The sequence below is a fragment of the Marmota flaviventris genome, chromosome 6, assembly GCF_047511675.1.
Source record: "Marmota flaviventris isolate mMarFla1 chromosome 6, mMarFla1.hap1, whole genome shotgun sequence".
Lineage (NCBI taxonomy): Eukaryota > Metazoa > Chordata > Mammalia > Rodentia > Sciuridae > Marmota > Marmota flaviventris.
In genome coordinates, this window is record NC_092503.1 from 87,221,004 (window position 1) to 87,293,092 (window position 72,089).

A 72,089-nucleotide genomic window follows, 5' to 3' on the forward strand; every position below is an offset into this window, starting at 1 on the left:
AGGAGCAAGTGTAGAGATAGCACAAGGGACATGGCTGGGGGTAAGGGAACCATTCTGTATCCTGATTATGATGGTGGTTATGTGAACCTGTATATGTGTTAATATTCATAGAACTTTACACTCCAAAACATTATTACCACCACATACTAAAAAATTAAATTCAAAATTCTTATCCTCAAAGCGTATGACTCAGTAGGCCCAAGGTGAGGTCAAGGAATCTGAATTTTCATGCATATACACATGGTCAAGCAATTCTGATATTGTGATCCATGCTAGAAGAAACATCACTTTAGAAGAAAATGCACTGGACTTAAATTTAAAGGATTGGAGTAAAGAATCTGCAAACTAATAGTGGTGTGACTCTGGGTATTGTTCTGGTTTGAAATGGAGTCTTAGCCCCTAGTAACAGAATGAGATTTTATTTGGAAATTCAATCTTTACAGAGGTATTCAAATTAAAATGAGATCATTGGGTTGGATCTTAATCCAATATGATGAGTTTTCTTTTCAAAGGGGGAAATTTGGACCTGACTCATTGGAACACACCTATAATCCCAGCTACTCTAGAGACTGACCTGTCAGGAGCTGCCATATAGGAGCTGAGCGCCCCCTAGTTTTGAACGATGGTAATTTGGAGACTGGCTTCCCTGGTGGGGGAAGCAGGTGGATCCCTATCTCCCCTCAAGCAGAGAAGCAAAGCTTCAGGAGTGGGCTGCCCCTTGTAACATTACCCCTTTGCCTTATATGGATTGAATGTTCTTTCCAACAGCCTTCCCCAATAAAACCAGGGTTCAAGGAGTGCTCTTTCTCTTTCCAAAGGACCCCTTAGGTTGCAAAGCCGTCCCAGATTTTGAAAAGGTACTTCTGCGTGCTAACGTGCTTTCTACACTGTTTTCATAAGTTATTGAAGCAGTCAGATTTTGTGAACCCAGCATAGATCGTCAGCTCGGATAGTTGGTGATACTGATCACAAGTTCAAGGCTGCCTGTGGCAGTTAATGAGACCCTGTCTCAAAATAAAATATAAAAAGGGGTTGGGGATCTAGCTCAGAGGTGCAGCACTCCTGGGTTCAATTCCCAGAACCACAGTAAAAGTGGTGGGAGGCGGGGAGAGCAGGAACACAGGCACACAGAAAGAACTCAGGTGAATATAACGACGGAGATTTGGTTGAAGTATCTACAAGTGAAGAATTGCCAAAGCTTGCCAACAGATTGTCAGAAACCAGGTGAGAAGTATGCAGAAGGCTCTGCCTCACAGCCTATGGGAAGGACCAAGACTGTGCACACCTTGATTTAGACTGCCCTCCTCTTGAAAAGTCAGACAATAAATGTCTATTCTTTAAATCACCCAGTTTGTAGACCTTTATGTAGTAGCCCTGGGACACAACTAGAGGTGCTTCATTAAACTTTCTGATCTTAAATCTCATTTTTAAAATGAAAATAATAATGACTTTCTTATCCATACTCCTAGGAATTGTTTAAATTAAAAGATCTACTACCTGTGAGTTATGAAACAAACTAAGAAATCACAAATACCAATGACTTAAGCAATATAAAAATTTCTCTCTCACAACAAAAATATGTTGAGTAAGCAGGCCCAGATCAGTGTGGTCATTTTTCAGAATCAACAGTTCTTCTAGAGTTTTGCCTGGTCTTGTTTTGTTTCCTCATTATAGAGCATGGGTCTTGTCCTCACGCCTGCAGTTGCACGTTGCTGAGTTCCCTGTTGTTGCTGCTGAGTGCAGGATGCTGAGTTCTATCATAGTCCCATGTAGAAGGAGAGAGACAAATGGCAAAAGGAACATAATGAATGAGACTATAAGTGAAATCTGTTTCCTTCACAAAAACCTTCCCAATGTCCTATCCAGTGATTTCCAATTACATTCTGTTTTATCAGCTGGAACTGACTTATCAGCAAGGGAGTCTTTGTTAACTGATGAGACTGAACCCCACAAAAATGGTAGTTGTCTTAGTAAAGAAGGAAAGAATTCATATTGGAAAGGAAATTAAAAGTCTCTGTCACATATGTAAAGGCATTTTATAAATTGAAATTATTCAATATATAACTGGAATACAGTATTATTAAGTTATTCCCTTACATGTATTTATTTAAAAACATAACCCTAACTATAAAAGAAAGGTATTTACATTTACGAACACATCATATTCAATATCAAATTCTTACTGTAAATCAATCGTTCCCTTCCCCACCCCACACAGAGTTGTTTTCTTTGGTCTCAGAACACCTTTACTCTATTGAACATCATTAGAACAAAACAAAACAAAATCAAAGATCTTTTGTTTATATATATCTATTGATGTATGTGCCATATTATAGATTAAACTCTAATATGCACCATTTAAAAAAAAATTAGTTATAGTTGGGTACAATACCTTTATTTTATTTGTTTATTTTTATGTGGTGCTGAGGATCAAACCCAGTACCTCACACGTGCTAGGCAAGTGCTCTACCACTGAGCTATAACCCCAGCTCCAACACCATTTTTGATTAAAGATTAAAAATGGAGTGATTCACATACATATATGTTAATTCACTTAAAAATAATAATAAATCACTACATGAGCATAAATAGCTTATTTTTATGAAAATAGCTATATTTTTTAAAAATGTAGTAAAAGGCCTCATTTTGCATTTTGTTTCATCTCCTTCATGTCTTGCTTAATAGAACACTAAAGTTTCATTCAATATGTTGTGATATGTTGTTTTGGTTAAAGTATATGAAGAAAAATCTGGCTTCCCACACATATGTAATTAGAAAAGGGAGGAGTCTTTCAAGTATTTTCAAATAATCATGAATATCTTTCATTGACACTACTCTAAAACTTAACACATAATTTTTATAGATTACTTGCAATGTGGAATCTATATAGCAGTCATCTTTCACACCATTACATGGAAACCAATCAGTCTACCTTTCCCTGTGTATGGATCTTTTACTCTGTATGACATGGACCTCACAGAACCCATGAAAGGGCCTCAGAGACTCCAAACTATCCCCAGACCACATTTTGAGAACAATTGCTTTAAATAAACCATTAGAATTTTTAAAATTGAAATTTGGGTTGCTCTAATTCTGTAATTAATAGAATTTTAGACATGGAAAAGTTTAAATCAGGTTTAAAGTAGGCCCCTCATTTTGCAGATGAGCATACTGGCATGCAGAAGTTTTATCAGGATCACGTTGCAGTTCATTCATTCATTGGTTCATTCAAGTATTTCCTGAGCACCAACATATGCAGAATAACGAACAGTATTCAGTTCCTCATTCCATGCTCTTTTCAGACACATGTGCTGAGTTTTCTACAAACTTGACCTTATATCTACATTTCACACTTGGTAGACATGTCTTACTTTCCTTCCTTTTATTTGAGATTCACTGTTAACCCAGACAAATTGGTGCCTTGTGAGAAAGTACCACTTAAAGCATTTGTTGTCCTTAAATTACTAGTAGAAAAGTTTACATGTCTCAGGAACTTGTTTCTGAAAGAAGTTATTCACAATATTGTTAACATTAAGACTTAGAAGAGTTTGTCAGAAATTTACTTCTTGTTGAATACCTATGTACTCCTCCTAATTTTCCAGCTATCATGAAACTAGGGGATGATGCACCAGATGCACCAGAATCATCCAGTTCTTTCTCTTGTCTTACCCAGGCACACATAGCAGCCCCAAAATGAAGTAAAAAGCCACTTACTAGAACAACTTTGGATTTTTGGCTGACCACATATGGAGATATGATTTAAGAAAGTTGCAGAAATAACTCCCATTGTGTTTAGCCACTGAGAATTTATTTATTACTACAGCATAGTCTAGCCTTTCCTGACTAATATAAGAGCAGAGCTAAGAAGATTAATTTAACATGATTAGAAGTAATCAAATGAATTGTTTAATTAAGTGTTTTGGGCCTGATAACAGTTCTAATTCCCAGTGTAGCTGTTTTCTGTTCTCTTCTAGGGGAGGGAGAGAAAGAAGATGAATCATAAGCCCAAAGATTGCAACTTCTGTAATAAATGAGGTGAAGAACAATAGCCCCTTTGTAGCCCTAAACATACATGAGAAAAAAAAAAGACTATAAGCAGGTCCATAAAAAACTATAAGCAGATCCATAAAAAGATCTAGATTTAGATGAACTTTGAACATTTGATTCACCTTTTATTATACAAGAATTCTAAATTTTCATTATGTTCCATATTTATTTAAGGATAAGGTATTTGCTAATTGCATCTCCAAAATCATATAAGGAGGAGAAATTAGTTAACAGTGTCAGGGACAAAATGAATAATAAATAAGTACTGCAGGCTAGTATCAGAACCGCAGCTTCCCTCATGAAATTTCGCCTATCATCTGATAAAGTGGGGGAAAAAAAACTTGTGTTCTTTTTATGAAAGAGGAGTTAGTATTCTTTGAGTTTTGAAACCTAGCCAAGCAAGTTCCTGAAACAGGCAGAGAGATGACGGGTTGTTCATTGAGTGGATATGTTTTTGCTCTTGATGGAGTCCTGAGGGAAGTGAAGTCATCCAAGTCTTTCAACCTGAGTTACTGAAATGTGCTCTTGAGTTCTTCTGTGTAAAAATCCACACAATAGTTTAAAATTCTACTTTTCTATATAGTAGTTTTTTTATTGCTACCATAAAAAAAAATTACCACTAACTTAGTAGCTTACAAACAATACAAATTTAATATCTTTTGTTTCTGTAGGTCAGAAGTCTGCCATAGGACTCACTGGGCTAATATCAAGGTATCTGGGGGCCCCACTCATGGTAGGAGGTTCTAGAAGAGAATAGATTCTTTGCCTTAGAAATTACCTATATCCCTTGGCCCATGATCCCCTCCCTCCATCTTCAAAGCCAGCAATATGGCATCTTTGACCCTTCTGCAGACATGGCTTCCTGACTGCAGCTGCTTCTAAGGATTTATGTGATTAGATGTGGCACCAGAATACTCAGCCCATTCCAAGATCTTTAATAACATCTGCAAAATTCCTTTTGTCATGTAAGGTAATATATAAATAGCCTCTAGGGATTGGTCATGGACATCTGGGGTGAGGGAGAGATCATTCCGGCTGCCACAGCTTATAAAAAAGCAGGACAAACTGGAAGAAGCACTTCACTAAATGCTCAGAGATTTTTCTGTCAACATACTCTTTGTTGCAAGTCAAATGTAGTAAAATATTAAACTTTTCCTTACCTGGCTCTGCCCTGATAAAATATAGGTAATACCCTCCCTGGATGAAGATTGAAAATTGAGTAGCACAATTGCATGTGTGTTCCTACTTACTACGAAACCTGCAGTGATATTTATATGGGTCTCAGATCTATATTGTGGAAAAATATCTGTACATAAAACATTTAACTATGTGTCTATTTCCATGTTGTTTCCCAATTCTTTCTTCTATGTAATTAAGCTTCTAATTCATCCCACACAGCAATTCCACTTGCCAAACTCAATTTCCCCATGTTTTTTTTCTTTCAGGGTACTATTCTGCATTGGAGGAAAGGGTCAGAGATAAATTAGATAAATAATATCTAATTTAGCTAATAGCTTAATAAGTATGTGTATTGTGCCTTAATTATACAAATAAAAGGCCTCAGAGAGTAACCTGTATGGTAGGAATTTCAACAGAATGGCTGCTGCATGGATTTGACATGTCACTGATGGATTCTCTATATGAAAGCTTGGCTATAGCACTGTTAGTAGTACAATGTTAAAGTTAGACCTAAATTTAAATCCATTCTCTTCCACTTATCAGTTTTATTTTGGACAAATTCCTTAACTTCTCTGAGTCTCCATTGCGTCATCTGTAATAATACCTAATTCACAGGGATGGTGAAAAGGTTAAGTGAGATAATGTATATAAAGTGGTTACAATCATACCTGGCATAAAAGTGCATTCAATAAATAATGACTATTGTGGATACTTTTTATTGCTCCTGCTTTATTATATCGACCAGATTCCCCAGTGGACTGATGCACTCAGGTCTCTCAATTCTTCTACATCCATTCACCAGAATCCATTGAAGATCTGTTTGTGCAAGGCACCATGGATATAGAAGGGAACAAAATAGACAAAGTACATTCCTTAGTGGGGCTTATCTTCCAGTAAGGGAAGATGGGCACAAACAAAAAAAACACCAACAGGTACACACAGATAATATCATTTCAATTTGTGGTAAGTGATATGGAGAAAATAAACAGAATAATATAACCTTGTTATGATTTAGATATGTGGTATCCCCCAAAAGCTCATATGTGAGACAAAGCAAGAGATTCAAAGGCATAACCTAATCAATGGCTTAATACACTGATGTGAATTAATTGGGTGGTAGCAATAGGCAGATTATGTGTGTCTACTACTGAGGAGGTAGGTCACTGTGGTATGCCTTTGGGGTTTACATTTTGAGCCTGGTGAGTGGAGCTCTCACTCTGCATCCTGATTGCCATGTCCTGAGCTGCTTTCCTCCTCCACATTCTTTCACTGTGATATTCTCTTCACCTTTGGCCCAGAGCCATGGAATGGGGTGAGTCCATGTACTGACACCTTTGAAACCATGAGTGCCAAATAAATTTTTCCTCCTCTAAAGTGTTCTTTTCAGGTTTTTTGGTCACAGATGTGAAAATGACTAGAACAATCCTGAAGGTACTCACAAACTAGTCAGGCCTAGGTAATCAATGCAATCATCCCAAGACTGGGTGATGCATATGAGATACAGATATGCTCAGGATGTTACTAATTCTTAGATGGGATGGAGAGGAGGTACAGGATGGTCAGGGAGTATCCAGCTGAGGTGAAATTTTAGATACCAAACCAAAATAGATAGATAGATAGATAGATAGATAGATAGATAGATGAGAGAGAGAAATCTGAACCAAGAAGAACAGCAAATGCAAAGAAACTAAGCCAGGACAAAGCATCGAGTGTTGAAGAAACAAGTCTTGTATGATTGATCCTGGTATGAAATGAAGAAAGTGGTATGAAATGTGCTGCAGGAAGAGGCAGGAGGCAGATAATTTAAGGTTTGGGGACATTGATTAAACACTGAAAATTATACTCTTAAAAAATTAGGGAACAGTAAATCATGCCATACAAGGAAAATATTTTTACAAGCATTTGTACAAAATAATAGTTGGAGAGGGAATAGATTAGGGTACAGAGGATAAAGAAAAGATGTATTTCCAAGACTGGAGTTGGAGAGACTAGGAAGTTATTTTGGCACTCCTGAGTCAAAATTGTGGAAGTTAACATAGGGCAAGAGAAGTGGCTGACAGGTTTTTAATCTGATACATATTTGTCATAGAATATGATTTGCTTTCATTCCATAAAGAAGGTAAGGTGAAATTTCTCTTCAAAAGAACTTTCAAGATTGTTCCCTAGGGCTAGGGATGTGGCTCAAGCGGTATCGTGCTCGCCTGGCATGCGTGGGGTGCTGGGTTCAATCCTCAGCACCACATAAAATAAAATAAAGATGTTGTGTCCACTGAAAACAGAAAAATAAATATTAAAATCCTCTCTCGTTCTCTCTCTCTCTCTCTCTCTCTCTCTCTCTCTCTCTTAAAAAAAAAGATTGTTCCTTATGGTTTTGGCTCAAGTTTATGTAGACGGTGATGTTATTCACTCCATTAGATACGAAATAACATGAGAGGAATTGGATTGGATGGTGGTTGGAAAATAGGAATGCAAAATTTTGTACATATTTTTGAGATTTTTATGACACTAGAAAACAATACAGTCTTGGGTCATAGAAGTTTTCTAAGAGGAAATGACAATCAACTTTCCCCAAGTTTATGTGCCTTCCTCTGTGCACTTGTTTTATCCCAGGTGTACCTCGGTCACATTTGCATCACCTTGTCCTGTGATAACCCAGGCCCCACAGGTCCTTGTGGGCATCTAGACATTGCTTAATGCCTCACCTAGAGTAGTAGCCAAAAATATGCTATTCAAACAAATGTACGTATTCATGCCTTGTACTCTAGTTTATCATTTCTATACCTGAGGATTCAATTTGCTATTAGAATAGTATCTTCTCTCAAGATAACTAGGGTCTTCATCAATGTCCCAAACATTATTGGTCATTTACTTCATTACTAATTAATGTTACTGGTAATTTTTAAAGAAATAAAAAAAATTCTAGTCTGATAATGGAAATAAAAACTATTTCCCTGTGCTCCAGGAAGGAGATGATTGGGTAGAGTGGAATGCAAGGAGGAAGTTTCTACTTGATTTATGCAACTGGACAAGATGCTGTGCTTTTCTAGCCTGGGAAATGTAGTCCTTATGGTGGAGAGGTAGTAATGACCTGTAAAGTGAGTAATCTTAGAATTTCTGTAACATTCCCCTGAATAATTATTAGAGAAGAGGTTACTCAAAATAAGGAATTCATGTCCCCCTGAATAATCATCAGAGAAGAAATGACTCAAAGTAAGGAATTCATGTTCAAATCGGGGTGGAAAACTCTGACTACCTGCATTGCAGTCCCTTTTATGGGGATTCACAACATCTATTAAAGACTCTGAAAGTCTCAAGGACTCCTGTTTAACTCTGATTGCTACAGAATTGACCAGATTTATTTCACCTCACAATAATTTTTATATTTAAAATGCCTTAGACCTAGTGTTTTGGGAACATGCATAGCTGTCACAATAGTGTCAGTGATTGATGAAAAGGCAGTCACAGAACAGGAATACATACACTCTTGTAAATAAAGGATATAATAGATAATTTCATAGAACACAGATGCAGCAATGCTACCTTCACTGTCATACAAAAAAGCCAGGCAGCAATAATTCTGCATGATTGGAATGAGTGTTCCATTAAGCTCCTGACAGCTCCTCAACATATCTGCACACTGTCTCCACACCTGCTTACCAGGTGAAGTACACTGCAGATTAATCCTGAAGGTTCAGGACCCAGGGTACATCTCTTCCACCATGCCTGAGGCCTGTTCTTGCAACCCAGCCACTGTCCTTGGATCTATATCTCACAGTATTAATTCAGGAGCTTCATCTTTCTTTGTCACTGTAAGACATTTCTTACTCAGCCAGAGTAGAATAAATGTCCCTCACTACCACTTCAATTAAACTTGACTCAATGAGAAGACAGTGTTTTTCTAATCAAACAAACAAACAAAAAAAGAAAATCAAACCAGTTCACTTTTCTTTAAATCAAATGACTTAACTACTCCTTTCATCTATGAGAAACTGGACTCACATTAAACTGATTTCTATTGATGTATATATAAGAACTTCTGTAGCAGTTTCTATAATTTCACTCTTCTTGAGCATTGCACTGGACTTATGACCAAACTTGATTGCCTGAAATCAACTCTACCATTGTTTTTCTTAGTTTCTGGTGTTAGGAAACCAGCAGCAGCCACTTTTCATTTTATCATTTGTAACACTGCCACACAGCTCTTCCCCTGTCCCTCAAAATATGCTTGCTTCCTGCTAATAAGTGATCACAGATGATCTAGGCCTTTCTGCGTTTTAAGACAGATTGAGATTCTTCCTCTCTTTCTGGTTTTTTTGTTGAGTGGAGAATGATATTCTAGATCAAAATATTCAGCTAGGCATGAACAAATATATATGAAAAGGACAAGTGGGGCAGGGCCAGAAGGGCTATCAGCACATTCATAACAAAGTGCATAAGTAACCATATTCCCCAAATGGCCTGTGTCATGATGCTCTTGATTAATATTATCTGTGGTTTTTTCCAGTTTTTAGATATACAGATAGAAACAAAGTGTATATGGCATACATGTAAGGCAAGGCATGGGATATAATTCCTTTTTTAAAAAAAAATTCAGTACAGGACATTGAACATGTGCAAGCACTCTACTCCTAAGCTATTAACCCCTTTAAATTTTTATTTTGAGACAAGGTCTTGCTAGGTTTCCAAAACTGGCCTTCACTTTGTGTTTCTCCTACCTCAGACTTCTGAGTCAATGAAATTACAGGCATGTGACATCTTGCCTGGCGAGGACATGTTCATTTTAAACAATAGAGTCTTCTTATACATTCTGATCTTCTCATATGCCCTTCCCTAATTTCAGCAAACCTCTCTCCTGGATCTGAAGTAGTCAGTATCATGAAGTTTATCATACCTTATTTTTAAAAAATATTTATTTTTAGTTATAGGTGGACACAATATCTTTATTTTATTTTTATGTGGTGCTGAGGATCGAACCCAGTGCCTCATACATGGTAGGTGAGCGTTCTACCTCTGAGCACAACCCCAGCCGAATCATCCTTATTTAAAAAAACAAAACAAAAAAAAAAAAAAAAAAAAAAAAAAAACCAGTTTTACTACATATCTTTAGCAATATATCCTAAATAATACATTGTTTAGCTTTATCTGTTTATAAACTTTATAGAATATATATGTAATATATTTTTCTGCTGCCTGATATTTGCTCAGTATTCTTAAGATTTATTCACATCATCACATACAGCTCAATGTCATTTATTTTAACTGAAATATAGATTTGCTATTGTCTGATGGATAGAAATTTGAGTACTTAACCAATGTTTTACTATTACAAATGTTGCTGTTGGGAGCACTGTTGTACTTATCTCTGTGGGTATGTATCAAATAGTTCCTTTGGGGTATATATCTTAAAATGGAATCTCTTCAATGAAAATAAATACCCATTTTTAACTTTTTTGGGGGGATATAATCAAATGCTTTAGAGTATATTTTTATATTTTACATTCACTAGAAAGTATAAAGTATCTGATGGCTTCCTATGTATTGCAATGCTTGTCCTTCATTACCATTTTTACCAACTTAGATAAATGTGAAATGGTACCTTTCCTGAAAAATATACATCTGTATGTATTTTCCTGAAAAATGTTAAGCATTTTTTAATGCTTATTAACCACACAGATTTCCCCTTTTAAAAAGTCTTGGTATCTCACAAGCCAAGTGTTCCAGTCTTGTTTTTAATTCTTCAGGAATGACGTTGCTCTTCTATGTAACATTTTAGACTCAGCAAGTCAATTTATACTGCAATAACTTGTTGGGATTTTCAATGGAATTATACTGGATCAATAGTTCAACTTGAGAAAATCAGGAACATTTCATAATATTATGTCTTTTATACATAAACACATATTTGTATTTCTCAGATCTTCTTTAATAACTTTCAATAAAATAAAAAATTTTAAATTTTCTTCATAAGTGCCTTGAATGCTTTTACTGGATTATTTCTAAGTGCTTAACATGTTACTCTGTTATTTATTCTGTTTAATTAAAAATGATACTGTTCTACTCTACTGGACTTCCTTCTATTTATTTTTGTTTGTTTTTTAATTGATATTTTATAGATAGACAGATGTAGAATTTAAAACTCCACAACATGTACAACTGCAAGAATGGGATCCTAATTACTGCATGTATGTAAAATGTGTCAAAATACATTCTACTATCATATATGTCTAAAAGGATCAGATAAAATTATTAAACAATGTAGAATTCACTGTGGCAAAATCACACATGTACATAGGGAAAGAAGACGTATTGGGGACTGAAATGGAGCAAATTTTATTCTATGAATGTATTATTACATCAAAATGAATTCCACTATCATATGTAATTATATTGCACTAATGAAAATATTTTAAAAATATATTGGTTTTTGAAATTCATATATGAATTGGTCTTTGAATTTTTAGCCAGAAACATTGTTAAATCACCTCAATAGTTCTAATTTGTTAACTACACATTAGACTGTTTTATATGACAATAGTGTTGGCTAGGAAAAATTACAGTTTTATTTCTTACCTCCTAATGCTTTTTCTTCATTTCTTTTCATGCCTTACTTTATTAACCAAGACAATCAATTCAATGTTGAATGAAAAGAATTATAGAATTCTTTATTGTTTTAAATATAAAATGAAATACTTTAAACAAGTCTTTATTAATTTCATGTCTTTAGATTTATTTATGAGGCATAATTTATGTGGTCACAGAAATTCCTTTATTCATGAAAAGAAAATTAAAAGAAAAAATATGTTAAAATGGCCCTTAAACATATAAAAAGATGTTCAATTTCAGTCATTATTATATAAATGAAAATTAAAGCATATCTTATCTAATGTAATTTTGGAATATTAAAACATGACAACATAATCAGAGGAGAGACTACTAGGAAGTAAGAATTGCATATGTTGTTGGTTAGAATACAAATTCATACAGTCCATTTTGGGGATAATTTTGAAATACTAAAAATTCTATCTTTCTATCCACACTTATATTTTGATCCTATTATTCTACTTCTTGGAATTAACTCTTAAGGATACACCCCCAACAACACAAAAATATATACATAATAGTGTTTGAAGTTGCAAATTAATAACAAATTAAATACCATACATATGAGAATGGGTAACTAAATTATTGTATAGCCACAGAGTAGAATTCTGTAATTTATACAAATAGAAATGATTTCTATAAATGAATGTGGAATTGTTTTGTGGAAATATTATTAAATAAAAAAGTAAAGTAGAAAAGACTAGGTCTTGTATGCTACTTTTTATATTAAAAACAAAGGGAAATAAGAAATTTTAATATATCTGCTCATTCATGAAAAAAAAAATCACAGCAAAAATAAACAAGAAATTAGTGAAATCAGTTACTGTGCAAGGTGGGTAATGGCTCCCCAAGTGTGTTCACACCCTAAATCCCCAGAACTTATGAATGTTACCTATTTGGAAAAAGGGCTTTTGCATATGTAATTAAGAATCTTGAGGTGGAAAGAGGATCCTGAATTATCTGGGTGGGCCCTGAATTCAATCACAAAATTTCCTATAAAAAAGAAGTAGAGGGACATTTCACATAGACACAGAGGATAGGTGGTGTGAAAACAAGCCTGATTCTAGGGCTGGATACTGAATACGTGATTATCTTTGAATATCTTTTCATTCCAGAGAACAAGAAAATGGGACATTAAAAAAGAAAACAAAAACATAGGAGCCAATTGGAAGTGGATCATAATGACCAAAGCTTGGACAATTTGAGCAATTAAAAAAAGAAAAAAAAAAAGAGTGGATTATAACTCATAGAGTAAAATAAATACTCACAAGTCCATACTGATATAAATATCAGTTTGGAGCAATGTGGTTACAAGTCAAAGAAATCCAGGAGTGCAAGGAGCTGTCAGCAGCTGAAGGAAGCAAGGAATTGGTTCCCATACAGGGGCCCTGGAGGAGACAGACCTGCTGACACCTTGACTTCAGACCTCTGCCCTCCAGAGCTGTGAGAGAATAAGTTCCTGTTGTTTTAAGTCATGAAGGTTATAGTAATTTCTTATGGCACTCCCAGGAAACTAATAACAGTTACCTTGAGGAGTGGGTTGGAATGGGATGGAAAGGATGGGAGGACAGAAACAGAGTAGAAGGGATGAGGAGAAGTGGCATTTCTGTGAGCATATCTTTTTCTATACCTCTGACTTTCTGAAACATGTTCTGTTTCACAGGCTCAAATATATATAAAATCAAACAGGATGCAGGAGGAAGACTAAATGGAACATGCACCGTTAAAAATGAACTTAACCGCATTTCAAATGAATAGCATAGTCACTCTGAAGGGATGGGAGGAGAAGAGCTAAACTAAATCACTTTGGAAAGGAGTGCTTAACAACATATTGAAGACTGAAGACAGAAATAACTATACATGACTATTGTGCTCTACTTAATAAGTTTGTTTTCACAAGGATGTGATTTGGCAACTCTGACACTGATTATGGGTATAGGAGGATTGGGTAATAAGTGAATACATGTGAACAAAGATATTTCTCATTGTCAGAGAAAATAATTTACAAAAAATAAGGAAAGATGAGGTGGGATTGGAACCAATGGTGTCAGTAAAATCTCAAGCTATTTAATATACATTTAAATACACATTTATAAATTGATATGTACATGTCCATTAATACATGGCTGTTACTATTAATATGTTAGTTTTATATTTTTAGCTCAGTTTGATGATGGAGGCCTAAAAGCCATAATAACACTCCTGTGGCTGTGTGTGCATCTAGTACCCAGATATTCATTTTTAAGTATCATTATCCTATAAAAAGTAATAGAGTTATTTGGAGAAATGACTGATTCCAGGGCTGGATACTGAAAGTACATGATTATCTTTGAATATCTTTTCAGTCCAGAGAACAAGAAAATGGAACATTTTAAAAAAATAGGAGCTAATTGGAAGTGGATCCCAATGACCAAAGCTTGGACAATTTGAGCAATTAAAAAAAGAAAAATACCCAAGTGGATTACAACTCATAGAGTAAAATAAATACAAGTCCATACTGATATAAATAAGTTGATGAGAAAAGGAAGCTCTTCCTCACAGAAGAATTTTTTTTTCTTTTTTTTAATTGGTTGTTCAAAACATTACAAAGCTCATGACATATCATCTTTCATACATTTGATTCAAGTGGGTTATGAACTCCCATTTTTACCCCAAATACAAAGTGCAAAATCACATCGGTTACACATCCACATTTTTACATAATGCCATATTAGTGACTGTTGTATCTCACAGAAGAATTTTAATGATCAAATGTGGGAAGAATCTTGGAAGTAGATCATCATTTTAGCAAATACAACAATAATAATTTTGGATATTTGGTATATGCAGAATCTCTAAGGTATCAAATATTAGTCAATTCTTGCTAGAGTATGCTGTGTAGAAGGAATCTTGAAGTTCTCATGTCTTATTTAGCACACATGTATTTCTAGCTGGGAATGTGGCACAGTGAAAGAGCATTTGACAAGCATATGGGAGACCCTTGAGGTCCTGGGTTCTATCACTGGCACCCCCACCCTACAAAAACATATATGCATTTCTTGTTCACATTGTTTTCCCTCATGCATGTAAATTTGTCACTTTCTAGCTGTATGTTGGGACTACAACTTCAACATGTGTCTTCTAATTTTGACACTTGGAAGTAGCTCTATCCTGATATGTCTTTCTCACCGTAGAGGACACAGGATCAAGAAAGACCCTACCTAACCATCTAATTGCATTGCAGCTTCTAATTGGGTGTGGCATATGTTACACACACATTCCATTAGGCAAGGAGTCACATGGCCAAGTCCAACATCAGTGGAGTCAGAAAACATACTGCTTGCCAGGCATGGTGGCTTACATCTGGGAGGCTGAGGCAGAAGGACTGCAAGTTAGAGAGACCCTAAGCAACTTAACAAAACATGTCCCAAAATGACAAATAATAAAAAGGGGGAGAGGAGCTGGGGATGTGCCTCAGTGGTTAAGCACCCCTGGGTTCAAACCCTGGTACCAACAAACACACACAAAAATTGAAATCATGCTGCTTCCATGAAGGATAAGGTTGAGAGGAGAGAGAGCTGTGAAACAAAACAATAAACAATCTATATTAAATCCTAATCTTTAGGCAAATTCAGAGCACACAAAACCAAAATTCCTCCAACTCATTTTATGAAGATATGACAAATTAGAACTGAAAAACAAGCAGGAATAGTAAAAGAAAGAAATATGACAGCCAAACTATAAATACAGACACAAAAATTCCAAAGAAGATATCACAACAGACCAATCCAGGAATACTTGAAAAGATAATATGTAATGACAAAGTTGTTTTATCCTGTGATACAAATTCTGATTAAGACTAGAAAGAGTGAATAAAGAAGTTTACAATATTAATTGATGAAAGATCTTATAGAACTTGCTGATAAAATGGTTCTGGTGATTGCTTTATAGGAAAGATTTTAAGTGTTAGGGTCTGTAAACAAGTCAAGATGGCGCCTGGCATTTTGCAAAGGGAAGTGGTTTGTGAAGTAACGCCAGTGAGCCATTAAGTGTGGAGATTCCTTATTGGTTGACTGCTGTATCTAGTTTATGTTAATTAAGATAAACTGTGTGTAATGTATATATACTCCTCCTGTCCTACAATAAACGGCTCCCACTCCTGCTGTATCAATCTACACAAGTTGCTCGTCACCCCCCAGTTATTTTGCTGCAGCCGGACTGCAGCATTTAAGTACTTAATAAATTTCCCTAATTGTTATAAATCATTCAAATTTTCTATATTTTCATAAGTCAAGTTGATAAATAACAGAATTCTTAGCATTTCATCTACATTTTAAACTTTATTTTATAAATTTTTCACACTGTCTTCTTTTTATATTTTTAATGCTAGCAGAACTTAAGCCTGATTTTTTATTCCTTCATATCATAGGTTTGAGCCTTCTATTTTTTAATCTTCATTTTACTTCCTTTTTGGGGCAGGATTGGAGGGCTAAGTCTACCTTGAGATTTGCAGATATTATTACTTTTTTGAAAAGTCATTCTTTGGCTTTTTTGATTTTATGAGGTAGGATTTGGATTTTATGACAGTAACAGGAAAAGTCCAAGTAACAGTGGCTTAATAAATGTAGAGTTTTCTCTCAATGTCACATAAAAGTTCAGAGAGGGATTCTTGGGTCAGCATGGTGGCTTTTTCATTAAGACCTTAAGGAATCAGACTCTTTCCAGTACATCATTTTATCTTTGTCCTCATAGTCCAAAAGAGAGGAAGAAGAAAGAAAAGGGCAGAGAGCATCCAGGAGCCCTGTTTTAAAAGAAAGATTCTCAAAAGCTGTTCACAGAAACACGTTCATGAAACATGCTCACTTGTTTGTCATTAGCCAGAAACTATTCCTGTAACTGCACATCAGCTGCCTTGCACTTATTATAGTGGGCCACCATATGCCCACCTAAATATCAGGTGTTCTATTAGTATAGACAAAAAAGAGAATAGATATCAGAAGACAACTAATATGCCTTGAAACATTAATATACCTTAATATAAATGAATTTCCAATTCCATTCTTATTTCTAATTCTGTTCTTATTTTCATTATCTTTCCTTCTACAAAAAAGCAATGCTATTCTTTTTCTCACTTGTTTAGTTGTAAAAGTACCTAATTAATATTCAGAATAGGGGGAGATGAGTACAAGATTCTATTTGTATCTTGTATTTAAAGAACATGTGACTTCCAATTTAAGTTCTCTCAATTAGATGTGAAAAAAAAAACAAACAAACAAATAAATGTTAGTTCTCCAACACCCAAATTCATCCTTTTCCCTTCTAGGTATTATAGTATGATAATGTCTTATATGCAGGAAAAAAGACTGGCCATCTTTTTAACTTCAAGAATTTTTATTTTCATCTTCTAAATTTTCTTCGATAAGAATTTGTTGCATTTTAATCAAGAAAAATATTTAACCAAAGACAATGAAAATCAGAGACAATGAAAATCTTCTATAAAATATTAATGATGAGGGGCTGGGGTTATGGCTCAGTGGTAGAGCATTTGCCTCACATGCATGAGGCACTGGGTTAGATCCTCAGCACCACATAAAAATGAATAAAATAAAGATATTGTGTCCACCTACAACTAAAAAGAAATCTTGAAAATATTAAAAATGACTAACTTCTATCCAATAACAAAAGAATAAAGAATAAGCTAGCCAACCAAATAAACTTGAGAACTGTGTAAGAAAAAAAAATTAATTAATCGATAAGTATTAGAAAATTGTCATGAAATAACATTTAAATAAAAATGTATTTAATTCAAAATTCAAAATGTCTTGATATATTAACTAGTAAATAAAATAAAAGCAATACTAGCACAGCTGATTATAAAAGACACCAAAATCATGAGGAATTGTGTAATGTGTCCTTGTTACTTCCTGATTACCTTGAATTATGCCCAATATATCCCGTGGCAAGAGACCAGCTGCAGGGTCATACTGCATTTATTGTTAAGTCCGCAGTCACAGCCAAATCAATATTTCTCAGTCATGTGGCTAACAGAAATGCTGATTAACAGCCAGCCACCTATGTGAATCTCCTTATTAGTGTATTTACTCAGACAGAAAATTAGCAAATCCCATTTACTTTAGTCATTACTCTACACTCATCCAGCACCTAATCAATGGCTATCTCCTTCTCTTCCTATACGAGGTAAAGCATCTCTTAAGTCAGAATTCCATTTCCTAAAGCACTCTGCCTCCTTTGTCATTATTGACCAATTTAAACACTTGGCATCATAATATGCAGAACACTCTGGGAACTGCACACAGAAAGTGCTGAGAATTTATGAACAGATGATGTGTTTTCTGGGGAATATAAATCAAACACCAAATAATTGTTGGAAGAATAAAGAAAGGCAAACCTGGAAATCATAAAATATTTTTATATCTTGGAAAAATTGGAAGAACATTATTAAAAGTAATTTGTGAAAGGAGATATTGTGAAGAAGATATCCTGATTTTATGTAAGACACAGCTTATTAAGAGAAAAACTTCTCAGGACCTTGGACTATGAGGCACTGGGTTTGATCCTCAGCTTTATGCTGCTTTATGCCTTGCCTTCTAAATTTTTATATAGACATACAAACTAGAAAAAAATTATTACCTTCTTGCCAAACTCTTTGCCTCATGACTTCTGCCTAGTGCTGTGCTCTCTCTGTTTTCGGCATCAGCTTCTGCTTCTAATTTCCTCAACTTTTCTCTGTATCTCTTGTTTAAACTTCCTGGGATAATGCAAGGTTCTCTGGGCCTCAGAGCTCCTTGTCCAACCTATTGCTGTACATTCTTTGCATCAGTTTCCACATCCAATTCCACCCTCTGTGGTAAAGGCTGTGGTCATGCAGTAGCAGTCAAGCAACTTATGGTTAAGGGACTCCTCAGGAATGCTTCCCTCATCAGGAAATGAGCATTTTTCCCTGGAAGGATATTATGTATGAACCTGGCAGCCATTTTGAGGTTGGTTTTGCCTACGATAAGTGTGTGACAAAAATAATTGAACAATATTCCATAAAGAACAAATCATTATGTGAGACAAGGTAAATTGAAATGTCACTATCCCTATAAATACATCTTTGTGGACAGACATAATTCATTTGAAATAAAGAGATACCTATTATTCTGGCTTATAGAACATGGGGCCTATGTGCTGAAAAGGGAGATTACTAGTAAATTTTGTTATAGGGTAATATGTGCTTTATTTCTCTCTCCCCACACAGATGATTGATAGATAGATAGATGGATGATAGATGGTAGATAGATTTTTGTTCACTCTCAGAATTTATTAGTAAGTTTGATGACATGAAATGGTTGTTCCTGATATTCATGTTGTTGTTGTTGTTTTTTTTTTTTTTTTTCCCTTCTGCCGTTTTGGATTAGTTTATAGAAGAGAGAGAGCTACTACAGGTTAAATAAGTCAAACTTTTCTTTCAATTGTCCTCTAGACCCAGAAATGGCAAATATATTTCACATGTTAGACAATAACTGATTAGTAATGATTGTCCAATGTTAGAGTCTGTAAACAAGCCAGGATGGCGCCTGGTATTTTGCCAGGGGGAGTGGTTTGTGAAGTAACACCAGCGAGCCATTGATTCCTTATTGGTTGACTGCTGTATCTATTTTATGTTAATTAAGATAAGCTGTGTGGAATGTATAAATACCTCTGTTGTCCTACAATAAACGGCTTCCACTCCTGCTGTATCAACGTACACAAGTTGTTTGTCACCCCCGGTTATTTTGCTGCAGCCGGACTGCGGCAGTCCAAAGTTCTGAATGAAGAATTCTGAGGCCTTATCCAGGCTTGGTAAAGGAAAGGACAATAACCATTCAGCACTCTGTGCTGCAGGAACAGGGCAGTGGCTGCATGTGTTTGACTCAACACCCCTGAGTTAGGTACTTTGGAAGGCAGAGCAGTAAACTAGTCAGAGAACATAAGATTTGGAGCCAGATTTTGTCTGAATCTTGGCTGTGTGACTTTTTAAAATTTATTACATTTAATATATATTTTCTTTATTTCTTTCCTCTGTTCTTCCCTCCTTCCCCCCCCCCCCCCCCCTTTCTCTCTCTCTCTCTTTTTTTCACAGTTCAGGGGCATCCTACCACTGAGCTACATCATTTAATACAGGGTCTTGCTAAATTTTTAGGGTGGGTCTTCAGCTTAGGATCCTCCCACAGCCTCTAGAGCAGCTGTGATTACAGGAGTGTGCCACCAAGGCCTACTGTAATATTTTAAATATAATTTTAAAACTTAATTATTTTTAATATCTAATGAATAGCAACCATGTATCAGTCAATATTTTAGACAATTGTGATAAAATTCTGAGTAAATACTAACATGAACCCTGCCTTATAGATGAGAAAAACATTAATCACTTTTCATAAGAATAAGTATACATTACAATTTTAGGATAACCATTAGGAAGGAGAGGCACCAGATGGCATGGGTTTATATTGACATGATATAGTTATAAACAATAAAACCTTGGGCAAGTTACCTAACTTCCCTGGCCCTCAGTAAAATGGGAGCTAATAATATGTCATAGGGATTGGTAAAACTCAACTGACAATATATACATGTATAATATGTAAAGACAGAAAAAATTATGTTATTATATCAACAAACATAATTTATAGAATGTACATAGTCCATTAAAATATCTTATTCAGCAATCACATATGAAGTGGTTCATTAGTTGCTATGGATATATGCAGACATTTAATTTTTTCTGTTGCCCATTTATATTCTCTTGTATTCCTCACAATCTATGTTAGCAGTGTTAAGTAGATAGAGTTGATATAGCTCAGAAGACACAACACATTCAACAAGGACAATTAGTTATTATCAGCACTAATAATCCCAAAGAATAACTGAGTAGAAAGAATTAGCAAGAAAGTGTTGCAATATTATGACCTAGTCAAAGGTATCAGGAAAGATGCTTGACACACTCAGTCCATTTCTCTTGGAAGATAAAGGCTTTGTTCAACCCTGTAATTATAATGGCATGATTGAACCATACCAGTAGGGAAAAGAGTGAATCAAGACAGGACATCTGATGATCAGAACTTGTCCATAGAGCACAATGGCAATTACTGCCAGAGAAGTTAAAGGCCAGGTAAGTGGAGGCTCCTCAAATCCCTGCAGAGCCTCAACATGTGAGCACAGACTTCAGAGACAGACCAGAGGTTCAGATCCCAACTTTGCTAGGTAGTTATGTAACCTAGGCATAGTTATTCATCTCTGCCTGTATCAGTTTTCTCTTATTAAATTGGGAAAGCTGGGAAACATAATAGTATTTGCCTTATAGAGTTAAATGAAATAATATAAGAACTTCCAAGAACAGTGCTTGGAACATAGAAAATGCTGTCAGTGCAAACATTAACTATTGTTATTAATGATATAATTATTATTATTAATAATAATACATAGCACTAACAGCATAGCATTATAGACTCTGTTGTGCCATAATGGGAATAAAGGGGTTTTTCAGTGAGAAATCTAATCTGATTCTACCTGTGAATTCTAGAAAGTTATTAAAATTAAAAAGTTTTCAGCCACAAGTAACAGCATAACTGAGTAATCATGGCTTGATGAAGGCAATTAACTATATATAAAATAAGATTACTAGCAAGAGGTGATAGACTTGGAGCTCAACAAAATATTAGACACCAGGCTCTTACTATGCTTGGTCCTCTACCATTCTTGGCTTATGGCCTTTTTTTTCATTATGATCACAATAACATAGCTATAGCCACAAGCATGATACCTGGCAAAGGACTGTGAGATTTTCTTTGCTGAGAGATAAGCAGTTTGCCATTCCATAAAATATTAGAATTCTGTTAAAAGGGTCGAAGGGGGTGTGGGTTATTGGCAGGTAGCTAACAATGTCTAAGAGAATCTTCATGATTTAAAAATGTTCTGAGTTGTATGTTTGAAGGCAAATGAAATAGTTACCTGTAGCAGGTTGAAAGTATATGTAATATTTAGATACAAAGATCATAAGGGATGTGGATGAAAAAAGAAGAGCTGTCAGTGCTTTGGGCAAGGTTTTCACAGTGAATTTTAAGTGTAATTGTGTGCATAAAACATAAATTTATTTTCAGAAATGCAAATGAAGCACCTGGGATAACTGAAAATAATATAACCGAGTTTCTTATATTATCACTCCCAGTCATATATATTATCTGAGTTATCAAAAATGTTTTGGAACTGATTTTTAAACTCAAATTTTCCCTAAATCCTCCTTTAAAAAACGGTTTGATTACCTCTTTTTACATCAAAACTCTGAAGAAGTTGACTCCACTCTGTCTCCACTGTAGCAATGTTGTCCCTGAACACTCTCCAGTTGGGCTCCATCACCATGGCTCTACCTAATTTCTTGTAAGAGATCATGTCACCTCTACACTGCCAAATGCAATAGTGACTGACACAAGTCATCCTGTTTGCCTTGAAACACTTCCTCACCTCCCTAACACTGGCTATTTCTGCTTGTCCTCCTTTACTGAATCCTCCTTAGTGTTACAACTTTGAATGTTGGAGAACCTTAGGATCCTGGAAGGTTCAGCCCTTTGGACATCTTCTATTCTTTAATACACATATCCTCTAGATGACAAATCCAGTCCTTTGCTTTAAATACCATCTTCATGCCAAACACTCCCCAGACTCAATCTGCACTTAAAATCTTTCACTAGAATCCTGTATGCCCAAAATGCATTTCAAATTCAGCATACCCCAAATTATATTCTGACCTCCATGTTAGGACTTAGATATGAGGTGACTCCCGAAAGCTCTTGTGTGAGATAATGTAAGAGGGTCCAGAGGTGAAATAATTAGATTTGATTATAAGAATTGTGACTGAGTCAATGGATTAATCCACTGATATGAATTAACAGAGTGGTAATTGTAAGCAGGTAGGATGTGGCTGGAGGAAGTAGGTCATTGAGGATATGTCTTTAGGGTTTATGTTTTGACCCTTATGAGTGGAGCTGTCTGCTTCCTGGCTGTTCTGTCCTGAGTTGCTTTCCTCCTTCATACCCTTCTCCCATGATATAGAACCGTGGACTCAGCCCTACCATGGATTGAGTCTCTAAAACCATAAGCCAAAATAAACTATTCCTTCTCTAAGTTGGTCTTGTCAGGCTTTTGTTTACAGCAACACTGAGCTGACTAAAATAATCCCCTTCACCACCACCACCCAAACTTCCTATTTACATGGGTACTGCCAAGTTCAGTATTTATTCACACAGTTGCTCAGGCCATGTTGAAATCATCCTTAATTCACTCCTCTCTATCCCACCACTGTGCTCCAAACCACCTCAATCTAGCACCTGTATTACTAGAACTATCTCCCTACTTCCACCTTTGCCCCTTACAGTCTGTTTTCCATATAAGAGGCCAAATAATCTTTCTAAGAGATGTCAGATCATATCACTTTCTGCTCTAAACATTCTGATAGTTTCTGATCTCCTTTCAGGTAACTCCTGGCCACTTCTTAGCCAGAGCCCTACTGGATGCAGCCCTCCAGGTATTCTCCCACCCCCTCGTCTCCTGCCTTGCCTACTGCATCCCAGTTACTCTAGTGCCTCGACTTTATGATTATTTCAAGCAGGTTCCTGTTACCTCTGGATGGAATGTTCTCCCAGATAACTATATAGCCATTTCTCTTTCATGCTTCTTTTCCAATACCTCCCATCAAAGAGGTCTTACTTAACTGCCTAAAATATTGTTTCTTGCCCTATTCCTTTCTATCCTGCTTAACTCTTCTCCATAGCCCTTAAAAATAAATTGATATGTGTATTTGATTATTGTCTGTGTCCTTCCAATGAAATGTTTGCAACAGAAGATAAGGGACATATGCCTGTATTGTTCGCTGCTGTCCCAAGACAAGGAACAGTGCCTGCCTATTAGTAAGTGTTTAGTTCATTCATTATGGACTGAAGGTCAGGGAATCATTGAATGGCTATTTGCTGAGCTGGCACTTTATTTTTTTCCCTAATTTAATATAAGCTTTATAATTTTTGAGATTATTTTCACTATTACTAAATTAATATTTTCAATAGATTCCTTTTTTCAATTAGGTTATGGGAGAAAAGATTTGTTTTATCATATATATATATATATATATATATATATATATATATAAAATGTTGTAAATTTTCTTACTCTTTTATATTGTATTTTTACCAATTTTATGTTTTATAAATTAATGTCTTTTATAAACTGAACTGTTGACATGCTTTATTTATGTAAAACAGCATATTGAATTCACAGTTATTTGACTTAGGTCATCTTTGCAATTTAGGGCCATTTTCCTGTAGCCCAGTAATTTCACAATCTAATTGAAAATATTTCAAGATCAAATACTGTATTTTTTTCTGAATATATATAATAACATCATGAAAACACAAGGTACTTCATATTTCTGTTAGGTTTGATACTATTGTATAATTTGCTCTATGTGAAATATTTTGATGAACTTGTTTTAGCACATTCTCCTTAAGATTGTGGCTCTTATACAAATATTAACAGTTTCAAAACATATATACAGGGATTGGGGATATAGCTAAATTGGTAAAGTGTTTGACTTGCAAGCATAAAACCCTGGGTTCTAATCCCCCAGCACCACCATTTAAAAAAAGTATATGAACATTTTTTAAAAATATTTATTTTTTTAGTTTTCGGCAACATCTTTATTTTATTTGTATGTGGTGCTGAGGATCGAATCCAGAGCCGCGCATGCCAGATGAGCAGGATACCACTTGAGCCACATCCCCAGCCCATGAACATTTTTTTAAACAGTAATGTCTAAATATATTCTTCATTAAGAGATCTCTTTAAAAAATAATGGAAAAATAATTGCAGACAAAGCTTTTGTTTTCTGGCTATTCATAGTTTCTCACACATACTAATAAAAGTCATCTAAATTAATCAAAGGAAGAACAATTTTAAAGTAGATGTTTTTTATATCCTCCCCACCCCTATCACCTCCCTTTGAACTCCTATTTCTGGCTTGAGCCTGCTTTCCAATCAGAACCTTCTCTTCAATCATAACTGGATGAATTTCGATAATTCAGCAAAAATGTCTGCATTTCCATTTATGGAGCATCTTCTTCATGTGCTGGGCACCTTTCTCTCATTTTCACTTAGTCCCATTCCTCTCCTGTTTCTCTTTTCATCCAGCGGCTTCCACATCCATGCCATTGCCCTGGACTTCCTGATCATATTTCATACTGTCTGTCTTCCTTCACCTCTCATTACTGCTTAGAAATAACATAATAATGATGTTTTCTTTTCTCAGACTCTGACCTTTGTTATTCTTTCCATTTTATTCTAAGGTGATTTCATCTAATCACACTTAAACTATCGTCTGCATAGTAAATGATCACAACAATTCAGATCCCGATAGCTGATTTCATCTCAGTGACTAATGAAATGACAAACGTGAATTCACATCACTGAAAAAAATTAAGGAAATCATTTGTCTTCTAAAATCTTCTCCACTTTCACTTTTCTGGTTTGCATTACCCATTACTTTCTTCTATACTTCTCTAACTTACAAGTCTGATATACTTTCCCTTTGTCTTCAAAATTATCAGCTTATAAGTAGGAATTATGAACAACTGTTTATAAATAACAGGTTTCTTTCAAATTGGTTAATTTTTAATTATAAATTATACTGTTGAGTTCAAATTAAAATATAAAATTATTTCAAACACCATAACTGTAAATTAAACAACAAAATACAGGAGGGAAATATCAGTCTTAAAGTACTACATGATCAAAGTAGATTAGATGAAATAAAAATTTTAAAATCTTATTGATTCTTTTTCCCCTTAGCTCTAAAATCTACACTTTCTTTTTATCTTGTTAACTGAAACATGTTTTCATACAAAATTTCATAATTACCTACTACCCACAGGGTTTAAAGCTTGCTCACTAATCCCTCTCTAAAGTATAGTGTTTAGAATTTGAAATCCATATTTACATCCTTAAAAATTTTGAACTTCATAATAGCACTGAGAGGTAAACATCATCATTCCTGATATGTAGATGCATACATGGATAGTCAGAAAGGTTTTTGTTTACAGTCAAGTGACTCAGAAGGGGCAGCAGAACTCGGACACAGGTGTTTCACCCCCTGGACAATTGCTACCTTTGATTAACCTCACAGATGTTTCTAGAGTAGAGCATTCATAAACATAAGGACAAAGACATTCTCTCAGTCATTCAAGGATTAAGTGTTCTAAAGTGACATTGGAAATAAACATGTGATGTATTTTGTTTCTTTCAATACGTGTGTGAATATATATTTGCTTTGTGGGAAGGGATTTAAATTGACCTATTCTTAGGCTTATCTTCACACTTTTGGAGACAAATGTTGGGGAAGATTTAGTTATCCCAATGTGTTTTGTTTGTTTGTTTTGTTTCTTTTTAAAAATTTGTTATTTTTAGATGTACATGACAGTAGAATGTATTTTTACATATTACACATACATGGAGTATAACTTATTCTAATTAGGATCCCATTCTTGTGTTTGTGTATGATGTGGAATTTCACTGCTCATGTATTCATATATGAACATATGAACATAGGATTCATTCTATTGTCTCTCCTATTCCCATCCCCTATCCCTTCCCTTCATTCCCCTTTGTCTAGTCCAATGAATTCTCTTCTTCCCTCCCAGTGTTTTGAGTATAATTCTTATTTCCCTTAGGTACCAGGTTAAACTGTATAAATCTAATATAGAATTGAAGCTGAAGTACCTTGGGTTTGTCATTTACCTTCCTGGAACCCAACTTACTCATCTCATAAAATGAGGAAGACAAACTTATTCATAATAATAATATAATGGTTATAAAAACTGTAATGAAAGAAGTACAAGCACAATGCTAAATTTTTATGTTAATTTTCACATTCAACATTCACAAAAACCCTTTGGAGAGGAGACTCTTAATACCTGTGTTTTAAACTAAGGAAACTGAACTTCTCAAGGTGACACAGCTGGTGAAGGACAAAGGGGGATTAAGGCCTTGGGTGATCTCTCCTATTACAAAGTCTGTAAGTGCCAGAAGGTGAGGTCCATAGCTGTTCCACCAGTTCCATGATATTTAATGTCCCTACAGCAAGCATGTTTCATTATTCGTTTCTATTAAACAGACATGAAAATATTTGCTGTTTTTTTCATTACTTATTGAAACATTCAGAACTTGTTTTCTTAATTATGAAATCAATATTTGTTGTTTAAGTTAAAGAACTAGGCAAGGGACCAATAAGTGGGAAGTCATTGGAAGTTCTTAAATTGATGTTGGATGTTGCTAAATTAAGAAATCTCATCATTCAAGAGACCTTTGTTAATAAAATTTCAATTAAAGCAAAATCATTAACTGCAACAAGAAAAAATATACTCCCAACAGCATTTTTCTCACAAGGAACATTTATATTTCAATAGCACTTCACTTATAGATGTTTATAATACATGCAATTGGAAGTTCCAGCTTTCTTTCAACACATATTGAAAAAAATATATTTATCATTATTTTAAATTAAAGAATATTAATATATTAACATTTTAATCATAAAGATATCACAAGTCAATAAACCATATAAAACATTTTCAATATGTCTTTTTAATTGAAAGAAAATTTTGTTTACTTAAATATTTGGGATTTTTTTTTTTCTTGCTGGTACTGACACAAGGATAGTAATAACTAAAGTTAATATCTCATTAGTTCTTTTTTTCCTAAAAAACTAAAAATGAGATTCAGATGGCCACTAATTCTAGCTTTAACTCCGATTTCAATTATTATTCTAAATGTTATCTTTATTTTCATACTCTGTGATTTACTGGCTATTAAAATTCTGCTATTAAATAGGATAGAAAAATACATTCAAGGAAATTATTCTATCTGGATAGACTATTTAATTTTTTGCTTTAAAATTTGACTGCGTTTGAGAGACAAGGGAGATAGTTAGAAAATAAAAAGAAATCTAAATTGATACAAATCAGAATTTGAGTTTAGGAGATTCTATTAGTATGTTACAGTATAAAAGAATCAGAAAATTCTAAGAGTTTCAGTTTATAATCAAGAAAATACAAAATAGTGAAAATATTGATCAAATCTACCAGTTAATAGAGTTTATATTTGTTTTTATACACAGCGATTTTTTAAGAACTTCTGTTATATAGATACTTAAGGATAATCTCCAATTATAAATAGAAAATAATGTATTTTACGAAATACGAATTGGTCTAAATATGTGTGTGTGTGTGTGTGTGTGTGTGTGTGTATATATATATATGTATATCTCCTCATCACACCCTACATCCTTCCAAAATGCTTCTAGTACCAGCAGGTAAAAAAAGTAACATAGGGTTGGGGTTGTGGCTCAGCAGTAGAGTACTTGCTTAGCACATGTGAGACCCTCAGTTAGATCCTCAGCACCACATAAAAATAACTAAACTAGAACTAAAAAATAAATATTTTTCTAAAAAAGAAAATAACATAGTTGCTTATAACCAATGTTTCTCTTATCTAAGAGATTCTTTCGTTTTTGTTGTTCATACAGAACAGTAGGGTATGTTTTGGCATATCTATACAAACATGGAGTACATCTTATTCTAATTAGGTCTCAGTCTTGTGGATGTACATGATGTGGAGATTCACTGTGGTGTATTCATATATGAACATAGGAAATTTATGTCAGAATCATTCCACTGTCTTTCCTATTCCTGTCCTCCTTTCCTTCTCGTCATTCCTTTTTGTCTAATCTACTGAACTTCTATTCCCCCACCCTTTGTTGTGTGTTAGCATCTGCATTGCGGAGATGTTAACCTTTAGTTTTTAGAGGGTTTGCATAAAGATTTTTGAAAGGTATCTTTCCAAGTGTCTGGATTTTCAACAGCTTCCTGTTACAGCTAACAGAACATTAGGTTCTCAAGTTGTTGTTGAACCACTAAGTCCTGACTCCGCATCTGCATCTGATTTTCATCCTTTTGAAAAAGTTTTAGCCCACATACAAGTTTCAGAGATCTCTGGCTCTTTTTATATAAGGCTCAAACTAGGTATGAATCTAAGAAAGGTCTTTACCTTTGCTCCTGAGGGCTTCTGTAATTACTTTTTCCTCCTTGTCTGGATCCCAAAGTCCTTCAAATCGGAGTCAGGTCTTCAGAGTTTCTCTGACACACCTCTGAGCCTTAGGAACTGAACTGAAAGGATAGTTCTTAGGAAAAGATCCATGTGAAAACAAAATACTGAAAGGAAATATGTGCTTCCTCTCTCAAAAGGAAAGATGCCCAAGAAATTCAGAGGCTTGGGGCAGTGGCATTTCTAAGCAGCAGCCTCTGGTAGAAGCAGTGTGTGTCATAGAGCTGGCTGGACACCACCCATGGCAGCTGCCCTAGTTGAGAAATCCACTATTGAGAATGAGAGGGGGCAGATAACTGTGTGAGACGAGGGGTATGTTAATATGCTCCACTGTAGTACCATTTTTAGTATTTATAACTATCTCAAAAGAGTGTGTTGTATGCCTTAAATATATACAATGAAATTTATTTTTTGAAAACAGGAAAAGTTTATAGTGGGAAACATGAAACTATGTGGATATGAACATGAAACTATGTGGATATATATACATATTTAGACCAATATTGATCTAAATATGTATATATATCCACATAGTCTGTCAGTCTATTACTCATGGGAAGCATGAATAACAGACTGACAGACTATCAAAGCCTGAGGTAGAAGAAGAGACAAAAGTCTCAGGGACAAGAACTCAGAACAGTTTATATATATATATATATATATATATATATATATATATATATATATATATATATAATATAGTATATATATTAGTTGTAACTTTATCTTATTTATTTATTTATTTATTTTTATGTGGTGCTAAGTAAATAACTTCCTTTTTCTTTCAGTCGTAGACAGACACAATGACTTTATTTTATTTACTTTTTGTGGTGCTGAGGATCAAACCCAGTGCCTCAGACATGCAAGGTAAATGCTCTACCAACTGAGCTACAGCCCCAGCCCCTTCCTTAAGTTTTGCTGAAGGACTTTCTTAGTCTTCTTTTTCAACTTTTTGATATAACCTCAATTCTACTTTCTACAAATTTAAGTTTTAATAGAAAGTAAGTGTGGATTCCAAATGAAAAGGTGTTTCTACATATGGGAAAAAAAAAGTGAATTTTGTCCTTGAAATATTACGTTCTGTTTAGTATAATCAAAAACTGAATAAAACCTTCTTTTGAAAGGAAACCACAGTAACCATCTTTTTTTTTTCCTTCACAAAAGGAATTTCAGTCCATCAGTCTTGATTCATTAAAACAGATTGAAAATGTATCTACTTTGTCTCCATTGACCTTCATCTTTAAATGAGACTTTGTAAGCTCTTAGACTAAATTTCCCCTGGGATTTTGGCGTCAGTTGTAATTTCTAGGAATTAATAAAAAGAAAAAAGACAAATACTTTGAAAGAATCAGAAACAGAAAACTGAGAAAGCACTAATTCCTCTTCTTTCAGTATGCTATTGTATAATCGAATGAGCACTAAATGAGAACCAGAATTTAGGTAAAAGTCCTAGGTCTGCAACTTTCCAGCTGTTTGACTCCAGGCAAGACACTTGAGTTCTCTGAACCTCAAGCTTCCTTATCTGGGGAAGGAAGATAATGATGCTTGCCAAATCAAAAAGTAAATAACACACAAGTGGTTGATAAACATATAAAATGTTCAACTTAACTAATTGTCTATTGAATTTGCAATGATCTCTCCAACTTCTTTGCGGAATGAGATGTCTGATCATTCACACTTTGTTGGAAGCAAAATATCCGTTTGTTCCAGAAACTGTGGAAATGCTCATGAAATTTGACTCTGCAAATCTTTTTCTAGAAATCTTATGGAAATCATTTGAGGATCAAAAATAGTTACATAAAATTATTTGTAACTAAAAAATTTTGAATCTTCCCAAATATTTGAGGAAAATAAAAAATAAAATAAAATCTACCATAAAGGACAAAGAATACAATTTACAGCAAGTATATTAATAAGTGCACCTGTGTGGCTTAGGAATTAGTTTTTACCCATCTCTTAGCCTCAACAGCTGCCAAATATGAAATGAGCTTACATTTCATTGTGAGCTCCAATTATCCAGTCCCCGCCATATATTGTCAAAAGCTCATTTCACTCAGAGCTGCTAACAGTCACTGTGTTCTTGGAGTTTCTGAGGTGACGAGCTCACCATGCTCCAGGTGTGGCCCTCAGCTTCTTTCACAGCTCTCTCCACAGGAATTCTGCTCCTTGGCTTCAGATGGCCCTCTACCCAAGCAACCTGCCTCCTTTCCACCCCCAGCTCAATGATAAAACCAGGGGCATTTCTTAAGGTTTCTGGGAGCCTGGTGACAAGGAAAGTACAGCACAGAAGGCAGTTCATTACTGCAGCTACAAGAGGTGGACTGCTGAGTGCCCCAGCCCAGCCTTAAAGACCCCAGGCCCCCAGAAGGCTCACACATGCTGGAAAACACTCAACAGTTGCCATCAGGGCTCTCCATGCCTCAGAAATAAGATGTGACCCAACCAACACCTGCATGCTCACATCCCACAAGACAAGACACTGTTCTTTATGCCCTAGGCTGACTGGGAGAAAACTCACTGCTGTTTTGAAAATCTTAGCCCCACAAATGAGGTCTTCCTGACTCCCAGCTAAGACAAGAGCTGGCAGCTCACTTCACAAAGCTTGGGTTAGTCAATCTTAACACCAAATAGCCAGTCTATGTGAAGCTGAGCAAGATCATTCCAGTATCTCACTTGGATTGGCAGAAGATTAGGTTAGACTTATCTCTCCTACCATAGTCTAAACCTTGATTTTTGATGAGAAGATTCTTAGACAAAGGACGAAAGGAGGAAAACCAGGCTAACTGGCTAGATCTGGCCTGCTGCCTTTTTATAAAATTTTATTGGGACATAACCATGCTCTACCTCATTTACATATTCTGTATGGCTGCTTTTGTGTAGCAATGTTAGTGCTGAATAGTTGCAGCAGAGACCACATGACTTAAAATTTTTACTATATAGTTCTTTGAAGAAAATGTTTGTCAACCCCTGACCCAAGGTGAGAAAATGTAGTTCAAGTTTAGGAGTTAGAAAGCTAGACCCCTGATGAATAAACCCAGGCAACTTAACTGAATTTGCACTGTAGAATCATAGAGCCAATTAAAGAGAATCAAGAAAGAGAGCCAGTTTAAAAAAAAAAAAAGATGAAGTAGGAGATTGAGCAGTTCTCGCAGTAAACATGGAACTGACTGCATGGGGTCAGATGTGGGGCTGACAGAGCAGACCAAGCTTCACTGTGAAAGGTGATGGCATCCTATTCTGCTACACAGGGTGAAAGTAGGACTGTTGTAGTGCAACTAAAACAAAGTTATTTGGAGGCTGGGGGCAATCTGGAGGGGGATCAAGTGTCCTAGATTCAGAATGTTTCTCTGACATGTGCATCTGGCTTCCACAATGGACCTAGTTCAGAGAAGCCAACAGAGGGGGTTTAATATTCCCCTGTCCATGAATTGGTATGGCCTCAGGGCAGAAGCTCCAAAGTCATATCTTACTAGGTGAACCACTAGACACAAACTGGGGGTGCACAAAGTATTCCTTTCTCTATTTTTCAGAAATGAATTTAATCTGTGCTTTGACACCTCCCTCTGCCTTCTTGATGATGTTGTCTCTGCATCCATTCAGAGAATCAAATTTGTGCATCAACGCAATATACTGTGAAGGGAATGCAAGGGGCCTGAACCTCCAACTGCTGTTTCACACAGTCACAGAGTCCTCTGTTACCTCTCTCTACAAGTTTCCTATCAAGAATAAAAGACTCATTCTGTTTCTCCACCACTTTGGAGAGCTAGCAACTTTATTCAGCTCTCTGGGGTCTTATATTCCTAGACACATCCTGGAAACTGTTTCTTGGAACTTGCCATCTTTCCCAGAATTACTAAGAAATTAACCAAGAAAAAGAGGCCACAAGTTTCTCTTCTTGCAGACCCCACCAACCTGTGAGGGATTCCATCCCTATACACACTCCTAAGAAGGAGGGAACAAGGCCCTCTGTTCTCAGGCAGCCTCCTGCCATCTCAGAACCCATAGTTTTCTACCCAAGTGATTCCTTATGTCAATCAAAGAAATATTGTTCTATTTTATTTTTCTAAAAATTAGGAGTAGAAAGATCAGGATCAGCTAGTGCTTTTCTCTGAAGTCTTTTGTTGGCTACCCTTACTATCTTCTATTATTTGCAAGGCCTGAGCTCTGGAAACTTAAAAGCCAGAAATAGCTCCTCCTCTGCTGTTCTTTTGCTAATACATCATTTCCCTAAAGCAAAGAGTCTAGAATAACCTCTAAATTTGAATTAGAGAGAGAGGAACAAAGGGGAACAGGAAATGCCAGGGGGAAATCTGTTAAAATTTGGTTAATATTTCAAAAACATAATCCCACTGAAACCAATTACTCTAGTTTTTGTTCTCTAAGCAACAGAATATGGCATAGATTGTGTCTTTTACTACTTGCTTATCACCCACATAAAACAACCTCTGCCCCACCTCCCCCCACAAATATGCATAGAGTTAGAATGCTAGTGGCTTGCAGGAAAATATTTGTAATACACATAAAAGATCAAAGTTAGTATCTATTTATCACTGAAATATATATATATATATATATATATATATATATATATATATATATATATATATATAACAGTCAATAAGGATAAAATCTTCTGAAGATATTAATAGGAACACAGCTCCTAAGGCCCCACCCTAGTATACTGACACAGAATTTCATAGGAGAAACTTGGAAATCTTTATTTTCAGTTAAGCACACTCAAGTGTTTCCAGAGCCTCCTACTAAAGTTTGGGTCTCATTGATATTATGGAATTTATACTTTCTCAGAGAGATTAGAGTCTGACTGAATCAGTATGATAAATGATCCTAGACAGGAAGCTAAACTTTACATTTTCTAAAGTAGGAATCAAAATACTGATAAAAAGCAAAAGTTTCCAGCACACAGACACAGTAATAAACTATATATCTGGAGATGGCATCCTACTGAGGAGGAGACAAATCCTTCTCGACATTATCCTGCACCATTTTTTCCAGTGTATGCCCTGGGCCAGGTGTCCTCTAACCTAGTTATATTACATTTCCTGAACCTTTTATAAATAAAAATTTTTACTGCTACTATTCAATTTCACATATTTACGTTTCCACACATTCTCTTTGTCTAAGATTTCTTCTGTCTCACCTTATGAAGGAGAGATAATTAGCACTGGTTTTCAGGTCTTTGGGATTGCATGCATTGCCTTGATTAATTTATAAAATTCAACCGATAGCACGGAAACTATCCTAGTTGTCTAAATAAGCATATGCTTCATATGTGACTTAAATATGTGCTCAGTAGTCCTGTTATTAGTTAATATTTAGGTGCATGAAAAGCAAGTGACATAATGATGATATTCCACAAATAAATGTGGTCAAACATAACCCAAATATGTGTTATATGTTAAAATACATTCTACTTCCCTATATAAAAATACGAACAAATAAAAAAAGAAACTTTATAAAAGCTTGCTCTGTATTGGCAATTGCATTTACATTTATTAACCAAACGTGAATAAGATACGCCATGAAGGAAAAGAAAATAAGAAACAGTTCTAGCATCACAAGAATATTCCATTTAGAATACTGCTGTCATCTCTTGGCAGAAATAGCCTGTTGGCTTCATTTTGAAGCAGATTGCTTTGATAGCCCCCCTATTTCAAAATTTGGGTGCCAAGCTCTGTAACTACTGTATTAATGCCAATATTTGTTAACTTACTAGAAAAAAAATCACATTCTAGCATACCATTTCTGTGTTTTTAGAAAAGCTCCTGTCCCTCAATCGTAATTGGAAAGCCTTTCTCAAACTTTGTAGGAAAGTTCTAGTTTGAAATATAATAGAGAAAGCACGTATACTATTTGATATCTTTCCTAACCGGCTGTGCATTCAAATAATATTCATACTTTGTAATATTTGAATAACACTTTAAAAGATTATGCTGCATCACAGTCATCAGTTTACTTGTCAATAAACTCCTCAATAGTGAGCTGCTTGTGGAAGCCATTTCTGGCACAATGGCACCTAGCACTGAGCATGTTTCATAAATGTTAGCTGAGTAAATCAGTAATTCCAAAACCATGGGATAGGAAAAAAAAAAAAAAAAACATGTTTGTATATTTATGTCTTGTCAGGCTGTGTAAAAGTGATAGAAAAAATGTTGTATTCAATGTGTAAATGGACAATGTCAATGCTGTATGTTAATTCTTTTCAGATCCAGAATTTAATCAACTTTTCAGGACAATATCCATAGCGTGGATAGTCACTAACATTACCAGTTGGTTTGCTTTTCCATTTTTACATAGTGAAGGTGTTCTTTGTAAAGTCTTTCAGATACATCCCTCATGTGGCTGGCTCAGGTGCTATCTCTATTGAAAACAACATTAGCCCCTTTTTATTTACCATAAAGAATCCTCTCTCATCAAAAGCAACAGCAAGAAATGCAAATACCTTCTGAATATTTTTTAAATATATTTTACTATTTCAAGGGAGAAGGGTTAGATGTACACCCCACAATAATCAGCTGGTTAGTATCACATTCCGTATCTCTTCTCCAAATCCCTCTCTGCCACAGGATTATACAGTGATAATTATATTATCACTTTGCTTAACCAGCTCCTTGGCTTTCCCTTCCATCAACTGGTATCTTCCTGAGGTTTTGTACAGAAATTTTCCCTGATACAAATACAGCCCTAGGTCCAGTCATCACTTGGCCAGCCTCTTTCAAACCAGACCCAGTGGACAGATCATCTTTTAAGTAATTAAAAATTCTGTCACATCATTATGTTTAAAATCTTTCATGAAGGAGCAATTAGTCCAAAGAAAGTTGGTGGTAAATAGAAAGTCTTTCATTCCATAAGTCTTCAAAAATTCTAAATATTAAAAAAGTGATTAACACCTGTTACTTAATTTTTTTTGTAATTCTGATACTCCTATTATCTCTTTCCCAAATTAATAGGACTCTTGAAGATCTCTTTTTTAAATAAATTATAGAACAGATAGTATCAAAAGAAGGTGTGAGATGTTTATCATTTAATTTATTCAATTCAAACGTGTTCTTGAATGCAGTATTTGGTGCAAATCAATGGGATCCAGTGCTCATAGACAGTCATATTGAGAATATGCATATATTATTATCCTTTGTGTTTTCTCTTTATTTAAAAATTTTCTTTTCAAAATTCCTTATCTTCTTGACCATTTGGGGGTCAATTGAAGATGCTCTCCAGACACCATTATTTTCTCTAATTCCATGCAGTAAAACTCTTGTCATCCTTCTACTCTTCTTTCCCTGACACTCCTTTGCAAATCCTCTCCTTTATCCTCCTGCCCCTCATCTGTGAGCAGCTCTCCAGCTCAGTCTTTAGACAATCTCCCTCATGGGAAATCCCAGCAAAAGAAGCTAGGTGTCCAGGAAAGTGAGCAGAGCTGAAATCCTGAGAGCAGCTTAGCCCTTTACCTATATCCAGATCTTTAACATATTTGTGTTCACCTAAAAAGATGCTCTTAACAAACTTGGAGAACATAACTGACACAAATGGAGATGTCTGTTACTGAGGATTATTAAAAAATAAAGCATTATAAATAGGAAAAATCAGAACTTGTATAAATGGTAAGTTTTAATAGGGATATCCTTGCTGATTACAGAAGTGACCTCTTTATATAGGCCCAAAGTCTTGGAATCAAATGACTCCAGAAACTCTAGATGTCCCAAAACCAAAAGGGAATTAGAGGCATCCCCCAACCTACTAGGCAGAAGTAATGTGGAAAGTAAGTGATGTAAAGCCTAGCAGAATATCTTGCAAATAAAATATGTAAAGCTGTTAAACAACTTAAATTTGAAGACATTTAATAATGATAGCTTTCCAATAGCATTTTATGAACACTGCTGAAGGAAATTACCTTTTACTTTTGTCAAAACTGTCAAAGCAAACATTTCACCAGACTAAGTACAGTAGGCAAGGAAGTTTTCATTTAGTACTATTGGAGAGATACTAGTCAATAGGAGAGAGAACAGCATGCACTCTGAACTCAAATCTGCTGGAAAAGTGGGGCTAGAGAGTTTTTAAGAGATGGGCAGGTGCTGGTTAGGGATTAGGGGATGGCCATTTTAAGTCATCTGTTTGTCAATTGGCCTTACAAAAAGTAAAGTAAACTTTGTCCCATCTTCCATGACCAAAGATACCATTATCCTTGGTACAAAGTGTCCAAGGAAGTCAGGCTCACATCAACACTGAGAGGTGTATGGGGTCTGAGAGCTATTGGCTCGGGCTGTCTTCCTTGATCACATTCCAAAAGACACTCCTGGGTTGTAACACCGACAAGATTTATAGACACTTCAAAGATTTATAGACACTTCAAAGGCGCAACGAAAGCATTGTGATTACAAGTTTCCTGCACTAAATGCTCCAAAATAAGAAAGATCAAGGCCTATTGAGAAGAAGATAGTCTAAAGTTTAGTAAAGCTGAGGGGAATATTATGTCATCAAATATTAGTCACATTATTTACAGGATTTCTTTGATGCACACTATTCAGAGGGTAATTCGTGCACCATTTAAAAAAAGAATAGTGAGAGTAATGCCACCTGTACATCGATGCCTCCTCTCAATAAATCTCTAAGATCTCATTAAATGCCATTTGAAATTTATTGTCTTCAATTTAATTAAAAGAGAACATGCTAGTTTTTGCTGTTGTTGTTTTAATACTGTGGATTGAATCCAGGGGTGTTTACCAGTGAATTACATCCCAATCCTTTTTATTTTATATTTTGAGACAGGGTTTTGTCGAATTATTAAGGCCTCACTAAATTGCTGAGTCTGGCCTCAAACTTGCAATCTTCATGCCTCAGCCTCCTGAGTGGCTGGGATTATAAGCATGTTCTATCACACCCAGATGAACGTGTTAGTTTTTAAAAGAATTACATAATCTCCAACAATATGCAGAAACTTTACAATGGAATATTATGATTTTGATTCCTTGGGTAAGTGTTGATTACTGCTGAAAAAACTATTTAATTGAATTAAATAACTATATAACCAAATTGATTTTTATTTGGATAGGTCTTTATTCAATGGTTCCAAGTATTCCTAAAATACTTGTAATAACTTTCAATTTGGAGGGGGTAAAAATCCCATTTCCTTCTTCAGACTACTGTTAGATTTTGAAAAATATTTTAAATTTCTACTATAAGCAAAGGATAATACTTAGTGATTTAGTAGATTAAAAATGAATAAGGCAAATCTTTGCTATTAAAATCACACACTAACAAAATAAGTTACACAAGTCACCAGGTAGCTCTAATACAAGGCAAATTGAAATCAGTGCCATAAAAGAATTTTAATTGCTTTGGAGAGAGAGAGAGAGAGAGAGAGAGAGAGAGAGAGAGAGAGAGAGAGAGGGAGAGAAATCAATCCTACTAAGTCTTTTTTCAGTTCATAATTATCTTCGTGAAGTATTAAAAGGTTGCAAGTAACAAGAAACCTCAATTTCTTTCAATAAAAATGGTGAAATAGCAAACATAAATTTACTTCATGGAACTAAAGGCCAGATTATGAAAGAAAATGGATTCAAAAAGTAGACAATTAAAAACAAAATTACTCCCTAACTCTCTGGGGTGGCAAAGTCTCTTATTCCTGTATCTTTCCCCTTAATTTTTCTCTCTTTCTGCCAAACTACCTGTTTTCTTTAGCACACACACAGCCAAACACAAATTTCCCAGGACTTAATTTGCATCACTTCTCAGTTTAAGAACTAATAAGACCGACTCACATCTAAGATACCCAAATCCAAATACCCGAAGAGAGACTCAGAGTGAACTTTCCTAGGCCAAGGGTCTACCTCAGCCCAAACTATAAGGATTAAGATTATTGAGGTATGAGGTGAAAAGAGTTTCCACACAAGAGAAATATATATTAAAACATAACCCACAATGTGTCTCAGACAACAAGATAGATGTTACCAAGAAGAAATTTCTTAAGTTTCAATAAACATTCCATAGAATTGACCCTTGGAAGGCATTAGGTTTTAAAGTTGGCAAAAATCAAGAAAAAAAAATTAGGTTTGCAATGCCTTAAATAGCTCCAAATTCCTTCAATCATGTGATTTTATGCATATAACCCCTACTGTCTTGTATGATGATTTGACTGCAAATGACAAATAGCTTTGACTAAATTGGCTTGAACAACAAGAAGTAAAACCTGTACTCAAACAAAATGGTCTAGGGTTTGTCAGCTTGGCTCTTCAATGACATTGTGGGAATCAAAAGTTCTTTCCATCTTTCTGTCCTACCATGCATAGCATACCTGACTACTTCATGCTAGCACCCTTCATCCTCAAAAATGGCCTTAGCAGACAGGTGTCAAACCATATCTTGATATGCAAGGTTCCCTCCTCGTTCATGTAATTTAAGGAAATGCCTTAAATAAAACCCTGGATAGAAGAGTGGGATCACTTTATAGGTTTATAACAATCAGCAATTTCTCAGGAGTCATTTTCCAACATGGAAAAAGAAGGAAATGAGTGATTTGGAACTCACTTATAATACTTTTGGTTCCAGCTATGTTAACTTTTGTTCTACTATTTATGTGAAAACTGACCTTAAGTTCACTAAGCACTGTGAACTCCAAGGTTATTTAACTATGGAAATTAATTTTCTGTGTGCTATCTATTGATATCCAGTGATATGGAAATTTGAAATATCCTTTGGATATAAAGGTGAGGCTCTAAAGCCCCAACTAATGGTTAAAATAATTATTATTCCATTCCTAATTGGGGTTAGATTAATCAACTTATGAAAATTATTTAGATAAAATTGGGAGATTATTGTCACTGGCTTAGTCACTTTGTATCACAGATGTCTCAGAGAATTGAGCTGTCCTAGACCTGAGGAAACCACAAGTGAAGGTTGTGGATTGTATGCCTCTTCTCTAGGATATCAACAGGGCTCTATGTTCAGGATATTTGAAAGATCTGCCTATATTTGTCTATTCCCACTAGACTCTGGGAAACACTGAAGTATTCTGTGGAAAATTGCCTCGGGGTAGCAAAAACAATTTTACTTGTATCTTAAAATTCTTCCACACATATCATGGCTCAGATTTGCTATTTTGAAAATTGTGTTTGTTTATTGTGCTTAGTTACAACTTTCTTGAAAGTTGATCTTTGAAACCCATAGCATCAAGTTTGAGACTAGGGTCACACTGGTCACAATGACTGTGACCAATGACTGAAAACCACATTATTTTTCTTTACTTAGTTCTGCACCTTTGCCCAAAACATAATATTATGCCAGCTGCCTTGTAAGTGCCTAAATATCTTCAGTAACTTAAAACTTAAAAGCACAATCCCCTTATAAAATGTTGAGAGCAATATTTATGTGTATCCAAGGTTTAACATTAAAATCGAATAAAGCATGCAGTCCTCAAGGAGGAGAATGACTCTCCACTCCTCAGTGACTTTCTTGAAACAGGACATATCTGTTTTAGTTAGTTTTTTTTTTTCTTTTCCTGCTGTGACCAAAAAGAACATATTAATCTAGTAGATGTCTCTGTGCACAGGTATGACTCAGTAGTACCAGATTTCATCTTCACATCTCATATTGTTACAAAATTGGTGAGGAAGGGAAAGATACAAAGGCCACTAATACAGTCTGATACACCTGGCAGAATTTATCCCAAAGTCCCCTGAACTGTTATCTTCTCCCAGAGTTTTACCTCCTCAAAATTAATATTCACAATATTTTCTTGGTTTTTTATTTTTAACTTTTATTTATTTATTCTTTAATTTATTTATTTGTTTTAATTAGTTATACATGATGGCAGAATGCATTTGATTCATTGTACACAAATAAAATTTTTATTTCTCTGGTTGTACACAATGTAGCCTTGTACAAAATGTGCAGTGATACATGTACCTAGGGTAATGATGTTCAACTCATTCCACCATCTTTCCTGCTCCAATATTTTCTTAAAGGATAAAAGCTATATGAGTTTACATTTTTTAAAAATTAAATATATTTTAACTGAAAAATAAAAAACATCAAAATTGCACATATTTGTTAGATATTATGTGACTTTTTATATGTGTGCATCATGTAATGTTTAAATTAGGTTAAACATGTCTAACTCTGCAAACATTTATCATTTCCTTATAGTGAAAATATGGATAAGATTTCCCAGCACTGGTTCAACTATGTTTGTTGGAAAGAAAGAACAATCTGATTTTTTAAAAATAAATTTTACAAACATTGGAAGGAGAGTCTGAAAGATAACACATGGTATTCAGACAGAAACAGCCATATAGGACTAATCTTGGTCTATGGTTTTGTTTTGGTTTTTATTTTCCTGATTTGTAAGGTACATTTCAAAGATCCTAAGGATTCCTATTTTGGAAAATTCTGTTAAACTTTGTTTAATCAATGTTCTCCCAGTTCTATTAGAATAAAGACTCCAGTTTTCTGGTTTCTCACAGTTATTAGTGTCTGCTGAACACATTCTGTGAAAATGACCCTGGATCAAAAGTTGTAAGAAAATTGGAGTTGGGTCATGAATATAAGTCAATGAGTAAACATGTACCTCTACAGATAATTCCAGTAAATTAACAAGTGTTGGTTCTCATTAACTCCTCTGTATGTCCCTGTTAAAAATTCCCAGACTGGATTTGTAACAGCCAGTAGAGGAAGGAGTTCCCTCTTTGCTTGGTGCTCTCTGCCTTAAGAGGGAAACGTTTGAATCAGTGATGTGCATGGGTGCATGTGTGCATGTGACCATCTATGATGACCCTAAAGATTCAGGCTTTGCTTGCTCTCTTTGATTATTCATTGGTCATTTGTTTTTTGGTTTGTTTTTTTTTTTAATTGGTTGTTCAAAACATTACAAAGCTCTTCACATATCATATTTCATACATTTGATTCAAGTGGGTTATGAACTCCCATTTTTACCCCGTATACAGATTGCTGAATCACATCGGTTACACATCCACGTTTTTACATATTGCCATACTAGTGACTATTGTATTCTGCTATCTTTCCTATCCTCTACTATCCCCCTTCCCCTCCCCTCCCATCTTCTCTCTCTACCCCATCTACTGTAATTCTTTTCTCTCCCTTGATTTTTTTCCCCTTTCCCCTCACATCCTCTTATATGTAATTTTGTATAACAATGAGGGTCTCCTTCCATTTCCATGCAATTTCCCTTCTCTCTCCCTTTCCCTCCCACCTCTCGTCCCTGTTTAATGTTAATCTTTTTCTCATGCTCTTCCTCCCTGCTCTGTTTTTAGTTGCTCTCCTTATATCGAAGAAGACATTTGGCATTTGTTTTTTAGGGATTGGCTAGCTTCACTTAGCATAATCTGCTCTAATGCCATCCATTTCCCTACAAATTCCATGATTTTGTCATTTTTTAGTGCTGTGTAATACTCCATTGTGTATAAATGCCACATTTTTTAATCCATTCATCTATTGAAGGGCATCTAAGTTGGTTCCACAGTCTAGCAATTGTGAATTGTGCTGCTATGAACATCGATGTGGCAGTATCCCTGTAGTACGCTCTTTTAAGGTCTTCAGGGAATAGTCCGAGAAGGGGAATAGCTGGGTCAAATGGTGGTTCCATTCCCAGCTTTCCCAGGAATCTCCATACTGCTTTCCAAATAGGCCGCATCAATTTGCAGTCCCACCAGCAATGTACAAGTGTACCCTTTTCCCCACATCCTCACCAGCACTTGTTGTTGTTTGACTTCATAATGGCTGCCAATCTTACTGGAGTGAGATGGTATCTTGGGGTGGTTTTGATATGCATTTCTCTGACTGCTAGAGATGGTGAGCATTTTTTCATGTACTTGTTGATTGATTGTATGTCTTCCTCTGAGACGTGTCTGTTCAGGTCCTTGGCCCACTTGTTGATTCGGTTATTTGTTTTCTTATTGCTTAATTTTTTGAGTTCTTTGTATATTCTGGATATTAGGGCTCTATCTGAAGTGTGAGGAGAAAAGATTTTTTCCCAGGATGTAGGCTCCCTATTTACCTCTCTTATTGTTTCTCTTGCTGAGAAAAAACTTTTTAGTTTCAGTAAGTCCCATTTGTTGATTCTTGTTTTTAACTCTTGTGCTATGGGTGTCCTATTAAGGAATTTGGAGCCCGACCCCACAATATGTAGATCAGAGCCAACTTTTTCTTCTATCAGACGCAGAGTCTCTGATTTGATATCAAGCTCTTTGATCCATTTTGAGTTAACTTTTGTGCATGGTGAGAGAAAGGGATTCAGTTTCATTTTGTTGCATATGGATTTCTAGTTTTCCCAGCACCATTTGTTGAAGATGCTATCCTTCCTCCATTGCATGCTTTTAGCCCCTTTATTGAATATAAGATAGTTGTAATTTTGTGGATTGGTCTCTGTGTCCTCTATTCTGTACCATTGGTCCACCCTCCTGTTTTGGTACCAGTACCATGCTGCTTTTGTTACTATTGCTCTGTAGTACAGTTTGAAATCTGGTATCGCTATACCTCCTGATTCACACTTCCTGCTTAGAATTGCTTTTGCTATTCTGGGTCTTTTGTTTTTCCCTATGAATTTCATGATTGCTTTATCTATTTCTACAAGAAATGCCGTTGGGATTTTGATTGGCATTGCATTGAACCTATAGAGATCTTTTGGTAATATCGCCATTTTGATGATGTTAGTTCTGCCTATCCATGAACAGGGTATATTTTTCCATCTTCTAAGATCTTCTTCTACTTCTCTCTTTAGGGTTCTGTAGTTTTCATTGTATAAATCTTTCACCTCTTTTGTTCGGTTGATTCCCAAGTATTTCATTTTATTTTTTTGAGGATATTGTGAATGGGGTGGTTTTCCTCATTTCCAGTTCAGAAGATTTGTCGCTGATATACAGGAATGCCTTTGATTTATGTGTGTTGATTTTATATCCTGCTACTTTGCTGAATTCATTTATTAGCTCTAGTAATTTCTTTGTAGACCCTTTTGTGTCTTCTAGGTATATGATCATATCAGCCACAAATAGTGATAATTTAAGTTCTTATTTTCCTATCTTAAGGCCTTTAATTTCTTTTGTCTGTCTAATTGCTCCGGCCAGTATTTCAAGAACTATATTGAATAGAAGTGGTGAGAGAGGGCGTCCCTGTCTTGTTCCAGATTTTAGAGGGAATGCCTTCAGTTTTTCTCCATTTAGAATGATGCTAGCCTGAGGCTTAGATATATAGCTTTTACAATGTTGAGGTAAGTTCCTGTTATCCCTAGTTTTTCTAGTGTTTTGAACATAAAGGGATGCTGTACTTTGTTGAATACTTTTTCTGCGTCTATCGAGATGATCAGATGGTTCTTTTCTTTAAGTCTATTGATGTGGTGAATAACATTTATTGATTTACGTATATTGAACCAGCCTTGCATCCCAGGCATGAATCCTACTTGATCATGGTGCACGATCTTTTTGATATGTTTTTGTATCCAATTTGCCAGAATTTTATTGAGGATTTTTGCATCTAAATTCATTAGGGATATTGGTTTGTAGTTTTCTTTCTTTGAGGTGTCTTTATCTGGTTTGGGAATCAGGGTGATATTGGCCTCATAGAATGAATTTGGAAGTTCTCCCTCTTTTTCTATCTCCTGAAATAGATTGTAGAGTATTGGTATTAGTTATTCTTTAAAGTTCTTGTAAAATTCTGCTGTGTATCCATACGGTCCTGGGCTTTTCTTGGTTGGTAGTCTTTTGATGGCTTCTTCTATTTCCTCACTTGATATTGGTCTGTTTAGGTTGTTTATATCATCCTGACTCAATCTGGGTAGTTCATATGTCTTAAGGAATTTATCGATGCCTTCACTATCTTCTATTTTATTAGAGTATAGGGTTTCAAAATAATTTCTAATTATCTTCTGTATTTCTGAATTGTCTGTTGTGATGTTGCCTTTTTCATTCCATAAGCTAGTAATTTGGGTTCTCTCTCTTCTTCTCTTTGTTAGCGTGGCTAGTGGTCTATCAGTCTTATTTATTTTTTCAAAGAACCAACTTTTAGTTTTGTCAATTTTTTCAATTGTTTCTTTTGTTTCAATTTCATTGATTTCAGCTCTAATTTTAATTATTTCTTGCCTCCTACTGTATTTGCTTCTGATTTGTTCTTCTTTTTCTAAGGCTTCGAAGTGTAGTATGAGGTCATTTATTTGTTGGCTTTACCTTCTTTTAAGGAATGAACTCCATGAAATGAATTTTCTTCTTAGTACTGCTTTCATAGTGTCCCAGAGATTTCGATATGTTGTGTCTGAGTTTTCATTTACCTCTAAGAATTTTTTAATTTCCTCTTTGATGTCTTCTGTAACCCTTTGTTCATTCAGTAGCATATTGTTTAATCTCCATGTGATGTAGGCTTTTTCCTTTCTCATTTTATGTCCAATTTCATTCCATTATGATCAGATAAAATGCATGGTAGTATCTCTACTCCTTTGTAATTGCTAAGATTTGCCCTGTGACATAATATATGGTCTATTTTCGAGAAGGATCCATGTGCTGCTGAGAAGAAAGTGTATCCGCTTGATGTTGGGTGGTATATTCTGTAAATATCAATTAAGTCTAAATTATTCATTGTATTATTGAGCTCTATGGTTTCTTTATTAAACTTTTATTTGAAAGGTCTGTCCAGTGGTGGGAGAGGTGTGTTTAAATCTCCCATGATTATTGTGTTGTGGTCTATTTGACTCTTGAACTTGAGAAGAGTTTGTTTGATGAATGTAGCTGCACCATTGTTTGGGGCATATATATTAATGATCATCAAGTCTTGTTGGTGTATGGTTCCCTTGAGCAGTATGTAGTGTCCTTGTTTATCCCTTTTGATTAACTTTGGCTTGAAGTCTATTTTATTTGATACAAGTATGGACACCCCTGCTTGCTTCTGGGGTCCGTATGAGTGATATGATTTTTCCCAACCTTTCACCTTCAGTCTGTGTATGTCTTTTCCTATCAGATGAGTCTCCTGTAGGCAGCATATTGTTGGATCTTTTTTTTTTAAATCCATTCTACAAGCCTATGTCTTTTGATTGGTGCATTTAAGCCCTTAACATTTAGGGTTACTATTGAGATATGGTTTGTATTTCCAGCCATATTTGATTATGTATGTTACTTAACATGATTTGTTTTTTCCTCTATGATTAGTTTTTCCTTTACTGTCCTACCTCCCCCTGTTGGTTTTCATTGTTATTTTCCATTTCCTCTTCCTGTAATGTTTTGCCAAGGATGTTTTGAAGAGCTGGTTTTCTAGCTGCAAATTCTTTTAACTTTTGTTTATCGTGGAAGATTTTTATTTCATCTTCAATCCTGAAGCTTAATTTCGCTGGATACATGATTCTTGGTTGGAACCCTTTTTCTTTCAGTGTTTGAAATATGTTATTCCAGGATCATCTAGCTTTCAGAGTCTGTGTTGAAAGATCAGCTGTTATCCTGATTGGCTTACCCCTAAATGTAATCTGCTTCCTCTCTCTTGTGGCTTTTAAGATTCTCTCTTTATTCTGTTTGTTGGGCATCTTCATTATAATGTGTCTAGGTGTGGATCTCTTATGATTTTGTACATTTGGTGTCCTGCAGACTTCTAGTATTTGGATTTCTTTTTCATTCTTTAAGTCTGGGAGTTTTCTAGTATTATTTCATTGAATAGATTGCTCATTCCGTTGGTTTGGACCTCTGTACCCTCTTGTATCCCAATAACTCTTAGGTTTGGTTTCTTTATGTTATCCCATAATTCTTGGATGTTCTGCTCATGATTTCTTGACATTCTCGCTGAGCTGTCTATGTTCTTTTCTAGTTGAAAAACTTTGTCTTCTTTGTCTGAAATTCTATCATTTGTTTTTAACTGTCTGCTTTTGTTGATCCACTCTGCTTCTTTTATAACAGCACCAGATATCACAGATAAGCAGACAAACATGGCTTCACCCTTGCACTCTGTAAGTTCTCAAGACTAACCAGGAAAATCTCTTCATTTATACAAGTTATTTTAAAGGATTTTTTTTAAATTTTATTTATTCTAATTTGTTATATATGACAGCAGAATGCAATTTGATTCATATTACACGTATAAAGCACAGTTTTTCATGTCTCTGGTTGTACACAAAGTAGCATCACACCATTCATATTTTCATACATGTACTTAGGATAATGATGTCTGTCTTATTTCACTGTCTTTCCTACCCCCATGTTCCTTCCCATCTCCTCCCTACCTTTTTCCCTATCTAAAGTTCCTCCATTCCTCCCATGCTGCCCCCACATCCCCAATATGAATCAGCATCTTTATATCAGAGAAAACATTTGGCATTAGGTTTTTTTGGAATTGGCTTACTTCACATCACATAATATTCTTCAACTCCATCCATTTATCTGCAAAGGCCATTATTTTATTCTCTTTTAATGATGAGTAATGTTCCATTGTGTATATATACCACATTTTCTTTATCTATTCAACTATTGAAGGGCATCTAGGTTGGTTCCACAATTTAGCTATTGTGAATTGTGTGGCTATAAACATTGATGTGGCTGCATCACTGTACTGTGCTCTTTTTAAGTCCTGTGGGTATAAACCAAGGAGTGGAATAGCTGCATCAAATGGTGTTTCCATTCCTAGTTTTCAAGGAATCTCCATACTGCTTTCCATATTGGCTGCACCAATTTGCAGTCCCATGAGCAATGCATGAGTGTGCATTTTCCCCCACATCCTCACCAATACTTATTGTTATTTGTATTCTTTTTAAATTAATTACTTTATTTCTTACAAACATGACAATAGTGGAGTGCATTACATTCATAATTATCCATCCAGAGCACAATTTTTCATAACTCTGTATATAGAGATGTTCATGCCAAATTATGCCATTATACATGAGCTCTCCTTTTTTGCATCACAATTCTTAATACACCTTTATACTACAATTTATCATATCTCTGTTTGTATATAAGGTATGTTGACACCAAATTCACTTCTTCATACATGTATTTTGTATAATGGTGACCAATTCCTTCCACTATCCTTGCTATTCCCCTTCTCCCTCCCTTTCCCTCCCACCCCTATGTTATTTGTATTCTTTATAGCTGCCATTCTGACTGGAGTGAGATGAAATCTTAGAGCAGGTTTGATTTCTATTTCTCAAATTGCTAGAGATATCGAACATTTTCCAAATATTTGTTAATTGATTTTATATCCTCTTCTAGAAGTGTCTGTTCAGTTCCTTGGCCCATTTATTGATTGGGTCATTTGTTTTTGGTTTAGTTTTTGGGTGGTTTTTTTTTTGGTGTTAAGATTTTTGAGTTCTTCATATATCCTAGAGACTAGTGCTCTATCTGATGTGTGTATGACTTCTGGAACTAATAAATGAATTCAGTAAGTAGCCAGATATAAAATCAACACCATAAATAAAAGGCATTTCTGTATATCAGTGACAAATCCTCTGAAGAGAAATAAGAAAAACTACCCCATTTACAATTTAAACAAAACAAAACGAAATAATACAAAACAAACAAACAAAAAACTTGGGAATCAATGAAAAAGCTGAAAGACCTGTACAATGACAGCTACATAATGCTAAAGAAAGAAATTAAACAAGACCTTAGAAGATGGAAAGATCTCTCTTGTTCTTGGATAGGCAGAAATAATATTGTCAAAATGACCATATTACCAAAAGCACTATACAGATTTAATGCAATTCCAATCAAAATTCCAATGACATTCCTCATAGAAAAAGTGGTCAAGGAATTCATCTGGAAAAATAAGAGACCCAGAATACCTAAGGCAATTCTTAGCAAGAAAAGTGAAGCAGGTGGCATCACTATACCAGACTTAAACTATACTACAGAGCAATAGTTACAAAAAAATGACATGGTATTGGCAACAAAATATACTTGTAGACCAATGACAGAAAAGAGGACACAGAGACTAACCCCCATAAATACAGTTATCTTATATTAGACAAAGATGTCAAAAACATATATTGGAGAAAAGATGGCCTCTTCAACAAGTGGTGCTGGGAAAACTGAAAATCCATATGCAACAAAATGAAATTAAGACCCTATTTCCCACCATGCACAAAACTCAACTCAACGTGGATCAAAAGCTTAGGAATTAAACCAGAGACCCTGGACCTAATAGAAGAAAAAGTAGGCCCAAATATTCATCATGTCAGATTAGGCCCTGACTTCTTTAATAAGACACCTACAGTGCAAGAATTAAAATCAAGAATCAATAAATGGTATGGATTCAAACCAAAAAGCTTCTTCTTAGCAAAAGAAACAGTCATTGAAGTGAATAGAGAGCCTACAGAATGATAGAAAATTTTTACCATACATGTAAAGGAGTTTCAAGATTATAGGTCTTAAAGGATCAATATATATTACCATTTATCATTCATTAATTTGACAGCTCCTTTTCAAGGACCTATTATACTATATCAATCACTGTTCTAGGTATCAAAGATACAGTGATATATCAAAGTTAATGTTCTTTGTGAAGTTTATATTACAGTATAATAGGCAGACATGTAAATAAGCAGTTTGTCAGGGTGCAAACTCACACACATGCACACACACACACACAATGAAGCAAGCTAAAATGGGTAGAAATTGATAAGAAAGGTGCTATTTTAAGTAGTGATGTCAGGGAAGTTGCATCAATAAAATGATATTTGAGCAGAGATCTTAAGACAATATCATATCATCCGCAAATAGTGATAATTTAAGTTCTTCTTTTCCTATTTTTATGCCTTTGATTTCTTTTGTCTGTCTAATTGCTCTGGCTAGTATTTCAAGAACTAAATTGAATAGAAGTGGTGAGAGAGGGCATCCCTGTCTTGTTCCAGATTTTAGAGGGAATGCCTTCAGTTTTTCTCCATTCAGAATGATGCTAGCCTGAGGCTTAGATATATAGCTTTTACGATGTTGAGGTAAGTTCCTGTTATCCCTAGTTTTTCTAGTGTTTTGAACATAAAGGGATGTTGTACTTTGTCAAATGCTTTTTCTGCATCTATCGAGATGATCATGTGGTTCTTATCGTTAAGTCTATTGATGTGGTGAATAACATTTATTGATTTCCGTATATTGAACCAGCCTAGCATCCCAGGGATGAATCCAACTTGATCATGGTGCACAATTTTTTTGATATGCTTTTGTATTCAATTCACCAGGATTTTATTGAGGATTTTTGCATCTAAGTTCATTAGAGATATTGGTCTTTAGTTTTCTTTCTTTGAAGTGTCTTTGTCTGGTTTCAGAATCAGGGTGATGTTGGCCTCATAGAATGAATTTGGAAAAGCTCCTTCTTTTTCTATTTCTTGAAATAACTTGAAAAGTATTGGTATTAATTCTTCTTTGAAGGTTTTGTGAAACTCTGCTGTATATCCATCCAGTCCAGGGCTTTTCTTGGTTGGTAGTCTTTTGATGGCTTCTTCTATTTCCTCCTTTGTTATTGGTCTGTTTAAATTATGTGTATCTTCCTGACTCAATCTGGGCAAATCATATGACTTAAGAAATTTATCGATATCTTCACTTTCTTCTATTTTATTGGAATATAGTGTTTCAAAATAATTTCTAATTATCTTCTCTATTTCTGTAGTGTCCGTTGTGATATTGCCTTTTTCATCCTGTATGCTAGTAATTTGAGTTCTCTCTATTCTTCTCTTCGTTAGCATGGCTAATGGTCTGTCGATCTTATTTATTTTTTCGAAGAACGAACTTTTAGTTTCATCAATTTTTTCAATGGATTTTTTGTTTCAATTTCATTGATTTCCGCTCTGATTTTAATTATTTCTTGCCTTCTACTACATTTGCTGCTGTTTTGCTCTTCCTTTTCTAGGGTTTTGAGATGATGTGTGAGTTCATTTATTTGTTGGTTTTTTTCTTTTTTTGAGGAATGAACTCCAGGGAATGAATTTCCCTCTTAACACTGCTTTCATTGTGTCCCATAGATTCCGATATGTTGTGTCTGTATTTTCATTTATCTCTAAGAATTTTTTTATTTCCTCCTTTATGTCTTCTGTAACCCATTGATCATTCAGTAACATATTGTTCATTTTCCAGGTGATGCGGGATTTTTCCTTCCTTCTTTTATCATTGACTTCCAGTTTCATTCCATTATGATCAGGTAATATGCATGGTATTATCTCCACACCTTTATATTTACTAAGAGTTGCCCTATGGCATAATATATGGTCTATCTTTGAGAAGGATCCATGTGCTGCTGAGAAGAACGTGTATCCACTTGATGATGGTTGATATATTCTATATATGTCGGTTAAGTCTAGGTTATTGATTGTGTTATTGAGTTCTATAGTTTCTTTATTCATCTTTTGTCTGGTGGATCTGTCCAGTGGAGGGAGCGGTGTGTTGAAGTCACCCATAATTAAAGGAGGTGACCAGGCAAAAATTGTGGGAACTCTTTCAATAGGAAGGTGGCAAGTGCAAAGCCTCTAGTGAGAGTGTATTGGCACATTCCAGGAGTAGGAGAAGCAGCAGAGTAATAAGCAATGGAATTAAGAAGATGTGTGGGAGATGGAGGTAAAAGAGCAAAGGCCATCCATGGAAAAACATTGAATTGTACTTTAATTCAAAAATTGGAAGCCATCTTAAAAATTATTTTTAAAGACCACATTGAAATTATACTACAGTTCAAATTTTTCTGATTTAACACAAAAATACCCAAACACAAAAATCTGCAAAATCACAATGACATGAGTGTTCTCATCAAAATTAAATTCTGAATTTTCTCTAGTTAATATTTTCCTTTTATCTTTTTTTTAAAAAAGAATTAGTTGTTGATGGACCTTTATTTTATTTATTTATATGCAGTTGCTGATAATTGAACCCACTGCCTCACACATGCTAGACAAGTGCTCTTCCACTGAGCTACAACCCTAGCCCTTTCCTTTTATCTTAGCAACAAAAAAATGCTGCTCTTTTCCAAATTTTATTATATTTTGCCATAAATTTTATATTTAATAACAGTTTTGAACTCTGACATTTTGACTATTTTAAAATATTTTTTGATGAACTATTAGAGAGGTTCTTTCTCTTAGATTTTTTTTTTTTACTTCAGCTCTCAAATTCTCATGTTCCTGGATTATAAATATACACCAGATCTGATCAAATTCTTTATTTCCCACAGTTGTTAGGCTGCACAAGTCTTTCTGCTTTACAACAGTCCATCTCTTCACAAACTTATCATCTATCTTCAATTCTCCATTGTCCTAGACCAATTTAATTTATGAAAAAAAAATCCACAGTATTTCCAAGGAAACTTCTCAGCAACCAAGTTTGTTCACTGGCCAAGAAACCCTTGGGGCCAACCAAGTTATCTACTTAATCTTGATGAAGATTGGAGAGATTTAGAATTTGCTTCCTTTAGTTGAGCAATATATAAATGAAGCAATAGTATTTTATGGCCCAAACTCATTAACAAGTATGAACATATGAGATATTTTTTTTTGGAATGTCTTGCACAAGAGTTTACAGAAAAAAATAATTTCAAATCCTTTCTTTGTGACACTTGACGATGAAGCTATGAAAGCAATTAAATACATAGATATATTCTGATACTGTACTATAGTTTAATAGAGAAAATTTTGTTTTACAAGTTTAAAACAGCTAAATTAATCCAATCTTTGACTAAGATAAAAATAAACAGTTGCTTAAATTGTTCACTAAAATTATGATTAGAAAAAAAATTAAATGAATAAGTTTGAGCTGCAGCCTTAACTTAAAGGAATCCCTGTATTATCGATAACAACTCAAAGTAGCACAAAGAGATACTCTCTTTTTGTCAGAGAAAACAAGATTTTTTATTTAGAACATATGGATTTCTAGTTTTCTTTTAAAATTTCTTTTATTTGAATTTTTAAAATTAGTAACAAAGTTATATAAAATGTTTCTATGGTAACATATAAATGTGTGTGTGTGTGTGTGTGTGTGTGTGCGCGCGCGCGTGCGTGCTCTCACATATGATATAATGAGTGACCGCTGAAACACCTGGTCTTAAAGAGAGGGCGAGATCACTTCCAGTTGAGAATGTTCTAGAGGTTGCTTGCAAATAGTGTGGTGATAATTAGCATAGCTAAGCCAATAATTACCTAAATGATTGGAAGGAAAATAGAGTAGCAGTGAACAAAACTGATTCTCTGGATCCTGTCAGAATCTTATTAAAATGGTGTCAGGGAAGTGTGACAAGGAGACCATAACTGAAAGACATTAGTTGATGTGGCTATGATTTGCAAATTAATGATCTGAAAATCAGAACAATGTGATCACTAAGAGTTTTATATTAGTCTCACTTAGCAATTTTATGTTATAGAGTGTCAATTTTTAAAAAAAAAAATTAAAGAGGCCATTTATCTTATGCAACCTGTGAGCCAAAATTTTTGAAATGTTCAGGTTGCTTAGCATGACTATAAAACAACTAGCATGATTTCTAAGGGTCTGGGATACAATATTTAGCTAGAAATGTAAAAGCTTAGTAAAATATTTAATTAAAAAACATATAATAAGAATGATGGTAAGGGATGTGACTCGTGATTGTCATTAGAGTTACATAAAAATTAAAGTAATGATGCTTTTAGAACATGAAATGACCATTTCAAGGGAAGACCAGTTTTGTGTTACCTTATGCTACAAATCCAGATTAGAGCTTGAGATCTTCAAGGGGCAACGTGCTGAAACAGAGACAAAATTTCTCCTGTATTTGACCTAGTTATCAAACACATAGAGATTATTCATTGCTTAAACACCACCCGCTCCTACTGTTAGCAATCCTGCCTGCCTGCTCCTCTATTGTTCATATCACCCATTCTCTGCTTTAACAAGTTTTTTGTTCTTTCTAAATTTTCTCTATCTAAAAATTACTGTGGGTCTTCCCTTTTTTTGACTTTTGCTGCCTGGAGTATAGTCCCTCCTCTATACCCCTGAAAGGAGCAAACTCATTCAGGTTCAAGTTGTATTTTGACTTCTTTCATAAGCTAGAAGAGTCTCAGGTACCACAGCCCTAAACTTGACTAGACATTGCAACATGTTTGACAATTCACAAAGGGGCTGGGAAGAGTGGACACCATCTCAAACCAATACTCAGAGGAATCAAACACCAGGTATACTGGGATCCTAGGCACAGGGGGCCAGAAGGGAGGGAAGGAAATTGGGACCAAGCAGAATAAGGAAGAACACAGAAGCCAATGAGTACAGCTCACTTCTCTCCCTCTCCCCCACCCCTTGTGTGTGCACGCACATACATGTATGTCCATGAGGGCATCAAGAGAACTGGGATTCAGAAGAATTCTGGGAATCCTATGCAGGAATACGCCAACCCTGGACTTGGTCCTCACAGAGATCAATATTTTTTTTTTCTTCATGTTTGTTTTGTTTTGTTTTCCATGACAGTTATTTTAGATAAAATTCACATACCATACAATTCACCCATTGAGAGTGTACAATTTAATGGTTTTTCGTCTATTTGCAGTTATACATGAACATCCCCTAAACTTAAGGACATTTTCATCTCATCAGAATGTTCCCCCTTCTTCTTCAGCCATCATCACATACCATACAATTCACCCATTGAGAGTGTACAATTTAATGGTTTTTCGTCTATTTGCAGTTATACATGAACATCCCCTAAACTTAAGGACATTTTCATCTCATCAGAATGTTCCCCCTTCTTCTTCAGCCATCATTTCTCTCATGTCCCTATTGTTACAGCCGTAAGCAAGCATCAGTTTACTCTCTCTAAAGTTTGTCTATTAAGGATATTTCATGTAAATAAAATGCTTCCTTCCCTTAAGTGATGGCTAATTTTAAATGTCAACTTGAGGGGTGAAGCAATACCCATAGAGCTGGCAAATCATTATTTATGGATGTGTCTGTGAGATATTAACATGAATTAGGGGACTGAGTAAGCAAGATCTGCCTTCAACAATGTCAGCAGGCACTACCTAATATGTTAAAGGTTCAGATAACATAAAAGGCAGAAGAAAGGTAAGCTCTCTTGTAGTTGGAGCAGGGATATCCATTTTGTCTGCTTTTGGACATCAGAACCCCAGGTTCTCTGACCTTTAGACTCTGGGACAAGCACCAGATCCCCCTGTGTCTGGGTTCTCAGGCCTTCAAGACAGTGAAACTGTCAGTTCCCCTGGTTTTCAGATCTGTGGACCTTCTTCTTTCCTTTCCTTTTCTCTTTTTCTATCAGTATTGTCCCATCACTTCTGTCCTCTATCCAAATCTCTTCATCTAAAATCCTGTAGCACTGAACTCTATCTTAACCATGTTTTACACAAATATATACATATGTTTCATGTAAATATTGTAAATACAAATTTGCTACCTTAAAAAAACCATACATTTTTGTTATGGCAACTCTTATAATTCTTTACTGAAATTGCTCTATATGTTTGGGCATATACAAAATCTTAATATTCTCATTGTGAAAAATGTGATTTTCAAATCAGTCAAAAATTAGTAAAAGTCAGTTCAATCAAACTAGCCAATGTTATCTTCAAGATAAAAGAAAAAAAAAGTGTCAATAGAAGACAGTTATTCCTATGTAGTTTTTGTAACTCACTCTATAAGCAAATCCAAATGACAGCATTAGAAATTGTTGTGGCATTAGCAACAGACTTAGTTGATAGCTTACCAAAGTGAGTCTTTGAATAATAATATTTTTGAATATGCATATGATATTGTGCACTATAATTGCCCAGACCTGCCATACATTATTCAAAAATTGTTGTTTTGTAAGTTGTCTTCTCAAATTCAAAGAATGTAAGCTCTCTGAGGACAGTTTCTTCCTTGCCTGCTTCTACCTTTCACAGCACACAGCAACTTTTTTCTTTTTGCAGTGGCCTTTGGCCAACTGGATGACAGAAATCAGTGCTACATGTATACTTCATCATGTAATTCAAGAATCAGAGAGAAAGCTCTCATATTGGAATGACTCTTCAGTTTGTTATGAGATTTATATAATGATTTTGAATTATAAGAACTAAAAGTCTCCAAAGAATAAAACTAAAAGCAATTTTAAAAAATAATGAAATGGTAAACTGCATTTTCACAATTTCTTTTGGTTACCAGAATAGACATGAAATGAATTAATGGAAAATACTGAAGTCTTAAGTTTAATATTATGGTCCCTAGAGATGTTATGATACAAGCAAAATGAATGAATTTAGATTATTCAATTTAGTTATTATTTTCACTTCAGGGGAATTCCTGAATAATTAAGCATAGTAATGTCTATAGCTAGTTAGTGTGTCTGATTACATGGCTCACCTAATGAAACAGTAAACAGATTATCAAATTAAAAGTTCCCAAATGGGAAAAAAGGCTAAAATAGTTATCTTTTCAAATATCAGGTGCTTAATCAGGATTGCTAGCTATCTAAGGTAGGTTTCATGAAGTTTCATCATAAAACTAAATTTAAGTACAGAACATGAAGTTTTTTTTTAAATATTTTATTTTTGAAAACATAACACTAGACAGTTTTATGATATTTAAAAGATACAGTTTATATGGACAAAATCTTGAACTAAACATTTATAGAGACAAAGCATGAGGGTTTGAAATTCAAGGAGAAAGCTAGAAATATAATCATATGAGTGCAAACTTTCCTAATCTTCCTACACTCATGCTCTATTTTCTTTAAACAAGTAAATTGAATATTCTGAGTTCTGATGTAAGTCATTCCATGGACTCCTACCCTATGAGATGGGGTGTCTACTCCCTTAAAGAAACCTCTTGACCAGGAAGAAAATGTCTACAGGGCAGTATAATGACCCTGAGGAGATGCTAACTCCATCAAAGCATTTTTCATCTAAATCTTATCTTTTAAAGTCTGGTGGTTGGGTTAATTTCTGTACATACAAAAGTTAATATGTGATTTTCAAGGTAGTATCATGAGGGTATTATGCAGTTTGCAAGCACATATCTAATAAATTGTTGTTGTAGGTGAGAAACAAAATGTGTAACTTGTAACTGGGTTACAGAAAAGTTAAACTGCATAAAACCTTTTAGTATAGTGTGGCACTAGCTTTAAAAAGTTTGAGAAATGCAGATTAAACCATCTAGAAATAAATAATTTAAGCCTAGTAAAGGCTGCTTCTTATTTGACTACAGTGATGAGTTCTTGTTTTGTTTGTTGTCTAAACTCTTGAATGAGAAATACATGTAGAAATAACTCATATATATTTGGTTTAGTCTGTAAATATTTAAAAAAATTTTCAGAAAGGAAAATACATTTATAATATTCATTTCTGTATTCAGGAGTTATGCTGCCTTATTTTAAAAGAAACCCTTAGAATACTCTTCTAAATGAAAGTATATTGTAGATTCTGTGAGTGAATGGATTCTCCAGGAAGGTGTGAAGAAGCATTGATCTGGCTCCCACCATTATTGTTTTTTTTTTTTTTAAAGATGAGAGAGAGAGAGAGAGAGAGAGAGAGAGAGAGAGAGAGAGAGAGAGAGAGAGAATTTTAATATTTATTTTAGTTTTCGGCGGACACAACATCTTTGTTGGTATGTGGTGCTGAGGATCGAACCCGGGCCGCACGCATGCCAGGCGAGCACGCTACCACTTGAGGCACATCCCCAGCCCAGCACCATTATTGTTAATCAGAATCAACTCTGCTCCAGTTGAGGACCAGAGACTCTACCATAGATTGTGCACTGAAAACCAGACTTCCTCTCCGGGTCCAGTCCTGTGTTCAACTACTTCTATTGATATTTATGTATGAAGTAACACAGTGCACCTGTGCATTTTCTATCAGTTAAGCCAAACCCATGGCAGGACACATGAGCATTCCTTATGAATAAGGCATTAGAAATATTTACATACTAATTTCAAGCTGAACAAAACTTTTTCATTAAACCAATCCTATTCTTTACTCTTTCTCTGACTACATAAAGACCAAAAAGAGAAAGAAATAATATATCTGAAGCCAAATACATTCATATTGTTTTCAGATGTTTGCCTTATATCAAGATATATGTTAAGCAGATATTTGACTTTCATTTTTTTAATTCCTTCAAAGGATGTTACCATCCACTTCCTGTCCATGGTATCAAAGTTAATAGGTCACACACTGACTCAGGCCTTTAGTATGTTAGACACTGCTACATGTGATCAATTTGGCATACAATACATGTTTCCTATTATTTGAAGCAAATACTTGTTTCTAAAACTTTAGCTTATAACCTTGTCTATTTCAGCCCCATTTTTAATATAAACAGTATTTCTATTTACCCTTTAGAAATAGGACTCCAACAGGTGCTTGCAGTAACAATTCAACAAAAAACGAAATTAAACTAATTCTAAATTAAGTATATGATTTCAGAAAAAAAAGTGGTAATGCAGAAGGTTTTTTTTTTTTAATCTGTCTGAACCTCAAGGAAATAATCTAGAAATTGTCTGAGAAAGCCTAATTCAAACTTTAGCTTTAGTATTTATTATTTAGTATTCTTTATTATTTAGTATATTTATGATTTAGTATTATTTAATATTCTTTGGCTTTAGTATTTATCTCCCTAGTATATGCTACTGAGTGAAACATGTTCCCCAGTAGTTCACAGTCTAGTCAGAGCAAACTCTAGTAAACCAAATCATGTCGCAGCATGAGGCAACCATGGTCAGCTAGAATACTACAGCGACCGAGAAAGAAAACGTAATTTGGCCTCATGGGGGGATATGAGGATGGTTAGGAAAGGAGGACTTCTGAAAATAGCTGAGTCTTAAGTTACAGAATTTGGAAGAGAGAAGTGGGTGGGAAGAGTGAGTTGAGAGAGGGGGATGCTCCTGTCAGCAGCAACCACACACAATGACATAGAGATGTGGACATGGATGGCTTTCTTGAGGGACTCCAGATAATGGCATGGTTAGAAGAAAAGGAAGATGGAGAGGGAGGTAGTGAAAAGGAAGAATTTAATTTGCTACCCGTGAGTTTGGTATTAGTCTGTAAAGTGATGGGACTTTGTTTAAGGTTTGTAGATGACATGATCCTATGTCTAAGTCCTTGGCAGTGTGGACAGGGAGAGGAGAAGAGTTACAGCCCTTCAACCAAAGCAAATGTGAAGTGGTTTAGATCTTTGCTGTGAAGTTTAATAGTTACTTCGTGTTAAAATCTGAAGCTAAATTTAAATACCTTGTCTCTTGCCCAGCACTAACATATTTAGCTGCCATTTTCCTTAGCCCACACCATAGTTCTCTGTTTCTTTTGATCATGTTGGTTACTAATATTGGATAGGATTCTCACAGAATATGCTGATGAAGACTGTGGGAGAGTATTTCCGGGGAGGAAGAGCTCAAGTTATGGTATCAGGTAGCCTTGAATAGAATCTTGCCTTTAACAGCGTTTAGCTTTGTGGCTTTGGGAAATCCCTTAACCTCTCTGAGTCTTGATTGGCTCACCTTAACAATGGAAACCAAAAAATCTAGCTAGCAGGGTTGTTAGAATTGAAGAGCATTTATGCAAGACCTCTAGATCAGAGTAAGCCTTCAATGAGCAAGCAGTATACATACTTATTATTTAAGAAAAAAAAATGTCACAGCACATTTTTTTATTTTCCAGTTGCTCTTTTAAAGACAAACAGACACTGGCAGGAGCTCAAGGTAGAGGACTGGGCCTGGGACTCTCCTGTCACTCTAATTCTAGGTGATTAGTACTTCCCAGGAGCTAATCAGCTGAGCAGCTCCAGAAGCCTATGCAAAACAGTCTTGACTTTAACTATGTAATCAACCTGACAGGGCCATGGCTGAAATAAATGTGAATGCCATGGCCAGGTGGCCTTGGGGATTGTGGAGTGCAATTAACCTGCCTACTCCCATTCACAGAATGCCCCACAGAGAGGTAGTTGCCTTGTCACTGGCTGAGCTTGGCTCTAGTTATTAATTCTAAACAGGATTTGTGCTCCCCAAGTGTGGGACTGATCAGTGCCACTTCCAGAGATCAGAGGACACTACATGAAGACTGTCGGAGGCATCCATTCCCCTAACAGGAAAGCCTCTTGGAAATTTCAAAGAAAGGACATGAGTAGAGTGGTGAAGTAGAAAGAAAGTTGGCATTTTCCCCCTCTTTTCATATGAATAGAATGATGAGTCCCACCCATTTCTGACTGTGTTGAGGCTGTAACCTACAGTCTAAGCAGAAAACCGAGTTAGAGAGCAAAAATGGAGAGTTTTATCCTCCAGAGTGCAGCCCAGCAGTTTGGGTAGAAGGTATGGAAGTGGAGAAGGAAGGACTTCTAGGTAACTGGTTTCCACTTTACATTATTTAGTACTGTTTCTTTTTTCCATTCCTAAAGGCAAGAACATCAGAAAAATCCTTTCCTCTGTAGCTGCAGCTGGCATTTTTGCAGTGATCATTAGAACATGTTGGCAGTGGAAAACAGCTTCAGCATTTGCAGAACTAGCTGTCACTTTGTGCCAAAAGCAAATAGAAATAGAAATAGTAACACCAGTATTGTTATTACCGTACCAGGAGGCAGCGTGCTGTGCTACGCCTGCAACCTGCAAAAGTCATGCCTACTATCCTTATCTTGCCTGACCTCTCAGAACCATTTGTGTATGGGAGATGAAAGAGCGGAGGAGGGTGAGGTGGGAGGTGGAAACTGTCACTGAGTTTGAGCAGCTAGCTTGACTTTGCAGCCCGTGACTCTCTCTTCCCAAGGGATTTACCTCTTTTAATTGCAAAAAAAAAAAAAAAAGATTGAAAATTAAGTTCATTTTAATGGAAGTATTAATTAATAGAGTGAGTTAGAGAATTTGGTCATATTTATCAATAGCCTTTAAAAAATGTCATATATTTGATCTAGAATGTCATTATGTCTTTTCAAAGACTAGTCACCAAAGAAATAGTTTAAAATGCATGCAAAGATTTTTAAGTACAAAAATGTATATTTATATTTTAAAACAGTTTTAATAAATAGAATACAATATTAAATTGTCATTAATCCACATTGAATATCTTCAGCAATTAAATGGATCTTATAGAACTTTAAGTGACATGAGATAAAAAAAACTTATTGATTAAATTTTCTCTTTCTCATTTCAAAAAATGAGTTCTTTTCAAGGCATCCCAAGCAAGAGGGCATTTTTCCTTAATACTTATGTATTACAAGAAGTAACACACACACACACACACACACACACCAGAAATTGGAATGACTTTTGGAAGATGCTAATCTGTCCACTCTCTGCTTTATGTTCTATATAGCCTCCCATTAATCCTGTTTCTGCTCACTGGAAAACGGAAGCATGTGCCCACATTTCAGGACATGGCTGCTTATCACTGACCATCTGCCTGGATAAATAAAGAGCAGCTTCCTTCTGAACAATCTATTAAGAGGAACACAAACTAGTGACCTTATTAAAATCAACAAAACAGGATTCAAAACTATGTTTATGGCATATCATTCACTTAATCATTCATTCAATCTTTATGTGTTGAACATTGAGCATGAAGTAATAACAAGGGTTAATAACAATGGTCCCTTCCTTCTCAGGGCATACAGCTGAGAAGAGAGTAAAGGCACTCAAAATCCATGCACAGAGTCCTGCAATATGCTGGGAAAGCAAGCTGAAAGGGATCTGAAATCAAAGTTGGAGGAAAATCAGGTAAGCGTGTTCACCAAATTTTTTCTCAAGAGGTTGTTTAGAGTAGTTAGGCTGAAAATTGCATCTCTGTGTTTTTAAGAGGTTCTACCAAGCGATGCTGCCTAGGGGTAAAGAAGAGTGGGGTAAAAACAACTTTCTAAGCCATATTAGAATGTGTTAGTCTTCTTGGTGGTAATGGATAACTGTGATAAGTTTGAGGAGAGGAGATAGTTGATCAAACTGACAAATATATATATTTGGATGACTTTAAGTTTCTGAATTACTCAGTGGCAGATCTATCTATCTATCTATATCTATCTATCTATCTATCTATCTATATATATATATATATATATAGAGAGAGAGAGAGAGAGATAGGGTTTGATATGTCATAAGTGTATAGACCATACTTCAAATAATGAGTGTGCATAAGAGAATATGGGAATTCAATTATAATTTTTAATTATAATCTTTATAATTAAAGAGTAAAAAAAAGAAAAGTAGCTGAGTATATATATATATATATATATATATATATATATATATATGCCACTGCTATGAAGAGAATGTATTGCCTGATCAGCATCCTAGAGTCAGGAAGGCCAATAGGAGATTGCATTTGTAATATCAGCAGAGATGAATTTCCCTGTACTAGGCATAGTAAAAGTGGAGCAAACTAGTTGAACTTGAAAGATATTTAGAATCCACTGAACTTGGAGGCTGGTAATTTGTGTGAAATGAGCGAGAGAAAAGAGTCAAGGATATAGCCCAGATTTATAGCTTAGTGTAATTAACTGAGATTGAAAACAGAAAAGCCAGAGAGGGAAAGATAATAAGTTCAATTTTAAACACATTGAGTTTGTAGTGCTAATGGGACAGCTAGGGGTGATACCCAGGAGGAAATTATATATGTGCATCTGAAATTCAGGAAAGGCACAGAACAGCTGGAGATAGGGTTTGATATGTCATAAGTGTATAGACCATACTTCAAATAATGAGTGTGCATAAGAGAATATGGGAATTCAATTATAATTTTTAATTATAATCTTTATAATTAAAGAGTAAAAAAAAAAAAGAGAAGTAGCTGAGAATAAAGCGCAAATATACCTGAAGCACATGCAAAGGAAGAAAAATCCCAGGCAGGAAAGAGACTTAGAAATAGTTGTCAAAGAGATGGGGAAATAATCCAGTATAGGGCAGTGGCAAAGAAGTCACCATCAGGGCTTCAGGAGAGAAGGAGTGACTTGGTGTTAAGATATCCTTTTATAAAGCATGCATATTAATGCATTAAAGGAGAAATGATGTAATGATAACAACAGATGATTGGAAAAGAGTTGATGAAATCCAGTGGGTATTGTAATGGTGATTGCTTCTTTAATATCAACATACATCTGAATGCATGCACCTATATTAATACATGTGCGAGTAGCAGGTGTGTGGCTGGGGGAGTTCCCAAGCCCCCTCCATTTTTGACAGCTCAGTAGGAGAACTCACAACACCCAGCATATAGTTGTATGGACTCACAGCTAGGATTTATTACAGTGAGAGGATATAATGTCAAACCAGCAAAGCTAAAGGTCCAGGGGAAAGCAGATACAAGTTTCTAAGAGCCCCCACCCAGTGGAGTTACACAGGATGAGCTTAATTCCTCTAATAACAACATGAGTGAAATGTCTGCCAGGGATGCTCACTGGAGACTCAGGGTCCACAGGTTTTAGGATGGTCATCTAGATGCTCTCTGCCTAGCATTTCCTAAAATCTTGGGATATGGTCAGCACCATATTATTTGCACAAAAATTTAGGCACTACAAGGCATTCTTAACAGTGAAAAGTGAAGACACTCTTAGTCCAGTTCCCACATGCCAGACAAGATTTATGAGGATGATCTCTGCAGTAGTATGAGACACAGATAGGAGATTCTAGTAGTTTAATGTAGGGTGATGCTGTGAAGGTGGGAAGAACTAGAATAATTTAGTGTTGCTTAGGAAATACAATTAATGGGAGTCTATAATTAAAGGCATGCAAGGGTGACAGTGAGTGAGGTGCTTGGATGACTTTAAGTTTCTGAATTACTCAGTGGCATAGATAAAGGAACCGCATACATGATATAGAAAATACCAACATAGAGCATAATTCAAAAGGTATAAACACAGAACTCAGCACCCTTTTCCCTCTCAAAACTATTACTTTAATATAAGTTTTAATAGCCTAGTTTGAACCTCAGAAAACCTCAGAATTTTTTTTTTAATTCTCATTATTCTTTTACCCTTTTAATGCAGGGGCTAATATTGCCTGAAGGGAGATTGACAAACAGCAATCAAATAATTAACTTGAAATACAAATACATTTTAAGCAAATCAAAGTGTTATCATGTGAAATATAAAGCTTTTATTTTGTGAAATTACAAGCAGGAACCTCACTAATGCCTTCCTCTGAAGAAGCACACTGAAAATTTATAGGAAAGAATATGTTAGCTTTCTCTTAAATATAACTTGAATGTTTTATGTGTGTTTGTATTTCTGATATAGTTAAAAATGGAAAAAAAGATTAAAATGTCATCTTGAAAAAACAGAGATGTTTCTTTTATATGAAAACAGAAAAAGAACAGGAGGAGGGGCGGGGCACTGTGGCCCATGCCTATAATCCCAGCAATTTGGGAGGCTGAGGTACGAGTTCAAAGCCAGTCTCAACAAAAGCAAAGCACTGAGCAACTCAGTGAGACCCTGTCTCTAAATAAAATACAAAATAGGGCTGGGGGGGAGTAGATCAGTGGTCAAGTGCCCCACAGTTCAATTCTGGTATTCTCCACCCCCACCACCAAAACAAACAAACAAACAACAACAACAACAAAAGTAGGAGGATATGTCAAATAGTAATCAAAGGCTGGTTAGAAGTCAACCAGGGTAAAGGCTAGAAACTGTCCACCACACAAAAGCAAGCAGGAGTCAGTGACCTTGTAGAGGTCAGAGTAAGAAAACCAGAGAGCACCCAGACAGCCACAGCTTGTGAAACATCACATGATGAAGCAGAGACCATGTGTTTTGAATAACTGGCTAGCAAGTGAAATGAGAGGTTGGTGGTATCAAAACAGAAATGTGGAGTCTAAGGTTTTGCTATTGTTTAGTTTTTATTAAAGATGTGCACATATTTGAATGCCAATGAAGAGGCTATCAAGAAATTAGAAATATGAAAGAAATTACAAAATCATTTTAAAATATTGCAGTGAAGGCTGGAGATATGGCTCGATGGTAGAGCAAGGCTTGCTCACCATGTACAAGGCCCTGAGTTTAAGCACCAGCACTGCAGAATAAATAAATACATAAATAAATACTGCAGTGAAGTAGACCAAAATAAAAATATATTTTATATGCCTGCATGTTGGCATCTGGAGCAAATTTTAAAGAATTTATTACAGCCGGTCATAGTAGGTGTATACCCGTAATCCAAACTACTTGGAGGATAAAAGCAGAAAGATCACAAGTTCAAGGGAGCCTAGGCAACACTGGTGAACCCTGTCTCCAAATTTTATAAAAGGCTTTGTTAGAATTATAAGAATTGATTTAATATTTAGAAAAATGAGGACAGTCAACTTCATTTTACTAGAGAAGCAAAAGAATGCTCAGCACCAGTTTCCAATCCTCGGCATGAGAGATATCTGAGGTACCAGAGTGAATCTAAGTGGTTTGTACAATGCTGGGTACTCACTGCACCTTTTCACCTAGAAGCATGTCTGCTTTAAGAATGTCAGCCTGTATAAAGCTAGAGAACTAAAAATTTGAATAAAGTTTAAATAAAGACAAATATTAAAATATTGTGAGAATTTCCATTTTACCCTATCAAAATGGAATAGGCACATTTTACCCTATTCCTCTATTTCACCTAAAATTCCTGAACAAAATACATAAAATAAATATCAGAAGATTCAGAAGTTTGAAGAAAAGAAGACATATTCTTAGAGATTTTGAGGCTCAAGAAATGACCTTAAAGGTTTGAGGGTGTTATTTTTTATTTTTTGGGCCTCTCTTTTATCCCAGCCCGGGTACTGGATAATTTCATATGCCAGAAAGAAAAGTAAGTGCAGACTAAATTAACTAATGAATTAATCATCCAAGCCCTGGATTGGGGGATCATAGGAGCCTTACAATTTGGACAACACCAGGTACACTCAAAAAAAAAGGAAACTAAACTGTGCTTCCATATCCAATCATCACAGTCCAGGTGTGTCAGCTCATACCTGGACAGTAAGCAGAAATTGGCACAACCCAGGAGTAAATGCATGGTTCTCCCTCCTGGACAGTAATTGTCTTCTAAGGTTGTGTGTGTGATTTGAACCTGCCATCCCAGCCTCCTATTATTGAGTAATATGGTCTAAATACAGTAAAAAAATAATGTGTCATATCAAGAATCAGTTATGTCTCAAGTTGAATGAAAAAAAGAACAATCAACAGACACAAAACCAAGATGGTGCAGATATTGGAATTATCTGATTAGAATTTTAAAGCAGCTATCATTAAAAAAGACTTCAAGAGCAATTACATACACTCCTGAAAAAAAAAAAACAACATATAAATTATCAGTGCAGAAACAGAAAACATAAAGGAAGAACCAAATATAAATTGTAGAACTGAACATACAATAGCAAAATGAAAAAAAAATTCCACTTTCAATATTCATGGAATAGCTGATGCTGATCAGGAAGAACAAATAGAAAAGTTAGGCTAAAACATTGCAGCCTCAATTTGAATACATCAGTGAGATATCAAAGGAGACAGGGCCTGAGAAACAGAATTGCAGAGAGAGAGGAGAAACACATCGAGGCAAACATTATATTCTGTAGCATTTTTCTACTTAAGACATTTATTGATTTTTAAACTGAAAGGGGGAAAAACAGAAAGAGATTGGTAATAGACAAGAACCTGAGATGAGATTTTTGTCAAATCTCCCAAGGCTTAGGAGGAAAACCTGGAGTTTGGGGCTATCAAGACAGACAACTGGATTGAACACATTAGGAGGAGCCCAATAATTTGCATAATAGTTCCCAAGATAAATGCACTACCTTTGTTGTTGTTTGTGGGGGTTAAACCATTGAACCCGGGAGTGTATAGTTACATCCCCAATCTTTCTAATTTTTTACTTTGAGACAGAGTCTCATTAAGTTACTGAGAGTCTCTAAGTTGCCAAGGCTGACCTCAAACTTGCAATCTTTCTGTGTCAGCCTCCGAAATCACTGGGATTACAGGTGTGCCTCATTGTGTCCAGCTAAATGTGCTATCCTTTAAGAAGCATAGGAGCCCAATGCAAAGGTGCCAACCAGAAAAAAAGAGTCTGGTAGTTTAGAAAGACTTCCACAATTCTTGGAAAAATTGTAAAGCTAGTGAAAAAAAGAATGGAGGTCAGGATTCACAAACATCAAAGATTTCCAGGGGAAATCCAGATAAGACAATATCACAGGAATTAGAATAAATTTGAAATATTATATAACTCACAAAACTGAATCAATTCCTGTTTTCCAACTTCCAGTGAGAAAGCAAAGTCATTTTCTTTGGAGGAATAAAATAGCAACCAAAGCCTTAAAATATCCCTAATATTTTTCATACACATTATGCATTTTTAATAAAATATTTATAGGAATGTCAAGAGGCAAGAAAGATCAAAAGCCAAAAGAAAAGATAAACAATGAAAATAGATAGTGATCTCTTTTTCATCCATAACAATGCTCCAGATATTAAAATTATCAAAAATGGACTTAAATTATCTGTAATTAAAATGTACAGAAAAATGCACAGGAAAACAACAGAAAAGAATTAGAATCTCACACATACATTGGATTAAAGTAAAAAATCATATCAAATCTTTTTAAGTGTTTTAAAAAATAAACCAAATGTAAATCCAACTAACAATTTTATTTTAAAAATGAAAGATTAGATGTAGCAGAAGAGCAAATACAAGGCAGGTAAATAGAAAATGTCCAGATTAAACAAAGCAAATAATTCAGAAAACGCAAAACAACATAAGAAAAATGTGGAACATAGTGCAAATTGCTAGAATATGTACAACTATAGACCTAGAAGGAGAGGAAGCAGGGAGGTAATGACTAATACTTTCCAGACATCATGAAAGACATCAAACTACAGATTTAAGAATATCTGCAAATTCATGGAAGCATAAACATTTTTAGAAAATCACACATTAGGTGCATCATTGCTGGTTTGCTAAAAACTAAAGACAAAAAAGTTTAAGTAGCCAAAAATAGCATATTATTTTCAAAACAACATCATTAATACTGAAAGTCAGTTTCTGAGCAAAAATTATATAAGCCAGAAGAAGATGGAATGGTGTCTTTAAAGGGATTAAAGAAAATAGCTGACCATTTGGAATCATATATTCTGAAAAAAAAAAAAGCTCCTAAAAATGAAAGCAAAACTGAAAAAGAACTGAGAAGATTCTTCTACGATAGAACTCATATAAAAGAAATATAAAAGCCAATTTTTTTTTCATTCAAAAGAAAAATCAACCAGATAAAAGCTAAAACTGTAATAAAAAAAATATAAAGGAGTGAAAAAAGTTAAATGTTCAGGTGAATTGAAACAAACATATTATCTATGTGACTGTGATATGAAGGTCTAGGATAATTTAAATTATATGAGGAGTGAAAAAGCACAAATATCATCAATTGGAAAGAGTTTTAAGTGTTTTAAACTGTTTTCATTGTATGTAATGCAATAAACCATTTTAATAAACTCTGAACACTTCAAATAGTTCTTAGGTAGACATAAAAAGAAAATGAAAAGCTGTATGACAAACTAGTGAATTAAGGAAAAACGAATGATAAAAATATTTGATTTGAAAACAAAGAGGAAAAAGAAGAAAAAGGACAAGGAGGAAAAAAACAAGTGGCTTACAGGAAACAAATAGTAAGATAGGAGATTTAAACCAAAATAGAACTGTTACAACATTTAAAATTAAGAGGAGTAAATATTTTAAATATAACAAGAGTGTGTCATGCTACATATTTTAAATAAGACATATTTATATAATTCTAATCAAATTTTGAAAGAAAAAGATGAGAACATGAAATAAAAGAAAGCTGGTATACTTCTTTTAATTTCAGCTGTAAGCTTTAGGGCAAGGACTTCAATATATACAAAGTAGTATGCTTCTTGATGATACAAGATTTAATCTATATAGATGATATGATTATTGTAAGTTTCTATATACATGATAATTTAGGATCAATATAAACTATGGAAAAATTGCTAAACACTAGAAGAGGCAAAATTAATTCCACAGCACAATAAAAGGATCATATTTCATGATCAAGTGGCATTTTTTTCCTGGAATGCAAAGATAGTTCAACATATGCAAATTGATAAATGTGATATACTAGATTAACAGAAAGAACAAAGACTATACTGCCTTCTCATCAGATGCAGAAAATTTGACAAAACACAACATTCTTTAGTAAAAAAAAGAGTCTCAATAAATTAGGCATAGAAGGAACATATCTCAATACACACAAAAAAATGCCACAAATGATAAACATACAGATAATACCACACTCTATGGTGAAAGTTGAAAGCTTTCTAAGATCAGGAAAATAACAAAGACAGCCATTCTCACCACTTCTATCCAACATAGCCTTGGAATTCCTAGCCAGACCAATTATTCAAGAAAAGAAATAAAAAATATCTAAATGGAAAAGAAGTGAAATTGCTTCTTTTGGCTGATGACATGATATGACAGGTATAAAACCCTGAAGACTCCACCAAGAAATCATTGGAACTGATAAGTTCTGTAAAATTAGGATACAAAATCAATAAACAAAAATTTGTAGCATTTATAAACACTAACAATGAACTATCCAAGAAAAAAAAAAATTCCATTCCTCACATGCACACAACTACCCACACAAAGCAAAAAGAAACCAAAATACCAAAAAAACAAAATTAAAAACCCCTTAGGAATAAATTGAGTCAAGAAGGTAAAAGACCTGTATACTGAACACATTAATGAAAAACGTTATGAAAGAAATTGAAGACAAGACAACTAAATGGGAAGATATCATGAGTTCATAGATCAGAAGAACATCACTAATTAACAAAGCAGTTTAAGCTAAAAATCACAAGCAGATATCAACTTACACCTGTTAGCATCACTTTTCTCAAAACGATAAAAGATTTCAAATGCAGGCAAGGGTGGGAGAAAAGGAACTCTTGTACATCATTGGCAAGAAGTATATTTATACAGTCAGAATGGAAAATGGTATGAAAATTCCTTTAAAAAAAGACAAAGTACCACATAATCCACCAGTCACACTTCTGGGTATTTATGTTATGATTCAACTATGTTCCCCAAAATTCAGGCATTAGAAACTAGATCATCAATGTGGAGGTGTTGAATGTGAAGGTGGGAGCTTTAGGAAGTGATCAGGTCTTGAGGGCTCTGCCCCCAGGAAGAGAATACTGTCTTTATCATGGGAGTGGGTTCCTTACAAAAGGACAAGTTTGGCCTCTCTCTCTCTCTCTCTCCTTCTCCCTACTGCCACGAGATGACACAACAAGAAGGCCCTCTGCAGTTGCTGGTGACTTGATGTTGAACTTCTCAGCCTCCAGAATTTAAGTAATAAATTTGCATTTATTATAAAGTATTTAGCCTGTGGCATACTGTTATAGCATCACAAAATGGGCAAAAACAGTATCTAAATGAATTCACACTAATACTTTGAAAGATATCTGCACCTGAGATGTTCATTGCAGAATTATTCAAAAGGGTTGAGATATGGAATCAACCTGTGTCCATCAAATGATGACTAAATAAAGAAATAAATGAAGAAAATGCGGTACATAACACTCAATGGAATATTATTCAGCCATAAAAAGAGGGGAATTCTGTCACTTGTTACATAATGGGTGAGCTTGGAGGACATTGCATTAAGTGAAATAAGCCAGTCACAGAAAGCTAAATACTGCATGATCTCACTTATAGAAGGCATCTGAAAGAGCTGAGGTCATGAATGTAGAGAGTAGATTGTGGTTACTGGAAGCAAAAGGAGGAATGGATGTAGATAAAGGAGATATTAGACAAAGGGCACAAAGTTTCAGTTCAGAAGGATAAGTGTTAGTGACTTATTGCACAGAATATGGATTATACTTAATAATGTATTGTATATAATATGTACATTATTATAGTTAATAATAAGTTATTACCATGAAAAATAATAAGAATGTGAAGTAATGGATATGTTAATTAGTTTAATTTCACAATTACAAAAGGTAAACATATATCAAAACATCATATTGTTCCCCATAAATATATACAATTATTCTTTGTAAATTTAAAATAAAATAAAATTTAAAATATAAAATAAGTTTAAAAATAAATACAAGTAAAAAAGTAGACAAATCCAAAATTATAGTTGAGAAATTTACATTTCTCAGTAAATGATGGAATAAACAAATATAAAAGTGATAAAGATGAGATTTGAATAACAAAAGAAACAAATTTATCTTAACTGGAGTATTTAGGAAAATGTCTTCAATATTTGTATATTTTTCAAATATGCTTAGTATATTTACTAAAATTAACTATATGTGACCCATAGAACAAGTTTCACAAAAAGTAAAAAAAAATTGACATCATACAGAGTATTCCTGTTCTTGCTATTTTTATTTAACAAAATACTTGATGTCCTGATAAGTGCAATAATATTAGTCAAAAAAATTAAAATCATATAATTTGAAAAAATCTCTTTACTACTCCCTGATAATTTTGTCGTATTGAAAACTCACAAGAATCTAAAAACTATTATACTTAATAAGTGAATTTAGCAGCATGGTTACATATGAAATAATTTATATCTCTATATATCAGCAGCATTTAGAAAATGAAATTAAACAAACAATGTGAAAATACAATATTAATTCATAAAAGGAAAGGAAGGATGAAGTCTTATAATTAGAGACAGGGTAAAATGTTTACATTTCAATTTTGTAAATTAATCAGATGTTTTAATTTTTTTAACAAACACATTTATGAAAATTGATCCCATTTATGTTAAATATAATTTACTTATTTTGAACTGAAAAAATTGGGGTATCAGACAAGTATAGTTAACAGTATTAGCCATCACTTCCTTGTTAAAGAAAAATCCTAGACATTTTATAGAAACCAACATTTTATTAATTGTCTGACCAGCTAGAAAAACTTATAAGTTAGTAATTTTAAAGACATTTTTATTCTCATTTGTTTTCTTAATTTAAATTGAAACTTATTTTTAAGTCATGTGAACTAAAAGACAGTTGGATCCATTTTCATTTAAAAAAAAGTGACTGAAAAGAAAGGTATCATACACAAAAATGAAGATAAAAATATACCTTTAATAAAGTAAATACGTCATCAGCAAAACAAAATGAAACAAAAGGATAGGAAAGCAAACAGTTAAGTTCTGCTAAGGATCAATACCATTGTTTTGCTTTGACCATAATTTTTATGTTCATCTAATC